Genomic DNA, 72,089 nt, shown 5'->3' with positions numbered 1-72,089 from the left:
CAGTAAAAGTAAAAGCTACTTTCATTTCCTTAATCCAGGCTCTCATTTTTCCTCCTTTACTTGCGATTCTGTATACTTTTGGTTGGACTACTCAGGAAAAGACCAAGAGAGGGTTTGGTGATAGATTTGTAAGTCTAACTATCACTTTCTACATGTGGCTCTTCAAGATTGAGAGAATCACTATACCTTCCACAGTGGAAGCTACAATATTAGCAGAACAAATAAGCCCAAATGACCCTAGCAGGTCTCCTTCCCCATCAGTTGAAAGCAGGTGCCCCCCTTATAAGTCCTGTTCCCAGGGTGACTTTGGCATCTACAGCCAAAAGAACCACTAATGTTTGATTCCCTCCTCTCTTGCTGGAACCTTGCAGTGTGTTCACATGGGTTCATGAGGCCTTTATTCCCTTCTCTGGGGACAGGGAGACCTTGGCCTCACCCTAATCATCATTCTGCTTAAAGCAGCTAAAGTATGAGAGAGCAAGGGAGGGAGAAAGTGGCTCTGTGCCACACACACACACACAAAAGGTATATATATTTACGGGTGGTTTCAAGCTGTGCTGGGACCGGTCATGGCTGAATAAAAAACACTTTAAATACTGTCTGCCTACCTAAAGTCCTACACAAAGCAGCAAGGTCATCATTATTGCTACCATCTGTGTCAACTTTGGGGACCTCTTGACTCAACAGCTACAGACACATTGCTTTCTGCTGAAGCTGTAGTTTTTGCCCCTTTTTTGCTGACTCAAGCTCACCAACACTTTTTGCTGAAGAACCCACCTCAGTGAGGGCATTTCCTGCCACATCGTCAAGATAACATCTCTGAAATCTCACCTGTTGTTAGTGTAACAGCGAGGAGAGTTTTCCAGGGCAGCAGGTTGACCACAAGAAATTCTTCATATTTATTTCAGTCATTTCTCATTCTTTAGTGGGTGACCTTTATTAGCATTATAAATTCTCTGCAGTGTCCTCTGAATACTATGAGTCTGTCAGTTTTGGGTGGAGCCTAATTTATCTGCCTTAAGGAACTCTCCCTAAAAAGGCCTAAGCTTTCTTAGAGGACAGGAGCCTCTGCCTAGGACCCTGAGACATTATTTTAGACAGAGAGGTTGAAGAAGGCCTCAGTGAAGAGGTGGTATTTCAGGAGGATTTGTTTAAGTTGTGAAAACGAACTGTGTGGGTATTTGGCGGAAGAGTGGCCCAGAAAGTGAAACAGCAAGTTCAAGGATCCTGAAGCAAGACTCTGAGGAGTACAAGAGAGGAACAACAGAGAAGCCAGTGCGACTGAAATAGTGTGAAGGAAGAAACGTGTGGTAGGAAATTGTTTGGAATATAATATTTAAAGGAAGACCTACTGAAATATTATAACCAAATAATTTATTATTATACATCATCAGTATTGATTCATGCATCGAAGAGATCAAGCCTTGCTCTGTCACCCAGGCTGGAATGCAGTGGCACGATCTCAGCTCACTACAACCTACAACCTCCGCCTCCCAGGCTCAAGAGATTCTCCTGCCTTAGCCTCCCAAGTAGCTGGGATTACAGGCGTGAGCCATCACTCCTGACAAAAAAAAAAAAAATCTGAATACTATACTTTCTCATCGTCTTTTATATATAACCTCTTACATTTATGTTTTTTGCCCTCTTCATCCCCTCCCCCTCTTTTTGGTCTTACTTGTTATTTGTCTTTTAACTTACATCAATAGCAAATTATGCTTTATGAAGTTTAGTATTTCTGGAGAACTCAGTGCCACACTAACTCAGAGTGCTAAATACACGTTGTTCTAATATTGAAACCAGAAGGAACATGCCCACGTCCTTTTGAGAATGTGGAAAAAGACGTCAGGTTATGCAAGGGTTAACCCTGTACGTGAAATAGAGGACGATTATATTGGCCACTGAGTAAACAAAGAAAAGGAGACAGCTCTGCTCTCTTATTGTAATTGCAAATTTATTTTTTATAGTTTCTATTTTCCTTTAAACTGCCTTAATCTGTCTTCCTGCTGTGACCTATTTCCAGTAATGCATATTCAGAATAAAAATAGTAGTTCAAATCATATCAGAACTCAAGTTACTCCTTGTCGAGCAGAAACACGTACTTTTATACAACAGTGAAATCAATTCCCCTCATACTAATTATTTAATTTCCATAATACACTGACAGTATTCTGCTATTAAGTATTCATATCTAAAACTTGTTTTGTAATATTTTAATAGTTCTTCCTTTAAACAACACTGTGAGGAAATACAGTTACTATTTTATAGATCAAGCAACGGAGCAGTTGGAAAGTTAAATTATTGATCCAAAGCCATACAATGAGGCTCTGCTTATGCTTGTAACCAGGGTGTCATTTGGCTTAACTGATCTTTTAGTTCAAATGAGTTGATCGAATGAAAGATTAATCAGTCAAACTGACATATGACCAAATTGATCAACTACTAACATTGATCATTTCAGGGTGGTGTTCTCGAACTGGCCCACAATCCATTTCAAACTGCATGCTTGTATCAAAACGGCTCATGTGCTCCATGAATATATACACCTACTATATACCCACACAAAAAAATTAACATTAAAATAAAAAAACTATGAATTCTGCTTCTCACCCCAAATATACAAATAAGAATTTCCTGGTCTAGGGTCCAGGACTCTGCATTTCAAGCAAGTATCCCACATGATTCTTCTGCATGCCAACGTTTGGAAATATGATTGTTGGTGGGCAGTATTAGAAAAGTGCAACTGAATTACTTCCTAGGGTGTATCTAGCATTCAAATAAGTAGAAATCCTTGATGTTAATTAACTAAGCCAGGAAGGAGTAGAGTGGAGCTAGCCAAAACTTTGATGATTCTAGATGCTCTTTCAGATATTAAATGCAGCCCGTCAGTCTACCTGAAGAAATTTTAAAATATTCTATTTTGATTTTATATCTAAGAGATATCCCCTCGCGATCAAACTGTGGTGTATGTATATGTATACGGCCAGGTAAGGAAGAATAAAAATTTGTAAACTATTCAATTTATTGCGAATCAAATATTTAATAACACCACAAAATGTATAAGACAGGTAAATTTACTTTTATTTAGTAATTGGGCCATGTAGTACATAATTCTTTCTCTTTCCAGCATATTCTTGATTCCCTGCCTTGAATCAATGCCGCCATCTTCCTTTTAACTCAGGTAAGGAACAAATGCCAATCTAAAATTCTGCTGCATGATGCAAAAAGAACTCCAATTATCATATATCATAAAAATTCCCTTATTCACTGACATAATGAATCCATACTAAGTACCTACTGTGTTTGATGTAGATAACTATACAGTCTCAGATGTTCCTGCCCATCACTTTCATTTTCAGAAGATGAGCTTGACTTCTTTGCAATGAACATTGATGATAGCATGAACTTCTGTTAATGTTTTTATCCACATCTTGCCATAAATTGTAGTACAATTATGTCTGATTTCAAGCTGTGAATTTGTTCTAATGCAGACCAGCAGACTTAGCCTCTCCTCCTGGTACTTCTGAGGAATCCAGGCAGCCCAGACAAGTAGGTTTGCCCCCAGCAAAACACACCCTCTCCATCAAGGGACAAATTGATTAATTAAACGGGTCCTGCTCCCTGTGCCACCCAACTGGGTGAGACCCTCCAACAGGGGTTGTCAGACACCCTATACAGGAGTGATCCATCCTACTGGCATCAGGCTGGTGCCCCACAAGCTCAGAGGTCCCAGAAGAAGGAGCAGGCGCCCATATTTGCTGCTCTCCAGCCTCCTGCAGTGACATCCCCAGGCACAGGAGTGAAGCAGATGAACAAGGCCTGAAGTGAACCCCCAGCAAATGGCAGCAGCCCTATAGAATAGGGAGGGACCTATTTGAAATAAAAACAAACAAGCAGAAAGTAACAACAGCATCAACAACAACAACAACATAAAAGGCCCCCACAAAAACCCCATCCAAGGGACAGCAGCCTCAAAGACCGAAACTAGACAAACTCATGAAGATAAGAAAGAATCCATGAAAAAAATGCTGAAAATCTAAAAGGGCAGAGTGCCTGTTCTCCCCCAAATAATTGCAATGCCTCTCCATCAAGGGCACAGACTAGGAGGAGAATCAGATGAATGAATTGACAGAAGGAGGCTTCAGAAGATGGGTAATTAAAAACTACAATGAGCTAAAGGATCATGTTCTAATCCAACGCAAAGAAGCTAAGAATGTGGATAAAAGATTAGAGGAATTGCTAACTCAAATATCCAGTTTCAAGAGGAACATAAATGACCTCACGGAGCTGAGAAACACACCACAAGAACTTCGTGAAGCATACACTAGTATCAACAGCCAAATCGACCAAGTGAAAGAAACGATAACAGAGTTTGAAGACCACCTTGCTGAAATAAGACATGCAGACAAGAATAGAGAAAAAAGAATAAAAAGGAATGAACAAAGCCTCCAAGAAATATGGGACTTCCTAAAAAGACTGAACCTACGATTGATTGGAGTATCAGAAGGAGAAAGGGAGAATGGAAACAAGCTGGAAAATACACTTTAGGATATTATCCAGGAGAACTTCCCCAACCTAACAAGACAGGTCAATATGAAAATTCAGGAAATACAGAGAACACCATTAAGATACTCCACGAGATCAACCCCAGATTCTCTAAGGTCAAAATGAATGAAAAACTGTTAAGTGCAGCCAGTTTACCTACAAAAGGAAGCCCATCAGATTAACAGCAGACTTCTCAGCGGAAACTCTACGTGCCAGAAGAGATTTTTTGGGGGCCAATATTCAACATTCTTAAAGAAAAGAATATTCAACCCAGAATTTCATATCCAGCCAAACTAAGCTTTGTAAGTAAATGATAAACAGAACCCTTTCCTGACAAGCAGATGCTGAGGGATTTTGCTACCTCCTGGCCTTCCCTGCAACAGCTCCTGAAAGAAGCACTAAATGTGGAAAGGAAAAACTGGTACCAGCCACTGAAAAACACAACAAAATATAAAGACCAAAGATACTATGAAGATACCGCATCAACTAGTGTGCAAAATAACCAAATAGCATGATGATGGCAGGATCAAATTCATACATAATGACACTAACCTTAAATGTAAATGGGCTAAATGCCCCAATTAAATGACACAAACTAGCAAAATGGATAAGGAGTCAAGAATCATCCGTGTGCTGTATTTGGAAGATGCACCTCATGTGCAAAGACACATAGGCTCAAAATACGGGGATGGAGGAAAATTTACCAAGCAAATGGAAAGCAAAAAAAAAGCAGGGGTTGAAGTCCTAGCCTCTGACAAAACAGACTTTAAACCAACAAAGATCAAAAAAGACAAAGAAGTATATTACATGATGGTAAAGAGAACAATTCAACAAGAAGAGGTAGCTATTCTAAATATATATGTACCCAAAACAGGAGCACCCAAATTCATAAAACAAGTTTTTAGAGACCTACAAAGAGACTTAGACTCCCACATAATAAAAGTGGGAGACTTTAACACCCCACTGTCAGTATGAAACAGATCAATGAGATAGAAAATTAACAAGGATATTCAGGGCTTGAACTCAGCTCTGGATCGAGAGGACCTAGTAGACATCTACAGAACTTTCCACCCCAAATCAACAGAACATATATTCTTCTCAGTGCCACATGGCACTTATTCTAAAATTGACCACACAAATGGAAGTAAAACAATCCTCAGTAAATACAAAAGAACTGAAATCATAACAACAGTCTCTCAGACCACAGTGCAATCTAATTAATACTCAGGATTAAGAAACTCACTCAAAGCCACACAATTTTGTGGAAATTAAACAGCCTGCTCCTGAATGACTCCTGGGTAAATAATGAAATTAAGGCAGAAATCAAGAAGTTCTTTAAAACCAATGAGAACAAAGAGACAACATACCAGAATCTCAGGGACACAGCTAAACCAGTGTAAAGATGGAAATTTATAGCTCTAAATGCCCACAAGAGAAAGCAGGAAAGATCTAAAATCGACACCCTAATGTCACAATTAAAAGAACTAGAGAGGCAATAGCAACTAATTCCAAAGTTAGCAGAATACAAGAAATAGCTAAGATCAGAGAAGAAATGAAGGAGATAGAGACACAGAAAACACTCCAAAAAAATCAATGAATCCAAGAGCTGGTTTTTTGAAAAAATAAAAAAAATAGATAAATAACAAAATAGACCACTAGCTAGACTAATGAAGAAGGAAAGAGAGAAGAATCAAATAGACACAATAAAAAATTACAAGGGAGATATCACCACCAACCCTACAGAAATACAAACTACCATCAGAGAATTCTATAAACCGGCGTGAGCCACCGTGCCCGGCCGCTGTGAATATATTTGTTTAGATGAGATCAATGTTTAAATTGGTAAACTTTGAGTAAAACAAATTACCTTCCATACTGCGTGTGGGCCTCTTCCAATCAATTGAAGGCCTTAAGGGAAAGCAAGCTGAAGACCCCGAAGAAAAGGAAATTCTGCTTCCACTGTCTTCAAACTCACACTGCGACATCAACTCTTCCCTAGATCTCTACGATGTCAACTATTCTGCAGATTTTGGACTTGCCAAACTCCAAATTAGCATAAGCTAATTTTGTAAGACAAATTGTTCTCTCTCTCTCTCTCCACACACACACACACACACACACACACACACACACACACACACACACACACACATTTGTTCTGTTTCTCTGAAGGACCCTGACTGAAATACCTGGTGATTTTTGGTATCCTACATGTGCAACTGTGAGCTGACTGCGCCTCTCAACTCCTTGTTTCCTAGCCATTTCTAAACTCATTCTTATGAATTCCGATCGCTATTACCAAGAACAAGGCATTTCTATACAAGGCACATTTGTCCATCTTTGTTCTAAACTTCACCTGGAATCTTAGGACTTCACTTTTTCTTCTTTCCTACCCAGTCACTTCCTCCTTCCTACCTAGCTCCTTTCCTTCATCGTGTAAATGTAAATCACAAGAAGCAAAACTGGAGAAGAATGGAGAACTATTAGGATTATTTCATTTCAGTTCATAGACAAAGAGAACTATAAAATCATGTCTTAAAACAAGGAAGATTGAAATAAATTTTGAAAAATATCCTGAAGAAAGAATCAAGATTTGGCCATCGGTAGATGGCCAATTTGGAGTGAGGACAAACGTCTCAATTTTTTCCCCTAGTCATCTGAATAAAGAGTAGTGAAAAATTTATAATAAAAGGGGAAGAGAGTTTATTCTGAATATAATTTTAATGTTTTGACGTGGCCTTCAAAGGTCTTTTGAATTTGTTCTCACCTACCTTCCTGACTTTATTTCCTATCACTTCTCTAAGCCCTTTGAAATTCTCTTAATGAGTCAAGCCTCTTCATACTTCTTTCAACTTGGAGTGCCCCCACCCTAGAACTACTAGTCTGACTTGTTTATGGAAATATGCCTAGGTCATATTTAGGTTGCAATTCAAGTGCCAAGTCTTCAGTGGAACAAATCCTGACTCTGAAATGATTTTACTATACTAGGTCTGTTGCAATTTTTAACCTGTTTTCCATTGAGACTATACTTTCCTTGAGGAGGAGGCCTACGCCTCATTTATCCTTGTATTCCTAAAAAATGGCACAGTGCTTGGCACATCTAAATAACTCAATAAATATTTATTAAATGACATTTTTCACACTGCTAATATGACTATGTTTTGCCTTCTCGTCCCCACTATGTCTAACCTCTAGAGTTAAACTCCAACTTGACTGGAAGGGACCTGTCAACCTCATTTTTAAGATTCTTTATCTTTAGCTATGAAATAATGTTTCCTCTAAAAATTTTAAAAAAAAAAAAAAAAAAAACCTGTCAACCTAAATGCCCTTGAGACAACCTTTTTCCAAACAATATGACGAGAAGGTTCACTTTCTCAATACATTTATCACTTCAACTTTGGCAACAGCTTCATTGTTGTTAAGGATACTATCCAGGCACAATATGCAGTGAAGCAGATTCTGATAATGACAAGGAATTTTCATAAATTCTTAACATAGTCCATTGGGTTTATGTGGAACTGGTGAATTAGAAAATGTCTCTAATGTTTAGTTGCATCAATTCCCTAAGGGGTTAATTCAGTGGTTCCACGGCATATACCACAAGATGAGATTCCCATGTGACACAGTGAAGAAGTGCAATGAATGGAATAAACCAGATGCCATATACTTTACCCTAGACCTTAAATGTCCTTAAATTGATTACTATCTTTCTCAACCATGTGACTTTTCTATAATGTAATTAATAAATACAGGTTACTGACCAAATCTATAAAATGTATCTTTCATTTCTAGTTGAGTGAATGTTTTTCAAGGAGTGGATATAATGGTGAACAACAACAACCACAAAAACTTTATTTGAATCCTAGTGTCACTATTTACTAGCTGAGTGACCTAGGACAAATTACTTAAATGCTCTATTTCTTTATTAATAAAATGAGAATCAAATAGTTATTTATAAGGTGGCTTACAGAATAAAATATAATTGTGTATTTTAAGTATCTACTACAGAGGCTGGTATTTATTGTATACATAATAAAATGAGTGTCTTTATGATTTGCTCAAAATATAAGTTCATACTACATTTATACTGTCAAAATCATTTTGAAAAAATCAATGTATATAATCTATTTTTCAAATGTAAACATTAACTGTTCTTTCCTAATATGAACATATTATAAAAACTTTCTACAATTTGGAAATATGAGTAATAAGGGAAAGTCCCTTCGTATCATCCTGAAAATGATAGCCACTATTAACTATTTGCTGTAAACGCTGTCACATATTTTCTGAGTATACTTTTCTACAAAAATGAATGAATAAACATATACATATGTTTAATTCTGTAGCTTCTTTTTATTTAATTTGTCACACGAAATTTTCTTTGTCATCTTTACCACCCTTGCAAAATAAAAAGAATACTTATTTGTATTTGCAACCTTGTTTTAGTCCATTTGTGGTGCTATAACAGAACACCTGGGGCTAGGCAATTTATTAAGAAGAGAACAAAAAGTGTAGATAACATACATGCCTAAGGACATATAGCTAGTAAGTAGTACCAGACGCCGGGAAGCTCAAGCTCAAGGTACTAGCAGTTTCAGTTGTCTGATGAGAGTTGCTCTTTGCTTCCAAGATCACACTTTTGGTTGCATCCTGCAGAGGAAACCAATGTCGTGTCCTCACATAGCAGAAGGCAGAAAAGTAAGAGAGCCCAGTGTTGCCTGAAGCCTTTTTATGAGGAACTTAATCTCATTAATGAGGGAGGAGCCCTCATGGTCTAAGCATCTCTTAAAGGCCCACCAACATCTGAATTTTAGAGGGAGCACATTCAAGCCATAGAAAACCTAATTGAAAAAAAAGTTGTCTTTTTTGTAAGCAGTGCAAGAATTCCTTGGAAGAGGGAGAAGGCTGCCTTTAAGAAAATGCTGTGACAACCTGGCTATAAGATGGAGGGTAGTGTCTAGGACTGAGCATCAGACTGGCAACCAGAAGTTCTGAAGAAGGCATCTCCTCCTCCTGAAAAGGAGAAGGATGTGGATGTTTTTGGAGAGGTAGAGTGAAAAAGGCCAGAAGCAAAGAAGAAAGAACTAACAGGGATAAGCTCTGGATGTGTGTTGGTGTGTTGGGTGGGGCGGCGGTTGGAAAGCTGCGGAGATGGTGAGGGGGTTGGGAGAGATAGAGAGGGAAAGAAAGAAAAGAAGAAAGAGAAAAAGAGAGAAAGAGAGAGAGGAAAGAAAAGAAAGAGGAAGAGAAGAAGGAAGGGAAGAAGAAAGGAAGGAAGGAACGAAGGAAGGAAGGAAGGAAGGAAGGAAGGAAGGAAGGAAGGAAGGAAGGAAGGAAGGAAGGAAGGAAGGAAAAGGTTTGTAGGCAAGGTATTGTAAATATATATTTTTGCATTTACTTATGTCATTATTTTATTAAGGGTTATATTTTCACTTAGATATCATACCTAACTGACCCCCTATTGTCGAATATGCTAAGTTATACTCCTTTCCTAGCAATCAAGAACTTCTGAAGAACTTTGACCTCTTTTCTTCTATAAGAACTCTGTTCCAAATGAAAAGTTCAATATTTGTTTCCCAAATACATGGTAAAATCTCATCTTAGAACTTCTTATATTTAACCACACACTTGTGAATTTAATTTTATGCATTTCTATGAAATCCCTTGAATTTAAATTCTGCCTTCTCTTAAAAGCTGTTTGAGGTTTACCATCTCTATAAGGCCATATGGGTTATTTCCTCTCAAGCCATTTGTCGTTTATCAGGCATCCTCAAACTTGTAAAGCAAAGATAACTTCAGCCTTTTATTTTATTAAAATGAATTAATCTAAAAAATTATTTGAAGAGTGGATCAACACAAGCGCTTCAAGAGGTGTAGTTCAATTTAAGCATTAATTGGGGGTCTGGAGTAGTGGTTTAAAGCCACTACTATTGTTTGAGGATGCTTGTTGTCATCTTCTATGCATTCGTTATCTGAAAAACAGGATGATAAGTGCCTGAGATTAGGAGCCTCGCCTTATGGACAGCACTCATCATGGAACTTACACTGTGAAAGTTTACCAGAAATATTTTTTAATGTTCGTTTTGAATGTTTTAAAGAATTTCACAAAGAAATCGTATCCCCAAATTCTAAACCATTATGATTGCCCTCAGAAAAAAATTCTGAATTAAATACTAGTTTATACATTTCCTATTATAAGCCCAGGTACTGAAAATAATGATTAAGAAATAATAATAACTATATATTTAGTGACTATTGGGTCCCAGAGACTGTCCTAAACCTTCATATAATCAGTGTATTTAATCCTTATAACAAGCAGAAGATAGGTAGTATTATTTACTGAAATTTAATGTTCAGTATGCAAAGAACTTAAAAAGTGTAAATAACATACATACCTAAGGACATTTTGCTAGTAAGTAGTAAAGTTGGGAATTAAATTCAGAATCGTTTTACTCCAGCTTTAGGCTACTACTTCAGACCCCCCAATTAATGCTTAAATTGAACTACACTTCTTGAAGAGCTTGTGTTGATTCACTCTTCAAATAATTTTTTAGATTAATTAATTTTAATAAAATAAAAGGCTGAAGTTAGCTTTGCTTTACAAGTTAGTTTAATGAAGCAATAGCCTCTTGAAAATCCTCTAGGATTTTAAATAAACTCTAGGTCAAAACAGACAAATTAGCATAACATTCATATTAATGTCTCTGAAAGTCTGTTACAGAAGAAGTCAATGCTTTGGAATCTATGCAATGCCAGATATATTATTTTCAAAGGGGCTTTGGTTACTCATTATAGTGATGGATGACTGTGATGAAAATATCAACATATGTCCAAGTCTTTCCTTCAGTGTTTCTCCCATAAGAGTAACAGAGTGACACACAACGAAGATTATTTAATGAGACTGGTGATGGGATTATTTGCTAAAAGTGTAAGTAAATTTGATTTTCAAATCACACAGTCTGACATTCCTTGTGACATTATCTACTGATTTTATTTGACCTTGCCATTGTTAGAATTAAGAAATGTCTGAATAGACAATAACCAGTTCAACAATTTTCAATACATCGATTGTACCTCATTATAAGATAAATTCAAAGACCCAAGGGAAACAAGTTTAAGAAGTATAAGACTAATAGATTAGATATAGATGGTCCTTAATATACTATACACAGTGTAGAATTTGTGATCACAGTTATTAAAATTATACTTAAACAACACACAAACACTTCAAATTTGAGAAAATGTGTACACAAAAGTCCAGTTAATTTAAGAATATGATAAAAAATATAGTAGATATAATTTTTTGGCCTATGCCATGGTCCAATTTGCCCAAATATCACACATAAGTGGGTTGAGCTTGCAGGTACTCAAGAGAGTAAGCAGTTAGTAACGTTGTGCATATTTTGCATCAATAACTATATTTTCTGAGTAATACCTAACAAGGTTTTGTTCAAAGGGAGATTAAGCAGGAACTAGAAGACACAGCAGGACCAGCATTAGACGTAGACTTCAAGGTTCATGCTCGTGACTCCTCTGTGATGCTCCCTCTTCTGAATAAAATTTAGCTAATCACTGTTTTCAGGACAAGACCATCCTATATGTTCAAGTAATTCAGCCCCCTATTCATCGGTCAGTATTCCACCTTTCTAGACTCTGTTAGCAAGTTCCTCATTGAAAATATTATTTTCAAGCTCTTGTTTTTGCACAGCAAATATTCTGGAATATTGAATTGCAAGAAAAGGCAAATTATCTCCCAATGGGACTCTTGAACTGCAACCCTAGTCAGGCAGGACATTGGTCATAAAGTCTCTTGAAACTCCAAATTAATATTGGAGTAATCAGTTAGAATATGAGGCATGCCTGGAAGAGCTATCTAATGCTTCAGCTAAAATTACTGCCTTTCCACCGTGTAACTGTGCGATCTTGGAGAACTTAGATTTACTTTCCTGGCCTCAGCCATATGCTTTGCACATGGCTCAGTACCCGATATGGATAAAAATGATACGGTTAAAAAAGCTTCTGTTTCTGAAGGGATCTCAGTGCTAACAAGGCTAACCTAGGACCAAATTGAGACAGCCTGAATCGCTGTTATACTTGCACATCTAATAACTGGAGAAGAGGTTGACAAATATGTTTCTTATTTTTTCTTATAAAAAGAAGAAAATTATTCTCTATGGGATTATGATCCTGTGACATTAATTTTTGGACAAAGGAACTTACAAGGGGTATGCTTGCTTCTTGAAGTGCAAGGAGATAATAACTAATGTAAATATGTGAAATAAATAAATTAGTTGAGAAATTATTACTGAGAGCAGTTCTCCCTGGTATTTTGAATCCATGATAAAATGCAGTTTCTATCTCTAAACAGGAAGCAGTTGTTCAGCCAGGTTTTTCACAATGTGTATATTCACAAAATGCTATAGAAATAGAAACAGTCTTTTCCTTATGGAGAAAAATGTTAAATATAGTTACAGTGATGAGAGTTAGATTAATACATCAATATAGTTCAGGTTTCCTGATTTCCAGAAAGATGTGAAGCCTAAAGCAAACAATACATAAGTGAAGTCAGAAAAAGAACCATTATTATTTAGGGGCATTTTCATCTGGAAATACTGTTCATTCTTCCACAAATCATGCCTATTTTGTGAATAGCAGTTTTTTGCCTATCATGTTGATCAATTTATCACTAAGATTCTTTTTCACCCTTCATTCCTGTTAGTAAGTGTGATGGTTAATTTTATATGTCAAGTGGCCTGGACCACAAGGTGCCCAGATAGTTGGTCAAACATATTCTAGATGTGTTTGTAAGGGTATTTTTCGATGAGATTAACATTTGAATCAATAAACCGAGCAAAGCAGACTGCCCTCCTTGATGTGGGTGGATCTCATACAATCTTTTGAAGGCCTATATAGTACAAAAAGGATGACTGTTTCATGAATAAGAGGGAACTCCTGCCTGACTGTTGAGCTGAGACGTGAATCTTTTTCTGTCTTTGGACTTGAACTGAAACATCAGCATTTGGATCTCATGTGTGCTGGCTTTCAGGATGAAGCTATGTCGTCAGCTCTCCCGGGTTGCATCTTCATCTTGCCATTTGATTTTAGAACTTAGCCTCCATAAGCACATTAGCTGATTCTCTAACATAAGTAAACAATAGTCATCCCGTTGGTTCTGTTTCTGTAGAGAACCCTGACGAGAAGAGTAAATTTTACATACGTTTAAATAAATGTGACTACATAATAGAATTTCCTTTCATCAAATCACTTGAGGGAAAATAATTCATCTGGATTAGTATCTAATAAAATTTTTATTTTAGAACAAATGTCATAGTTTAGTAAACATTAATATGCAGATAACTCTACCTCTGTGTAGAAATACTTATTGAAAAATTGGCTTCTTAACACCTACTTTTATTAGACTTTCTCTCTCGATCCTATCAAACCCAATGCTTTTCAAGAGTTGCAAAAATAGTTTTTCTTATTAATCTGAGAAAAACATAGTGTTTAGTTTTAATATAATTAAGAGTTTTTGAGCTACTATCTGTTTCATTAATTTTTTGCCCTACGCTCATTATTGTAGATTGATATCTACAGTTTAATAAATAGTTAATGAGCCCTCCGTACATGCTACATTCTATGCTAGGAAATGGAAAAATAAAGAGAAATAAGACAGAGTCTCTACATCTGTGGGGCTTAAATACAGCCATATACTGAACAACAATATTTAGTTCAATAATGGATGACATATACCGAAAGTGGTTACATAAGACAAAATGTTGTATTTTACTGTACCTTTTCTGTATTTAGGTGTGTTTAGATATACAAATACTTACCATTGTATTGTAATTGCCTACAGTATTCACTACAGTAGCATGCTATACAGGTTTGTAGCCTACCAGCGATAAGGTATACCATAGAGCCTAGGTGTGCAGTAGGCTGCACCATCTAGGTTTATGTAAGCACTCTCTATGATGGTCACACTAGGAAACTGCCTAACGACAAAATTCCCATCTTTAAATGAGGCATGACTATAATTTATTCCATATTCTCTCCCCTCTTTCCTGTTATTTATTAATACATTTGCTTACTCTATTGTGAGAAGTATAGTAAGTGAATTTACCAACCTCCAAATTCACAAGTAGAGGGAAATGTCCTTGACACTATCTACCAAGAGAATTTATTTATGTAGTCAGAGGAAGAGTCTAGACTTTGCTCCTGAAGTGACCTTGGCACCTGCTAGTTGTAGAATATTCCTATGATGGCCTGAGAAAATGCAGGTTCACATGAATAATAACCTTTCTATTCTGCTCATGCTGCCACTTCTCCCAGTAGCCTCTTTGTCAGTGAATATGGACAAGTGGAAGGGAAAAACCACAGAGGAGAATTTGAGCTGAATTTGTCTTTCAACTATCAAGATTTACATTCTCTTTGTCTTTTTTTTTTTTACCTTTTTTTTTTTTGTTTCTTTATTCTTTGCTCTATATTGTGTGGGTACTGGCCACAAAGTTTATGTTTTATCTCTAAATGTATAACAAAAAAAGTATTTCAAAAGATGAATGTGAGCTTTATAATGGAGTGGTTCAATACTAGGGCTTTCCAGTTAAATAGACATGGATTTAAAAGGTGATTCTACTATTGTATAGGCACATTTCTTAACCTCTCTATGCTCAGGTCTCTAAAGTTAGAATAGGATTAAAGATAACACTAATCTGTTAGTACTGTGTCGCACACTGTGTGCAATGATATTTTAAAGGGTAGCTACAGACCAAGCATCCTCCAGTGGTAGAAGGGGTGGGATATGGTCCTGAAGTAAAGGGTTCAGAAGACGGGAAGAAAGGGTGGAAGACTTAGTAACTTGCCTTTTCTCCCTTTAAGGTTTCATATCTTAGCGTCTAATGGCTTCCTTATACCAAGACAAAGGTTATAATGTCAGGTAACACCATAACTAAATGAGAGTCACTTTCTGGATATGATAAGTGAATTTAGAGAACAAAATTAATGCTTGAAAACACAATATTTTCACTTTTAAATATATTATTGTAGAAAAATCTCAGAGGTAAGTTAGTATATTTTAAAAAACAATTGTTTCCAAAACCACTGTTTTTATTAAGAGTGATAATAATAAAATATGTCTCCATCTACTTTAACAATATAGTAACTGCTCACCTAATGTCACTGATAGGTTTTGGAAACTGCAACGTTAAGTAAAACTAGGTATAAAAAAACTGATTTTCCCATAGGTTAATTGGTATAAATGAGAGTTAAGTTCCTATATTTCTGGTCACAAAACATCACCATATTTCTAAATAAAGGTCAAAACACTTCCAATATTAAAAATAGAAATAAATGAGAACTGCACATACATTTAAGAAAGATTAATGAAAATAAGCAATCTAATCATATTAGTCCATTTTCATGCTGCTAATAAAGACATACCCGAGACTGGGTAGTTTATAAGGAAAAAGAGGTTTAATGGACCCACAGTTCCCCGTGGCTGGGGAGGCCTCACAGTCATGGTGGAAGACTAAAGGCACGTCTTACATGGCAGCAGACGAGACAGAATGAGAACCAAGCAAAAGGGGCTTCCCCTTACAGAACCATCAGATCTCGGGAGATTCATTCACTGCCATGAGAAGAGTATAGGGGAAACTGCCCTCATGATTCAATTAATTCCCACCAAGTCCCTCCCACAGCATGTAGGATTTATGGGAGCTACAATTCAAGATGAGATTGGAGTGAGAACACAGTCAAACCATATCAATAATTACCCAATTACTCCATTTCAGTTCGCAGATGCTGCACCCTATCCCCACACCCAGGGAGCAAGGCCGGAACCCACCCTGGACAGAACACCATGCAGCTGCAGGGCCCACTCACACACATCCATGCTGACTGAGACGTGGACCACTCAGACGTATGTCCACACAATTCATTTGGCGTGGACATTTTGGGAATATAGGACACTTTGGGAATGTAGGAAAAAAGAGTGTACCCAGAGAAAGAAAACCCATGCAGACATGGTCCAAATGGGCAAACGTCACATATATATTGGCCCCAGGCAGGGAATCAATGATTTCTTCTCATCAAGGTTATAATGAAACAACACTGAATGAAAGGATGTTATCTAAGGGTGTGCTATGTAAACGAAGCCTAGAATCAACTACCTAAAGGAGCACAAAGAGACAGTTGTGAACACAGCCTCATATTATCTCCACCCATATCATGAAGCACCATAAGACAGGATTCAATGGAAACCTGGGAAGAAGCCATGCAAGAAAATGAATGGGAAGATTTTTACTCATATATAAAATCTGACACATTTGGGGCATTTGGGGTTTGCAGAATGGGAGAGAAATCACTTCAAAGGAAAGCTTTTGTTCTCTAAGCAGATGATACTGAGTTTTCTAGATATTGTATTGCAAATTAAAGAAAGAGTTTTAGATTGTATGGCCTCTGCAACCACAGTCGGGTGGGCTGCGGAGGCGAATCTAGAAGAGCGTTCTATAGAGGTGCTATGGGAGAGAATTTTTAAAAAGCATGGGGCATATGACAAATGAGGCAGTTCAATGAAGACCAAATAAGAAAGACACTTACCAAAGACTATTTTTAAAATTTGCATAATTGGTCTTTTTAGCTACAATTATCATATAAGTGTAACTAAAATAATCAAACATAAGAATCCTTATTCCTTCTCCCCTTGTACTATACATTCACTCACACTAATACCATGGATGTTTAATCATAAGAGTCGGAAACAAATGGATATAAATGTCATTCTATACAAACTGAATCTGCGCTGAGAACATTTCTACCACTGGATTTTTCAGGTGTATTCTTCACCATAAAAGAAATGAATTAGCAAACAAGAGCAATACTTGCATGATTTATGATCTCAATGACCTTTTAAATCCTGACAATTTGCTCTTTTCTGGGTATTTCCAATGGCACTATCATTATTACTACCCCATTAGAGTCATGTTTTATATTTTGTTCCTAGATTTTGTATCTGACATATTTCTCTTTAATTTCTAACCCAGAGAAGGCCCATAAAGAATGTCATGAGAAAGGCAGCTCTCCTCTGAGACTTGGTATTAGACAAAAAAAAAGACCTGTTTTCAGAACAACTGCTCAGGTGGAATGACTCTCCAAGGGCAGTCTCGTTTCTCTGAGGTGAAGTAGATCTTCCCCCTTTTTGTCTTTCAGGGACTAATGAGACACACAGGTCTTCAATGCCAGTCACCTCATGGACTCACCACCTACTTTCTCAAGGAGAAGTCAACGCTGGGAGCAACTACAAAAATGAAGCTACTCTGATTTAGATGGCACAGAAACGCAGGCGAGGGTTTCTCTCTCCCGTCTCATTTGATCGTTTTTCATGCTTTACCTGGGCTTCTAGGGGCCGATCTATCTTTTTTTTATTCTTATTTTTATATTTTTTTCTGCGTTCTCCGCTTTAAATTTTCCCAGTTCTGGCTGGAACTTGTCTTTGAACGCAGAAAGATTTACTTCTTTCTTGATTCTTTTATTCCCCTCATTTTTGTTTATTCTCTTCCTGGCTCTTAGAGCTTTTCTCTTGATATTGTGACTGGTGCATCTATTTTCTACATCTCTCACCCCCTGCCCATGAACCTCTTTATGAGGAAATGTGTAGGATACAAGAAAGAGCAACAATTTGGCTTAAAGGGCTGTAGCTGTGTGACCCTAGGCACATCAGTCAACTCCTTAGCAACAACAGTTTCTTTTCTCTAAAATGAGGATGTTAGATTCTAGTATCTCAGTAGTTCATCTCAGCAGTAATTTTCTATGGTTCCTTCTCTCACAGTGCTGTCTACCTTGCAAGCCCAGTACATGTATATTAGTTCCCTATTGCTGCTGTAACAAATTGCCACCAGCTTAATGGTTTAAAGCAAGGCACATTTATTATTTTATATTTCTGTAGACCAGACATCTGACATGATGTGTCTTTGTGCTAAAATTAGAGTGTTCACAAGGCTATGGTTCTTTCTGGAGCCTTCAGGGAAGAACTGGTTACCTTGTATTTTCCAGCTTTTGAGAGCACCTGCATCCCTTGGGTCATGCCCTTTTCCTCCATTTTCAAAGTCCAAAACAGGATGTCAAGTCCTTCTCTCCTTGCATCTCTCTGAACAACTGTAGCCAAAAAGATTCTCCATTCTAAGGACTCCTGTGATTTGATTGGGTGCCTCTACATCATTCAGGATAATCCTCTGACCTCAAGTTCTATAACCTGAATCCCATCATAAGGTAACATATTCGTAGGTTCTGGGGATTAGCATGTGGGCATCTTGGCAAGCAATTATTTTCTGCCTTCCACAATGATACAGAAGAGCTGGGCTCCTGGCTAAACCCCACCCTTAAGCCCGAGACAGTGACCATAAGTGAAAATATCTGACCCCATTTTTCTGCCCAAATGTTGCCTTTTGGGCCCAGTCTGCCCCTGTTCTGTGCCCACAACAGACTTCAGCTGGCAGAGCAACACAAGCTGCTGAATATCAAGAGGTGAAGAAGCAACTGGGCATCCGAGACTATTGATAGATGCGGCTTAACTTCAGACAGCACAGCTTCGGAGACGAGCCCAGATGGAGACAACCAGACTTCAAAGAAAGATCACCTTCTTCTTGCACCATCCCCTCTCCAGCTCCCCTTCTGCTGAGAGCTACGTCCACTGCTTAATAAAATCCTCTGCATTCATCACCTTTCAAACCATTCGTGCAACCTGATTCTTCCTAGATGCTGAACAAGAACCTGGGTACCAAGAGGGCAAAGTGTAATAGGCTGTCACCCTGACTCTCCACTAAGCTGGTTAACACTTAGCTGTCCACGGACAGCAACTGCTAAAAGAGCATTCATTTTTATCACACCCCTAGATGCTGCCATGGGGCTGGAACCCAAAAGCATTTGCCCCAGTTCCAGCCCCCTCTTGCCTGTGTGCTCCCTCCTGTGAGGAGTGGAGCCCTGTGGGTTCGAGTGAGTGAAGCTCATTCCTGTCAGCATCAAAGTGGCAGGCTGGACCCAGAGCCCGCGCACTCCAGTTCCCACCTGCAAAAGGGTCAAAGGAACTCTTCTGTCTCAACAACATGTTACTAACACAAGCATCTTATGTCTGGTAGCATCAAATTAAGCAAAGGTAATCGAGTACTTCTGTCCTTTTTCACACTCTTCTTGTTTCAGATGGCATCAGGGAACGACCCTGCTCAGACTCAAACTATCACCATCCAGCACACACTCTTCTGAAGCCATCCCCACACTGTCCCTCAGATTAGATCTTTCAGAAACCTTCATTCCTGCCTGTAACTCTTCTGGCTATCTACTGTCCCTGCCTGAACTCAGTTTGCTGTTAAGTGTATTTCAAAGATTTCCCCCTTTCTATATTAGCTTCTCAACATCCCACCTTATTTTTCCATTATTGCTTTCCTCTCCTTTTATCTTTGGTCATTCTAAGCGACTACTGCTCTCTGGCTTTACACTCTACATTCCTAATGAGGACAAGCCATGACACCAGACTTTTGGCTCCCTGCTGTGGTTTCAAAACCCTTGAATATAAAAGATATATCTTCTCTTGGACCTCTCAAGAATCTCTAGAGATTCTTGCTCCAACTCTGCATTTGCCTCTTTAATTCCTTCCAGTTATCATGATCATTCAACAGGACCAAGTCATAGGTAATTGACCAATGCAGCCACACAAGGCTCTGTGCTCAGAAGAGGGCCCCATTATTGGGGCTGAACACTGCGTTATTATTGCCATCTTGAAATTCTTAGTAATTCTATCTTTGAATTTATGTTTGGTTAGTAAAGTATGACAGCATAGTTGAAGCATGTACCAGAGACTTGGAGCCTCAGCTCACTGCTATTTTGCTACCATCCTTCTTTCTTGGCAGATCCTAAATGTAGGAAAAGGGAGAGTCAAGGATGGTGCTGAATTGAGAGGTAGAATCCAGGGTGCCTTTAAAACTCTGAAGTTGCTCAACCTAATGACGTTTCCTTGGGCAATCTTGTGCCCAGGGAAATATGACATTAATTAATAAAAGATACCGGCCGAGTGCAGTGGCTCATGCCTGTAATCCCAGCACTTTGGGAGGCCAAGGTAGGCAGATCACGTGAGGTCAGGAGTTCGAGACCAGCCTGACCAACAAATTACCCAGGCGTGGTGGCACCTGTCTATATTCCCAGCTACTCAGGAGGCTGAGGCCGGAGAATTGCTTGAACCCAGGAGGCAGAGGTTGTGGTGAGCCACGATCATGCCATTGCACTCCAGCCTGGCAACAGAGGAAGACTCCATCTCAAAAAAAAATAAAAAAATAAAAAAAAATTTTAAAACAAGACACCATGAAAGGCAGACAGAGAGAGAGAAAAAAAAGCTTGTCTTGCTCTTTGAACATGGGGCCCTAACTATTTATTTTGTGCTGGCCCCACAAATTATGTAGTTGTAGTTGGTCCTGTCAGTGTCATTTGAGTTTTATCAACTTCAGCACTTTTGACATTTTGTCCAGATAATTCTTTGTTTCAGGTGTTATCCTCTGAATTGTAAGGTGTATAAAAGCATCCCTGGCCTCTGGATACCAGTAGCACTTCTCCAAACCGTGACAATTGAAAATGTCTCCAGACATTGCCAATATCCCTGGCAAGAGGAGTAAAATCATCCTAGTTGAAAATTAATGGTTTGCTTTTTGAAAATTTAATCCTTATTCTTGACCTTCCTGTTTGATGAAGGTACTTATTTCTACCCTGAACTCTAAGTCCAACTACTTTAATTGTCTAATATTGAGTAAAATCACAGGGGCTAGAATCCATCTTGGATTTGAAACTAAGCTTTGACCTTTATTAGTAGTATTAAGTGTGAGCAAGAAAATCTTACAATCTAGTTTTCCCAGAATAGAGGAGAAAAATTATCTTCTCCTTCTACTCTCCTAAGTTCACGGCCTCTATTACAAAAGACAGATTAACAAGGGAAAAGTATACAAATTCATTTAATGTAAGTTTCACATCACACAGGAAATGAAGACTTTCATAAGGAAATGAAGATCTGAAGAAGCATTTAAACATGACTTGGCATTTTTTTTTTTGTAGTAGATTTAATGAACAGTGGGAAGTTGTGGAGAAATATAATAGGGCAAAAAGAGTATGATTTAATGGTAATAAACTGGGAAAACCTTAGCACAGCCTATTTGTTCAAATTCTTCTCTGTGTCCCCGTGTCCTCAGAAATACGAATGTTCCTTTCTTCCTGCTATAGAGAAGGTACCGCTAACCTGAGGACCTTCTGACCTGCTTGAGGGAAAGGTCAGAAGCTTCTTCCTAGGTTTTATGACCCGCTTCAGTGGATAAGGTAAAGGAAAAGGTCAGAGTGAACTTCCTGCTTCTGTAATCTCAAATTATTCCTTCACCTTAAAATGTTTAATATGCCAAAGTGCAGTATTTTGGGGTGGTGTAACCTGAACCCCATCATTACCTTTAAGTGAAAATAATAATTACAACAACATCTACAATAAAATATTATTGTGAAAATTAAATGGTGTAATATATGTAAAGCTCTTAGCACAGTTCCTTGGTCTAGTACACAATGGATAATCAAATGATAATATTACTATTATTATTATTATTATTATATTGGTATTATTAGCGCCAACTCCATCACTCCTAGAAAACCATACAGTGCTGGTTCCTTTGCAGTGTTAACTTTTTCCTTTTACTGATTTTTGTTAACTTCTTCAATGTAACATAACCACTAGTAGTTTTTGTGCTTAATGTTGGTCTTCTTTGTCTATTGATTTAAGTTAATATCAGAGTCCTTCCTAGGGGTCATGGGGTTTTGATAACAGAAGCTAACATAGTTGTATCTTCTCTTTCCTGCAGGGTAGCCCAAATGCCATGTCTTTACATTTTATTCCACTGGGATCTCCTGTAGAATGGCTGTTTACCATGGAAGGGCTGATTCCAATTCTCAGGTCAATCACTTACAAGGCAGAAACCAGCTAGTCTAGACTGGTAAAGGGCTTTCCAGTTCATTCATCAGCCTCCTCTGATTCTCTCAGGGCTCATTCAGATGTTCCCAGTCCCAAGAAAGGCCTCTCTCACAAGATAACAATTCAACACATATGGAAGCACAAAAAAAATTCTGATTTCCTCACCTAAATAATAATTAATTACTAATGAAGATAATGGTGGCAAACACTATCGGACTTAAGAAAGAACCTATGAGGATGTATCACAAGAAAAATCCTTTTAAAAATTAAACTATTTGCAGACATGCAGAAAGTCAAAACTAACAATCAATTAAAGAAGCATTTCTCAGATATGGCTGTAACAACATAGCATTCCTATAAAAATGAACATTTAGGTTAAATATAAATATATCTTTACACACACATGCACTGGCACCCACATGTACACACAATCTATTTTTGGATCTACTGAATAAAGCATCATTAAAGTGAAGCAATAAAAGTTTCAACTTCTGTTTTCCTAAGTCAAGTATTAGCCTAGAAGTTACTCACCCTAACCAAAGCACTAAGTTATTTAAGGAAACACCTTGAACTAATTGCTCATTTTCACGTTCCCTGCACATTCATTCAACAAATTGAGTCTTGTTTTTTGTTTTTAATTCTCAGTTCAATTAAACAAACAGATGTGGCTAATCACCAAATCTACTGAACGATTTACTATTATATTCATAGAAAGAGCAGAGATTGTGTTAAACATGTTGACAGTTTCATTCAGCTGAAATGTGTTTGTGTACCCATAGTTCTCTGCACATGACCCATCACCACACTAACTGCTTTGTACTCCGTGTGATCCCTGTCTGTCTGCTGCACTGGATTGACAGACTTATGCCAAAATTCCTGGCAAAGGTTAGGCCACAAAACATATTCACTAACTTGTGAATGTTCTATGTTTTGACAGTTTCCACCAGGTTGAATAACTTTTTAAGAAAAATTTCTAAATCAACATAGTAAAATAAATGGAAAAAATCAAAAGACAGTATATATCAAAAGACAGTATTTATATATATATGCACCTGTTTTTTAAAAAATTATTTATAAACTCATTTGAAATGAGGAGATATGGTTTCTATTATTTAAAAAACACATACTAAAATTCAGAAAAAAATTTTTTTAGTGAAACAGATGAAGAAATGTAGACATAAACCTAATAAAACTGAAAAGAAACTGGAATATGCTATTTACCTGATGTTAAAGAATGAAACTAAATGTTAAAAATTTAAATTTAAAATCAGAAACCTCTTATTATTAAACAAATATATACCTATCTTGGTTGCATTTGGGGTAAGAACTTTTTGAAACCAGATGATGTACTCTTCGTAACCTAAAATGTTTCATGCATATTCATTTAAATTCCAAAGAGGATCTCATTATCTCATCCAAAAAAGAATTAATGATCCTTAATGGTTTCCGATGACACTTGTCTTTGTCCATTTCTCAAACGTGAAGATGACTTTAAGCATACAAATGTTTCTGCTCATGCTTTGACCTCTAAAGTTTCCTGCGTGATTACAGGATTAAAAAGAAATTCTTTCTATACTTTGTTACGAATTTTGTATTCCTCTTTTACATATGTCAACAAAACTATATTTGGCTTTGCTTTATATGTTTGTACCAAGTTTTTAGAATTTAAAAAATTAGCAAAATAAGAAAGGGGCCTTTGTTGAGTCTTAGAGGAAAATAAAGTACTGATGGTAAAGGCCCCTGTGAGCCCTCACAGGGATTTGGGATCTATTCCTACACACAACAGTAAATCACAGAAATGTCTTTAGAGATAAGCAAATCAAACAGACCTGGGTTCAAATACAGCTTTACTGTCCACTCAATGCCCTCAGCTACTCAACAGATGAAAAATAGTAACTATCTCATTCGATTATGATAACGATGATGTGAATGTAAATGACTTAGTATGCTAATGGGCACCTAATAAAAACGTGCACATATTAATATATTCAACTCAACAGTTCATTGAGAATCTCACACTAGACATAAAAATGAACCAGTTTATTTTTTGTCCAATAACCACCTTCAAATTGTATTGCCAGTTCCTCCTTTTCTGCCTTTTAACAGTGTCTTAGACAAATTTTGTAACTCTCCAGTTACTTTAGGTCCATTTTGAAATTCTAGTATCATACATTATTTTAAATTATTCTGACCACAGCTACTCTAATGGTTGAAGAGGACTTGAAGTGGACAGAGGGACTGATCTGCCTTTATTCTTCCTCCTGCTCTGTTACTTTACAGTAGAGAGTCTATCCGGGTCTGATTTGGAGATAAAGGCAATCTCTTTCTGCAGCTTCTGTCATCTGTTGTTAGATGGTACTATGGTCTGAATGTCCTAAAATTCATATATTAAAACTGAATTCATATGTGAAACCTGAAATTCATATATTGAAACCAAATTCATATGTTGAACAAAAAATGCATATGTCAAAACCTAATGGAGGTGAAACCTTTGGAAGGTGATGAGGTCATGAGGGCCAAGTCATCATAAATAAGATTAGTGCCCTTATAAAAGAGACTCCAAAGGGATTCCTCACCCTTTCTACCATGTGAGAACAAAGAAAAAGATGGCCACCTATGAAGAGGGTCCTCAACAGACAGAAAATCAGATGGAGCCTTGATCTTGTACTTCTGGGCCTCCAGAAGTGTGAGCAACAAATTTCCGTTGTTGATAAGCCATCCTGTCTATGGTATTTTGTTGTAACAGCTTGAAGAGACTAAGACAGATGGTGCTTAGGAAGAGCAAAGCGTGGAGGTAATTGTCTGCTTACATTCCTGGACACCTGTCTGGATTGGAGTTGTCTCACATGGTACTATTATTTATATCTAGTGGATTCTGCCAATATGGTGGTCTCATGTGGACTGCCCGTGGTTTTATAGTAATGAATTCATCTTCACTCCACTACCATTCAAAACTGAGAACTCCCTCAGAGAACAACAGCCACATTTCCGTATGGTCTGACAACGTGTCCAAACCCCAATCCCTAAGGATATTGTGTTGCTTTGCTAAGCTGCCACTCGACTAGTCCAAAAGCTCTTGCCTCCTCCTTTATCTACCGTGCTCCTTCCTGTAGAAAGTTATTGTCTGCTAAATCTTTTTAAGAAATCTGGTATGGGAAAGGCACCTTTTTCTTCCTAGGCACCCTACAGTTACAAACAACCAGGGAAAAATTTTCCTGAAACATTGTCAACTTTGAAATCTCCATTTGAAAAGTGTGAACCATACTCTAATTTCATAAACATTCCTAAACTCCAAGGAAAGATGTTAAGCTTGCTCGAGAACTTCATCCTGCTTTTCACTGATAGAACCCAAGCCAGCTTGAAGACTGTAAACCACAAAGAAACCAGCCTTAGGCCAAGAGTCCAGTCTCTCCTTGTAGGACTCTCTAATCTCTCCAGTGATTCTCTTCAAGCATTACTTCCTCTGACTAGTAAAAGTATAGGAGTGGTAAGGTTAGATATATTTACCATAAACAGTACACCCCCCTCAAAACACTAGATCCCTAACTCTGATTCTTCTCTCCTTATAACTATCCCCAGATGGCCTCCTGGATGAAGCAGGAGGGTTATATGATAAAAATAGCAGATATGGTTCTACCACTTTCTGATGAAAATATGATGGATTTCTCCTAGTAATTTTGGAGATAATTGGGCTACTTCCTCATGTAGGAATGACATAATCTAGTGTGCAGAGCAAAGATGAAGCAGCAGCTGTGATTTTGGAAATGGAAAAGAACAGAAAGGAGCAGGTTGAATGTTCTGAGCTAAAGCAAAGGCTCACATCATAAGTAGGATAACAAAAAATTATCAAAGATGGAGGATATCACCTTATCAAAGCAAGGATACCACCTTAATCATCTATACCTAGCTTTGGCTGGCAATGCCTTTTTTTTCCAAGGTTGCATTATTACGTATACAAGGCAGCTAACAAAGTCATTTTAGAAGTTAAGAAATATCACCAAGATCCATATGGAACATTTATTCCTTTTTGCATCCTGAAGATATGGATTCCATATCACAGATGACTTTCACCATCACTTCATTGGCTTTGTTTGGAGAGTCCGACTGGTTATTCATGTAGTTGTTGGCATGGCTCCTGCTGAGTGCTAGAGTGGTGATGGTGAGTTATACAAGGTTTTTCTGTGAGAACTGCTTTGTCGTTAGGAATGCACTCAAGAATATATCTAATAAATTTTAAAACATATATATATGTACACATATGTAACAGTACTCCAATTTCTTCTTTTTCACTGTCTGTATTAGGAGCTTTTATTATTTAACTTATTAGTTAATATCTCAATTTGATAATTTGAAACCATTACTGGCAAACCATTTATTTTCAGTTGCAAATAGTCAGGGAAAGTTACATTTTTATCTTATCCTTAGGCATTGTAAATTCCTGAGTGTTATGCAAAGCATTACTAGAATGATTTGCACAACAGGGGGTTCAGTTTTTAATAAAAGTGACTCTTATTTTTAATTATAGCAATTAAGATCTTCTTATTGGCAGCCAGGCTACCGCTCTGCAGTCATGAGACTTTGCTTCCACCATTCCACTGGGCTTACAATAGATCCTACTCTTTCGGTTATGAGTCTCAAGATTATTGAACATAGATAAGTAATATACAGAGGGCATAATTCTTGAAAATAAGTCTGAGGAACTGCTTTTATCCTGGTAGGCTCAGACTCTCCTCATATCTTAGGAAAAGGAAAAAGAAAGAAGCAATGCATAAAGAATGAATATGTATCTTTGCAGAAACCTTGGATGGAAATATTTTGTCACTGTAACATATTGTAAATGAATATTACACTTCGGCTTGGTACATACTTGAACAATATGTTTTAAACAAATGACATGTTCGTTTTCTCACTCTCTATATGTGATCCTCATAAAGAAGAAACCCCATACAGGAATTAAAACTGCCAAAATGCTAAGCCTTGTGACAGTTCTATTTCTGTGGTAGACCTAATTAAACCTGAAATTTTCCAATATTTTCACTGACATCATTTATGTTGTAATTAACACTTTTTACTGGTAAAGACAGTTGTTTTCAGATGAAGTCTTTCATCTTGTTGTGGTTATAACTACAAAACTGAAATAATAAAAGCATAATTATGAAAATTTCCTAGCCACAAGTTTGCACATGAGACTTCTCTACATCTGAACAACAACAAAAGGTAATTAAATGCAGACGGGCATAAGATTGCAGAAACAGAGCACTGCCTAGTGTTTCTATCTTTCTGGTGTATTTTAACAATATTTGTAATTTGGCAAGCTATGTAGATGATGGCATTATTATAAACCTAGAAAAATGTATCTTTTGAGCAGATGGAGCAGTTAACTACAACAGTGTGAATGAGGAAGAGTCAGAGAATTATATATAAATATTATGATGACACCTGGAAGTCTGTACAATTTATATGTATAAACTAGCATAACAGTTGGTAACATATGAATCTGTAGTCTGACACACATACACACACACACATACATATATGTATATCTTCTTGGATATAAAGTGTTAGGCTGGATATTAATATAAGTATCCAGTAGATAATTAATCAAATTCACTTCTTAATACTTTAAAATCCTCAACATGTATGTTTTCAAATTTCCACATTTTACCCCAATTCATTTCAATAAAAAAAATATATAGAGAAATAGAGCTCCATTTATAGTAGTTTTCTTTTAAGTGGAACAAGGTTGAAATAAATGGAGAAAATTGACATTCTACCTTATTGGTCATCATAAAAAATGAAGAGAAAAGAGATGCTGCTGTTACAGAATGATTTGATCAATTGTATTGATAGGCTGAGATGAAAGTGCTGAGAACTGTACCTCAGGTTGGCACAGCTCACTGAAAGCAAATTTGCTGTGAATGATGATAATTTGTACTGAAAGAAATTAGTGCCAATTTGATTAGGAATTGCCCTTCTGTTCAGATTTCAGTCGCTAATATATCCTGTCGTGGTTACAGCTTTATCTAGGACAGAAGAGTTTAAAAAAAAAAAAAAAAAAACCTGGTTCAGAGAAGAAAAAGAATGATTCAGGGACATTCTCCTCCTTTGATTTGTAATTTTTTTAGGGTCAAGAAAGGAGCACAAAAGAGATGATATAATCATACTTTACATTTCATGAAAATCTATGCATTTTCCCCACCTGAGGGCATTATAATAATTTATCTTAAGCTTGAATGAAGCATGAAATGAAAGTGTTTCTAGCTCCTGTTTCCCCTTCATTTTATGAGTGAGAATAATAGATCTTCTATTTTAAAAACTCACCTTCATACAAAGCATATTATCATTTGTAAAGTACTTGCACAACTTTAATTTTTCTTAATTTTCACAACAACTAAATCAAGGTCATAGGAAGACTAAGATTCCCAGGATCCAGGTGCTTGTGGAGAATACACCTGACTGTGCTAAACTACTAGGTGTGTCCCTCCTAGGGGAACTGAATTGTCTCTCCAGCTCTAATTTCGCTGTCATTCTATCCAGTAAGCCTGTGCAATTCTTTTAAAGTTTTGAAGAGGTTCTACAAACCCATCTTAGTCAATATTTTCTTAACTTTGATATGTCAGGCATAATAAGAAAGGTACTGGCTGGCCTTGCTTATTACTAGGTGGCAAAGTTCACATCTCTTCTCTTGAACTTTCAAATATAATTAGTGCATACTTCAGTAAAACCTTTATTGAAGCATTGATGTAAATCAACTGAGAAATCAAACAATCATCAAACTTTAAATATATATTATGTATTATATTTTTATATGTTAATATATATTTATATATTATATATACTACATGTAATATATATTATATATAGTATATATAATATATAGTATGTAACATATAAGTATATAATACATATTTACATATCTATAAATATATATTAAGCAAGGAGTTTGGGGAATAGGTGATGGGGAGAAAAAGTGAAACAATGTTCTTACCTGAACATTTACAAGGCAGAATTTCCTCATTCATGCCTTTTTTCAAATGTCTTCTTTTGGAGAGGCTTTCAGTCCCTACTCTAAATAAATTACAACCCCTCACTTACATCTCTCTGCCATACACACATACTATGCCTTTTCTCTGTTTTATTTTTCTTTAGAGCAATTATCAATACCTATGTTTTACTAGTACAGCTACACTCCATATAATTCCATTTGTCAACGATGGACTACATACAGTGTTCTCATATGAACACTGAACTGAAAAATTCCTATCACCTAGTGACATGGTAGTCATCCTGATATTGTAGCACAACACATGCCTTTCACCATGATTGTAAGTTTCCTGAGGCCTCCCCAGCCATGTTTCCTGTAGAGCCTGTGGAACCATCAGACCAATTAAACCTCTTTTCTTTATAAATGACCTGGACTAATGTGGTTCCTTATAGCAACGCAAAAATGGACTAATATAGAAAATTGGTACCTAATAGTATGGCATTACTATAAAGATACCTGAAAATGTGAAAGTGTCTTTGGAACTGGGCAGAGGTTGGAACAGTTTGGAGGGCTGAGAAGAAGACAGAAATTTGAGGAAATGCTTGGAACTTCCTAAAGACTTGCCAAATGGTTGTGAGCAAAATGCTGACAGTGAAATGAAAAGTGAAGTCCAGACTGAGAAAGTCTCAGATGGAGATAAGGAATTTATTGGGAACTACAGCAAAGGTCACTTTTGCTATGTGATAGCAAAGAAGTTAAGTTGAAGGCATTGTGCCTCTGCCCTAGAGATCTGTGGAACTGTAAACTTGAGAATGATGATTCAAGGTATCTAGTGGAAGAAATTTCTAACCAGCAAAATGCTCAAGATGTGGCCTGGCTGCTTCTCTCAGATCATCTCTATGATCTGAGATCACCTCTATGCCTAAGCAAAGAGGTTATCCGAAACTGGAACTTACACTTAAAAGGGAAGCAAAATGCAAAAGTTTGGAAAATTTGCATCCTGACCATGTGGTACAAAAGAAAAACCTATTTTCTGGGGAGGAATTCAAGCTGGCTGCAGAAATTTGCATAGGCAAAAAGGAGCCAAATATTAATAGCCTCAATATATAATAGGCATTAATGGGGAAAATGCCTCAAAGGCATTTTGGAGACCTTTGCAGCACCCCTTCCATCACAGGCCTGGAGACCTAGGAGGGAAGAATGGTTTCCTGGGCCAGGCCCAGGACCCTGCTGCCCTGTGCTATCTCAAGACACTGCTCCCTCTGTCTCAGTCACTCCAGCTTCAGTCATGGCTCAAAGGGCCCAAGATATGTTTCAGGCCACTGCTCCAGAGGGTGCAAGTCATAAGCCTTGTCAGCGTCCATGTGGTGTTAAGCCTGCAGGTGTGCAGAGGGCAAGTGTTGAGGCTTAGAAGCCTCCACCTAGATTTCAAAGGATGCATGCAAACTCCTGGATGTCCTGGCAGAAGCCTGCTCTATGTGTGGAGACCTGATGGAAAACCTCTATGACAGCAGTGTAGAAGGGAAATATGGGATTAGAACCTTCACAGAGAGTCCCCACTGGGGCACTGCCAAGTAGAGCTGTGAGAAAATAGCCACTGTCCTCCAGACCCCAGAATGCCAGATCCTCTGACAGCTTGCATTGTATGCCTAGGAAAGCTTCAAGGACTGAATGTCAGCCCATGAAAACAGCTGAGAGGGCTGTGACCTGCAAAGCCACAGGAGAAGAGCTGTCCAAGGCCTTGGGAGCCCATCCATGGCATCATTGCATCAGTATAACCTAAATGTGAGAGACGGAGTCAAAGGATATTATTTTGGAGCTTTAAGATTTTTTTTTTTTTTTTTTTTTTGAAACGGAGTCTCGCTCTGTCGCCCAGGCTGGAGTGCAGTGGCCAGATCTCAGCTCACTGCAAGCTCCGCCTCCCAGGTTCACACCATTCTCCTGCCTCTGCCTCCCAAGTAGCTGGAACTACAGGCACCCGCCACCTCACCCGGCTAGTTTTTTGTATTTTTTAGTAGAGACGGGGTTTCACCGTGTTAGCCAGGATAGTCTCGAGCTCCTGACCTCGTGATCCATCCATCTCGGCCTCCCAAAGTGCTGGGATTACAGGCTTGAGCCACCATGCCCAGCCCGAGCTTTAAGATTTAATGATTGCCTTGCTGGGTTATGGACTTGCATGGGCCCCTTTGTTTTGACAGATTTCTCCCTTTAGGAATAAGTGTATTTACCCAACTCCCATATACCCATTATATCTTAAAAGTAACTAAATTGTTTTTGATGTGATAGGCTCATAAACAAAAGGAACTAGCCTTGTCTTAGATGAGAATTTGGACTTTGGATTTTTGAGTTAATGCTGGGATGGATTATGTCTTTGGGAGACTGCTGAGAAGGCACGATTGTATTTTGAAATATGAGAAGAACATGAGATTTGGGAGGAGCTAGTGGCAAAACTGTATGATTTGGGTCTGTGTCCTCACCCAAATCTCATGTTAAATTGTAATCTCTAATATTGGAAGAGGGGCATGGTGGGAGGTGATTGGATCATGGGGGTGGAGTTCCTTCTTGCTGTTCTTATAATAGTAAGTGAGTTCTCATAAGATCTGGTTGTTTATAAAAGTGTATAGCACTTCCTTCTTCTCTCTCTCTTCCTCCTGCTTTGGCCATGTAAGACGTGACTCCCTCCTCTTCACCTTCCACTATGATTGTAAGTATCCTGAAGCCTCCTCAGCCATGCTTCCTGTACAGCTTATGGAATCATCAGCCAAATAAACTTCTTTTCTTTGTAAATTACCCAGTCTCAGGTAGTTCTTTATAGCAATGTAAGAATAGACTAGGCATTATTAGATAAGACTTGCGTAGTAAACAAACAGACTTTATTGAAAAACATTTCTGACTACAGTCTTCTCTTGAAGTTTTGAACCATTCGTACATGGACTTTGCCTAAAATACTATTAATTAATTTGAAATCTGAAAATAGATGGGAATTTACTCAGGTTTTTTTTACAGTTCTCCTAAACTACCTGGTCAAGAAAATTTATAAATATTGTTGTTTGGGGTTGTTTTCCCTTTATAGACTAATCTTTTGTAAAATGAGAACTGCTACTAGCCAATTTGCTAATTAGGGTCATGTTTACTCTAGTGGAACAACAAAACATCCACTTGATCATTTATTACTTCCCATAATAAGAGTTCAAGCACTTGAATTTCAAAACAAGGCAAATTATCAGCTAGTTCTTCTCAGTCAGCATTCTATGCCCAGTCAGGGTGGAACTGAAGAGTTTGTGTTAAGTTACTAGGCTTTTCTTCAGCTGAAATAATGAGATTACAATAATATTATAATCAGCATCCAATGACTCGATGATGAGTTCTTCTGTTTGCCTGGAATTCATAGTTTAGTAATAGCAGGTATATGATATATGTGTAACTATATAGAGGTTTAAAATTAAAAATACCTTGTATTTATTTTTAAAATGACCATTAAGTTCTCCTCTAACAATATACAGTTTTTAAACATACTCAGTTTTCTTATCTATAACCTGTGATTCTAGGTGAATGTAAGATTTTAAGTGAATCTCATTTAGGAAAGTTGCTGGTGTATTGTTGCTCTGTTGGAGCCCCCTGACGCTGTTGTCTGTAGGGTATACTTTTCTAGGCTTCAACCCTGATCTGCTCTGCAACACTAAACAAGATGAAAAATGTGCTGCAAAATCTTTGGGAGTCAAGACTACCTGGAGTTTTGTTTATTCAATTTATAGCACCAACTCAAAAGAGAGCCTGAAGGATTAGAGTAATAAATAATATTTATTTTTAATAAAAATATAGAATATGCCAATTCCTTTCAACATTTTCTTACCCTATCTATTAACTCAATAGTAAGAGTTACTAACGTTGATGTTTTGCTATTTGGAGTGTACAGACTATACACACCCTGATATATTAGAAAAGTAAAAATAATGATTTAACATTTAATATGGGATTATTTACTGATTTTATAACAATATATTCCATGTCTCTAGGTAAAGGGAAACTGGTGTATTTATTTTCATTCTGAATAAATTGTATGAACTCAATTCATATGACATGTTACCAGTAACAATACAATGTTTCAAGCTCCATTCAAGACAGGAAAGCAGTTTGCCAAGTTGTAAGCACACTGCTTTCGCCCAAACCAATTATTCAATGTAATATTTAATAAAAAGGCTGAATAGCATGTGGTTCAGTGCTTGACAATTGATAGGATCCAAATACATCTTTTGAATTGAATTGGCTGAAAACCTCACATATAGAGAGACTTTTTGGAATGATGTTAATTTATTGTCTCTGAAGGAAAGAACACTTAATCTCAGGCAAACTTCCTCTAGTAAATTCTTATTTTGATTTATACAAAGGGCATTTATTACAGTAGTATAAACATGCACAACACTCTCCAAGAAAAAAAAGGAAGAGAAAAATATGAAAGAGTAAACAGTGAATCATTTAAAAAACGTTTTGTGTGTTTTGCCTTGCTTTGTTATTTTTTGTATTAAACACAGCACTTGGTTAAACTAGTGCTTAGTGTAAATTATCCCTGGGCTGATCCAAGGCTTCATGAATAGGTGATTGCTTAGCTGCAGAGCTTCAGAAATCCAAATTGCCTTCTTGAAACAAAGCCACACCCTATTATTCTGATCCCAGTAAAATATGTCATAAAGGTGGTGGCTGTGGATTCCGAAATCTCATCTTCAGTATTAAAAACCGAGACCAGAAACTCATAAGCTTCCAATTATTATCTTAGTATAAATAGAGAATACGCCCCCTGAAAACTCTTCTGTAAGAAATTAAACTTTTCTATTTTTTCATACTTGTGATTTTGTTTGCCCATAGTAATTAGTAGAAAATTCTTAATATTTATTGATAGTTAACATTTTTTAGCATTTACTACATGCTGGGCTCTGTTCTAAGAGACATATATTAGCTTTAATCCTATAAAAACCCTATGAGAGCATTTAATACTACAAGCTAATTTCCAAAAGGAAGAATTAGAAAAAAATCACTGGCTCCTATTCAGAGTTGGGTACCTTTCCTTGGAACACCTCTGACTTTCTGACTCCATACATTCTTTCTTGGGTATTGTTAACATATTCCTGATGCCCACACATTTGTTCTTTCCTGACCACAAGAACAGGCATAGCTGCCTCGTCTGGAGATGCAGCATCTCAGAGGGGTATCAACACTATGTCTTACAAAGCAACTAAACTCTTTGCGATGGGACCTGAGGGTTGTGTATCCAGGTAGAAAAAGAGAGAGAGAACTTTCCACTTTACAATACATGTGGCAACACGTGAACTATATCCTCACCTAATCTCAATGCTAAATGTCCAGCTCCCTTTCAACTTGTATCACATCTAAATCCTTTCCTCCTTTACCCAGTAAATCCCAGATCAACTTCTTCCTGTCTCTGGCCTCAGTCAAAGCTTTTCCCACTATGATCTGACAACTATTTTCCCTGTTAAGAAAGAAGTCAGGGCCAGATGTGGTGGCTCATGACTGTTACCCCAGTACTTTGGGAGGCCAAGGAAGAATAAACACTTGAGGCCAGAAGTTATGACCAGCCTAGGCAACATAGTGACACCCTGTCTCCACGAAAGATAGAAAAAAATCAGCTGGGCATGGTTGCACCAGCCTATAAATGGAGCTACTCAGGAGGCTGAGGCAGAAGAATTGCTTGAGCCTAGTAGGTCAAGCCTGCAGTGAGCTAAGATCATGCCACTGCACTCCAGCCTGGGCAACAGGGTGAGGAAGGAAAGAAGGAAAGAAAAAGAAAGAGGCTGAGGGGAGAGAGAAGGAGAAAGAGTGAGAGAGGAAAGGAAGGAAGGAAGGAAGGAAGGAAGGAAGGAAGGAAGGAAGGAAGGAAGGAAGGAAGGAAGGAAGGAAGGAAGGAAGGAGGGAAGGAGGGAAGGAGGGAAGGAGGGAAGGAGGGAAGGAGGGAAGGAGGGAAGGAGGGAAGGAGGGAGGGAGGGAGGGAGGGAGGGAGGGAGGGAGGGAGGGAGGGAAGGAAGGAAGGGAAAGAAAGAAAAGAAAGAAAAGGAAAGAAGGAAGGAAGGAAGGAGAGAGAAAAGAAAAGAGGGAAGGAAGGGACGAGAATGAAAAGGAAGGAAAGGAAAATTATGGGAAGGAAGGGAGGGGGGAAGGAAGAGGGGGAAGGATGGAGGAAAGAAGGAAGGAAGGAAAAAGAAAGGAAGGAAGGAAAAAGGAAGGAAGGAAGGAAGGAAAAAGAAAAGAAAAGAGAAAAGAAAAAAAGAAAAGAAAGGAAAAGAAGTCAGAACGTTGCCTGAGAGAGACAACCCAAAGAAAGAAATTAAGTTGCTAGTGAGCCTCTCTAAGGGACAGACCAGTTTTGGGAAAAGAAGCCACAGTTGAAGAGGAGTCACCTGTCAAGCCGGAGGCCCCTCCTGCTGCTCCAGCGCTGGCCCCTGCTGGGTCATCCAGCATGACTGCCCCTGCTTCTACTACACCCTATGCAGGAGCCCGCTAAGAGGACACAGGCTGTTACCAAGAAGATAGCGGCCAAGAAGGAGAAGAGAGGAGGAAGAGGGACAAACTCGAAAGACAAAAAAGAAAAACTGGCTCAAAAGGTGGCTGAACAGAGGACTCACAGTGAGGAAAACTGCTGAGGGTCAGAAGCTGGACAAGTCAGAGAGAAGGAAGAACAACTGTAAGGGTGAGCAGAAGAGTGAACAAAGGTGGCGGGATAGAAAGAAGCTAATGTTCCTAAAGAAGAGGAAGTCCCACAGGATGGAAGCAGCATTTCCAAGGACAAGAGCAGGAACGCTGTAGACAAAGAAGTGACTTGAGCAGATTGTGAAAGAACCAGGAGCATGGAAGCTACAGGTAGGAAAACTTTGACCCAAGAAATGGGGATATCAGGCCGGGCGCGGTGGCTCACGCCTGTAATCCCAGCACTTTGGGAGGCCGAAGCGGGTGGATCACGAGGTCAGGAGATCGAGACCATCCTGGCTAACACGGTGAAATCCCGTCTCTACTAAAAAATACAAAAAAAAACCGAGCCGGGCGCGGTGGTGGCGCCTGTGGTCCCAGCTCCTCGGGAGGCTGAGGCAGGAGAATGGCGGGAACCCGGGGGGCGGAGCTTGCAGGGAGCCAAGATGGCGCCGCCCACTCCAGCCTGGGCCACAGAGCCAGACTCCGTCTCAAAAAAAAAAAAAAAGAAAGAAAAGAAAAGAAAAAGAAAAAAGAAAAAGAAATGGGATATCTGTGTCTATACTTCCATACGAGGCACACTGCCCAGGAAACGGAGTCCTAGCAACTAGCTCGTCTGTCCGTAGCTCAGATTAATCGAGAGTGACGATGGAGAGCCCTGCCCATGTGGAAAAACCACCAAGTGAAGGGACAAAGTCTATTCTGAATGAAAAGTTTAGAGAAATTATAAACTCATCCATTGCTTGAGCCCAGGAGTCAAGGCCGCAGTGAACCGAGATCACACCACTGCACTCCAGCCTGGGTGACAAAGTGAGACTCTACTTAAAAAAAAAAGAAGCGTCTTCTAAAATCTGAGTGGGGAATGGGCATAGATTTAATAGAGGACACGCCAGTGTCCTCAGTTTTCTCTTCAGGTTGAAAGGCCAGGCCATCTGCTAAGGAAGGGGTGGACGAGAGTCAAGAAAGCCCGAAAATGTTGGGAATAATTGCTGACAGAAACAAGATAGAAGATGGCAAAAGACAAGTAAAACAATGACGGGTAGTCTAAAGTTTTGATGAATATTGTTGGATAACATAATTGACACAGATACGGACCCTGGGTTATTAGATATCAGGTAGTAGGTAGTATATTTGGTAATATTTAATAGAATATTTAGAAAGACACTGACTTTGATTTAACACAAATAGACTAGCAGTTTACTTCTTGGAATTGATATGTCAATAGGACCCCTTGTCTAAAATGCTTTTCTGACTACCTGAAATTCCTCTACGAAAAATTCACTCATTTGACTATGAAAACTTTTCAAGGCTGGCATGGTGGCTCATGCCTTTAATCCCAACACTCTGGGAGGCTGAGGCCAGAGGATCACAGGTTCATGACCAGCCTGGTCAGCATGGCGAAACCGCGTCTCTACTAAAAATACAAAAATTAGCCAGGGGTCGTGGTGTACACTTGTAATCCCAGCTACATGGAAGACTGAGGCACGAGAATCACTTGAACCTGGGAGGTGGAGGTTCCAGTGAGCCAAGATTGTACCACTGCATTCCAGCCTGGATGAGAGAGTAAGACTCTGTCTAAAAAAAAGCTTTCCAATTCTAATAATTTTCTTCTAAAATCCTCTAACACTCTGAGCATTATTAGCTGAAGACAAAGCCACAGAGTAATGGAAACCTATTTTTTAAGTAGAGGGTTACTTTATAGGGACAGAGACCACAGAAGCTTTGAAACAGGACTTGGAGGTGTAGACCCTGAAAATGAGCCAATTAAACCTACATTGATTTTTAAATTTTTACTGCTGTAAAAATCTGACTATTCATCTCAAGAATTTCTTGATAAATAGTCACCACCCTGGAAATGTTTCTTTGCACAAAAGATCAAAATTATTTTTCCCCAGAGTTCCTTTTACGATCCAACTCCATTGAAGTCACAGTTATATTTATCCTTGGGTTTCTTCTATCACATAAAAGCTGCTAAATGCCATCTATTTGCGTGTGTGTGTGCGTGTGCGTGTGTGTGTGTGTGTGTGTGTGTTTTCCTTACTGAAGTTACAATGCAAGAAGCATTGATTTTGTTGACTGAAAAGGTGCCGTGCTCTCAACAGAAATGATAACTTGCCATTTATTATGAAATTTGACCTTGGTGGCACAGCAATGAAACCATTGAAGGGGATCAATGTGATATCTTGGGGGAAAATACCATTTAAAGTTAAGGTTGATGAAGGTCATTCTGTCTTATAATTTATTTCTGTACCATTTACAGTCAGCAGTGAAAACATGAGAAAGAAAAAAGATTAATATTAACTTTTTTCTATGAAAAACTTTGACCTTGGAGGAGACCTGTTAGTTTAGTAGAACACAACAAGGAGTCTTCATAGTGGGTGGAGAACAGAAGTGTTTTGCATAATTAAATGGGGGTAGATCCCAGAAAGGAAGCATAAGAGATTTAAGGATGAGGCCAAGTACTTGGGCAGGAAGCAAAGCAAAGCTGATGTATCACACTGCATTCATGCAGAGCACAGAGGTGAGAACATCCTGGAGGATAAGATAAAAGTCAAAAGGAGTGAAATAAAAGTTGAAAACTGGTCTTGGTTAATGGTCAAAAAAATTTTAATGGTCTAGTTAACATTTTGAGATAACAAAACATGACAGACTGTCTTATTACTTTCCTAAATATTTTCTTACCATGCACTCACACCACAATATGATTCTTTTAAGCTGATAAAATGCATACGTATTAATCCTTAGTGTTAAATGTAAAAATGCGAATTAAGTCTGAAATCACAGGCTTGGTAGTTGTGAGGTTAAAAAAGAATTAACTTTTAAAATGAAACAATAACTTGTGTTTTCTTTATCTAAGTTCTCTGAGAGCTGGAACTTCATTTTACTTCAGAGTTAAATTAGGTAATAACTGAAGTCTCCTCTTTTACCAAGTTGTAAATTTAATATGAAAACACTGCTTAGAATCTCTCAGTGAATGGTTCTACTCTCCATGCCTAAATTAAGTATTTGAGGTGCACCAATGTTTTAAGATCACAATTGTATTTAATGTATATAACTTCATTGTGGCGAGTGGTACCCTGGGGTTTCCCCATTTGTCTGTAACACATGCATTCATATCAAAATATGTACAAAAAGGACAAAGTAAAATCATCACACAACTATTCAGGAGAACTTAATTCATTTTTTGAAGTGAAAATGAAGTCTTATGCTGATAAAGGGGGAAAAGCATTAAGTCAATATTTGAAGAGGGAGGGTGAATACCAACTGCCAATTTGCTAATCAGCTCTCATCAATGTCCAAGATGACTGTCTTTCATTGGGAATGCATTTCAGTCTCTGTTTATTAAATTTCAGATGGTTTACGACAACTGCCAACAAGAGGACTAATTGATGCCAATTACAGGGTCTTTCTCAGAGGAATTGGAATGAGTCCACACGATCATTTCACACACATGACTCATCTTCCCTCGATGTAATAATGATGATTAGCCACCTTGATACCACTATAGATAAAAATACAATCTCTGAATTATCTTATAAGATATGTGATCTGAAGTTAAATCAAGATAATTTAGTACTGGCATTGATAGAGCAAATTTCCCAGAATTTGGTTTTAATTTTAGTTTCCTCAGTATTACCATCTCTGTAGCAACGCAATATCCGGTTTCATAAGAAATAGGAATATATTTTTTAAATATTGTGGAAATGCTACTCTTGAAAACTCTTTTTTTAGAAAATGCAAAAATAACACAAGCTGTGCTACTATAACACACATGTCTGACTTAACAACACAAAAAGCGTTTTAATCTAATTCTCAATGACAGTTGCTATTTATGCTGTTTTTTTTCTAATGTAAACAACTTATATCTTCAGAAGTTAATGTCCTGCCTCTAAAGCCCATTGAAATACTCTCTTCTATTTAAAAGCTATTATACAACTCCACAGCATCATATTGTATTTATTCTTATAGGTAAAAAAGTGGGATGAGCGTGGTGGCTCACACCTGTAATCCTAGTACACTGGGAGGCTGAGATGGGAGGATTGCTTGCGGACAGGAGTTTGAGGCCAGCCTGAGCAACATAGTAAGAGGCCATCCTTTAAAATAAAAATGGAATTCTTACATTGCAAAAAGAAAATCTCTTCTTTACATATTCTTAATTTTAAAAATGTCAGGATTATGCCTTAAAATGAACTACGAGAACAGAGGATAAACTCTATCATTTATTCATGCTAGGATATACCAGACCTTGCACTAAGTATTTTATATATATTTTCTAATTTAATCCTCAGAGTGTCTTTGTGTTATAGATATAATGATTCCTTCTCAAGAATGAAGAAATGGAAACTAATTCTCTGGTAGCACCATTATGCCAAAAAGAATACAGCATAGGAATGAAAGGAGACCTGGAAGGGATGACTATGAAGTTCAAATGGTGAATGACTTTGTGCTGAGTATAAGTGTTTTTCATATGAGTCAAAATAATTATGTGTGTGTGTGTGTAAGTTCATATAGTAAGTAAGTAGGGCTTTTTGTTTTTTACTTAAAAATATATGAAGAAATTGAACCTATTTATTTTTTTTCTACATACCAGTATAACATTTGGTTCAAAGACTGGCAATTTCTTAGCTAAGTAAAATTATTGTTTTTTTAAATTCATTATCCCACAATCACCTAAATGTCACCTTGAGAACACAATATCAATATACATATCCAAAGTCTAGTTTTAAAAAAAAATAAAGCCAAAAATCTAAATTTTCAAACATTTAGAAGGGAAGAAGATAATCCTGGAAATCAAAGGTGGTCAGTGTTACCGGGAAAGTAAAGAAACTATCTAAAATCACTGACAACATGACAGAATTGTCCTACAGATTACAACTATCATTATTCCTACCTTGAATCCACTGAAACTTTTTTTCTTTTTTTGTGGGTTTCAGATGAATTTGGAGCACTCAAATGCCTTGTTTCTCCCTGGACTAACATATACTTTATTCTATAGAATAAACTCTTCCTGATAATAACATTGTATGAACTCTCTTACTATTATCAGCATCACAGAATCTATAACTTCTGTACTAGTAAACTTTAATTCATCATTTTTAAAGGTGCACTAAAGATTTAATGGTTAACATTTACTTAAAAAGTCACTCATTTATAACATATTAATAAACTCTCTGATAGGGTATTAGTCCATTTTCATACTGCTATGAAGAAATACCCAAGACTGGGTGATTCATAAAGAAAAAGAGGTTTAATGGATTCACAGTTCTACATGGCTGGGAGGACCTCACAATCATGACAGAAAGCAAAGGAGGAGAAAAAGCACATTTTACATGGTGGCAGGTAAGAGAGCATGTGCCTGGGAACTGCCCTTTATAAAACCATCAGATCATGAAACTTATTCACTATCCTGAGACAAGCATGGGAAACACCTGCCTCTATGGATTAAATTACCTTCCACTAGGTCCCTCCCATGATATGTGGGGATTATGGGAGCCAAAATTCAAGATGAGATTTGGGTGGGGACACAGCCAACCCACATCAGATAGATATTACTCTTTTTCATGTCCCTAAAATAGGTTTTAATTTTTTAAATACAAGAATATTAAAAATAACCATGAAGCCCTAAAGTTTCACTAGTGAGGAACTCAAATAAATTACAGTTTATACTTACTTACCTGACTCATCCTTTTAAAGTAGTTCCAAAGTATCTTAGTAATGAAACAAGTATGTCCATATCATCTATCCAGTTCCTGAAAGGAAAATAGTGGACAAGCAAATGAGCGAAAATAGCAAAAGTTTAAGAAAAATAATTGTATGCAGTCCCAATTACCTAGTCCCAAGACATTGCAAAGTCACACTGAATGAAAATGGATGAACTATACTTTTGAAAACCTACATCAACTATTGCCATATTTGAAAATTTACCCATTGCATCACTTTTACAGATTTAAATTTGTCATAACAGCAACAAAATCAAAAACAACAAAATAGAACTGTGTATCTTTGACTTTAACTCTGATATTACTAAATATATTCACAGAAACAGTCTGTTTATTCTGCTCTTTGCTTGTTTTTGGCAGGTGTGTGATTCCATTTTCCACCAAATTTTCTGTTAATTTCAAGCCTAAAAGCAAGCAATTTCTTTGGCCTGAGAACCCCCACACAAGTAAAATTAAAACGGTGCAGGAATACAAAGGATTTACTTAACAAGAGTCTAATGAAATCTGATAAACCTTTCTAGGAATTTCAGGATAATTTTCTCATTAATTAAGATCAAATATAGAAACAAGTGCCAAGGGATTTCAAAAGTTATGTTAATAAAAGCATGGAATTTTCTGATGTCTCCATAGAAAAGAAAAATAAGGTTATAGTGTAGAGATTTTCTTTCTTTCAATGCCATCACCTGCAACCTTGGGTGCATGAATGAATGACAGATATAAACAAGTGGATGAAGTTTATACTTTGCACAAGAAAAGTGTTTGATTATTTTAAAATGCTTTTTAAAATATCAAACATCATATCAGAGATGAATAAAATTATTTTCCCTTAAGCCTATTTTCTAAAAGATGTGTATCAGACATTGTACACTGTATCTAAAAGCTTTTTTAATATAAAAATGTTATAAAATGTCTGTAGAGAATGGAGCCCTAACATGTTGGTGATCTCATTTTTAACTGTATAATTTATACATTGGGAATTTGACAGGAAGAAAAATATTTCAATGTTGTAGTAGAACATCATTTTGAATGTCAAAAAATTCTCAGAGGACTTGGTAACAAGAGCTATTCAGTACAAAATATTCCATGTACTGTAATATACTGAGAACTATTCACTAATGAGAAGCAGAAAATAGTAAGAAATAAATTTAGGTGCTTAAACATTTGCTGGTATTGCCAGAGGAATACAGGGAAGCGCTGATCCATGTGTTATGGAAATTAAAAAGGAGAAGGCTGGGCACGGTGGCTCACGCCTGTAATCCCAGAACTTTGGGAGGCTGAGGCAACTGGATCATGAGGTCAGGAGTTTGAGACCATCCTGACCAACATGGTGAAACTCTGTCTCTCCTAAAAATACAAAAACTAGCCAGGCATGGTGGCACATGCCTGTAATCCCAGCTACTCAGGAGGCTGAGGCAGGAGAATCCCTTGAACCCGGGAGGCAGAAGTAGCAGCGAGCCGAGATTACGCCATTGCACTCCAACCTGGGTGACAGAGTGAGACTCTGTCTCAAAAAAAAAAAGAAGATACTTGTCTAGGAGATTTCTATCAGAATTGACTTAAAATATACTCATATACTCTGGTATTACTACTTCACATCCAGATGTTTCAACAGAATCTTTCATTTCTAAACAACCTCAACAGGAGATGAACATTTATGCCAATAAATATCTAAGGTCTGAAATAATAACTCTTAGCTGGCTAAATCAATACAATAAAGAGAATTATTAGTTCAAATGAGGGAAGGAAATACAGGAATTGTATGATATACTGTAAGAATCTGCAAGCCATTAGTAATCTAAATATCATAAATAAGGATCAACCAAGTGAATTGATTATTGAACTCATTTATTACAAAATGGGAAGCTTAGTCTTAGACAATACTTTAATCATGAATCTACAGCCTATGCAAATCTTAATTCTAATTTATAAATGAATACATGGTATAAATATATTTTTCTCCAAAATACTGTAATAAGAATTCACATCCTCTTCTCATTAAAAAATTATTAAAATATATCTTATGTATTGACATATTTGGTAATGCTTTATGTAGAAGTAGCTGAGACCCACCTTGCTTTTCTTATAATTTAGGGAAGAAAGTTCAAAATTAGCAGAGGATATTTTTGATTGAATGAAAAGAAAGAACATTTCAGTATATAATGATGAAATGATAGACACAGCAAGGCCTGCTTGTTTAGATTCCTGTTGTGTCCTTTGTCTTTGAAGATAAGGAAGCTCTGTTCCCCCAGGTAGAGGGAAAGCACTTAACACATTAGGGTGTGATGACCTGGTTCAGGAGAAGGTCAGAAATTTCTTCCCAGGTTCTATGACCTGGTCCAGCGGAAAAGGGCTGGGGAAGGTCAGAGATTTTCCTACACAGACTGATTCTCAGATTTCTCCATTTTAAAGATTCAATATGCCAAGGTGCCACATTTTGAGATAGCATGTCCTGAACAGCATCAATGTCTATTAAATTCATCATAATGATAGCTACGATTAGGTATCTACTACAGAAGACACAGTAGGCTAAGCACTTTAAATATAATTTAATCCACACAATACAGAACATTTCATATTAAACCCATTGTAGAGATGTGCAGAGCAAGTTGTGGAAGTGATAAATCAACGTTTTATCTCAGTTACATAGAAAACATTAAAGCAGGGATTGTAACCAACACTCTCTGACTCCAAATCCCATGTTCTTTTCACATTATACTGCTTCTCACAATTACTTATTGTGAATAAGACATTGTGAATCAGACACTGTGTTAGGTGCCAGGTACTATGCTAGGTGCTAAAAGCTTGATATGGTCTGGCTCTGTGTCCCCACTCAAATCTCATCTTGAATTGTAATCTGAATTGTAATACTCATGTGTGGGGAAAGAGATGTCGTGGGAGGTAATCAGATCAAGAAGGCAGTTCCACCATGCTGTTCTCATAATAGTGGGTGAGTTCTCATGAGATCTGATTGTTTTATAAGGGGATTTTCCCCACTTAACTCTGCACTTCTCTCTCCTGCCAACTTGTGAAGAAGGATGTGTTGCTTTTCCTTCCACCATGATTGTAAGTTTCCTGAGGTCTCCTCAGCCATGTGGAACTATGAGTCAATTAGACCTCTTTTCTTTATAAATTAGGCAGTCTCAAGTATTTCTTCATAGCAGCGTGAGAACAGACTAATGTAAAGCTGAAGAGGCAGAATGTGTGCAAAATAGTATACATTTTTCATGAGACAAATTTAAATTTAAATCCAGTTCTGCTCTTTTGAGCACTCACTATATGACCATGGGCTGATTATGTACTTCTTGGAGTCTTGGTTTCTCGTCTACAAAATGGAAATGGCAGCAGGATCTTTTTCATTTGTTGCTATAAAGATTATTTTTATGAGTATTAAGTACCTACCACAGTGCCAGGCACATGGTATACAGACACAAAGTAATATCTGTGATTATTGGTACTTCACAGAATTTTTCTGAAGATTAAATGAGTTAACATCAATTTCTTAGCACATCAAATATATTAGTTTTAACCTTTACCATGTACTAGAGAAAGACATAGTGCATACCTCTTGGGCCAAATAATTCTGGTTTTCTATGATGTTGAAACCCACAGATAATTAACAGGAAATTAGAGACTTAGCCTAATGAAAACATAGTTATTGTTAGGCCTCTGAGCCAAAGCTAAGCCATCATATCCCCTGTGACCTGCATGTACGCATCCAGATGGCCGATTCCGGCCTTAACTGATGATATTCCACCACAAAAGAAGTGAAAATGGCCTGTTCCTGCCTTAACTGATGACATTACCTTGTGAAATTCCTTTTCCTGGCTCATCCTGACTCAAAAGCTCCCCTACTGAGCACCTTGTGACCCCCACCCCTGCCCGCCAGAGAACAACCCCCTTTGACTGTAATTTTCCTTTACCTACCCAAACCCTATAAAACGGCCCCACCCCTATCTCCCTTCAGACTCAGCCCACCTGCACCCAGGTGAAATAAACAGCCATCTTGCTCACACAAAGCCTGTTTGGTGGTCTCTTCACACAGATGTGCATGACAGTTATTATTGACTGAACTGCTTATGAATGCAGTCTGGGTTTTGCAGGTTATATGGCAATAAACAAACAGAAAATCATCATCAACAAGAGGTCCTCCTGCTCAAGAAAAAATAGTTCTTGCTTTTTTGTCTAATATGCCAAAACCAGAACGACTAAGTTTACTATCTTTGGATTTTGTAAATGATATTTATTGAAGGGATATATGCTGCTTCTTTCACGATCTTTCTCCCTTTCTCTCTCTCTCTCTCTGTGTGTGTGTGTGTGTGTGAGAGAGAGAGAGAGAGAGAGAGAGAGAGAGAGAGAGAGAGAGACTAAATTAGTCTAACTCAAGAGGAAAACACATATAACAAAAAGAGCAGATAAGGAAAAAGGATTGTGAAGATACCAAAATATGCTATCCCAAAATATGCCTCTTTGGCATCTGGAATATTTTGAACTAAAGGCTATTAAAAAGTGGCAAACCTAGGAAAAGCTCTAAAAACAGGGCACAAGTTTTCTTTCTATAAAGAAAAGTCTTATTTGGAAAAGGTATCTCTCTCTCTTGTACCAGAAACAGGAAGACTCTTAACAATTCTTATCAAAGGAGAAAGCACCAATGAAAATCTGCATAAAAATCTTATTAAATGTCCCTTACTTAACATACATTTTTAGTCACCTTTCCGTAACTTGCCTCTTCCATATGAAGACCAAAAACCCTTTTTCTATCCTAAGGTGGTATATAAGCCCAAGTTCTGACTACCCCCTAGGGTTTCTCCTCATTGAGTACTCTCATGTGTATGTACAAGGCCCATCTTAGTAAACGTTGTTTGTTTTTCTCTTGTTAATTTGTCTTTGGTCAGTCTAATTTTCAGAGGCCCAACCAGAGAACCTAAGATGGATAAAGAAAAAATATTGTTTTTCCTCCCTTAGAGTTGGATAGAAAAAAGCAACAGTTTGACCCTGGGAAAATTCTCACCTCTTAACTTGTTGCAATCAATAAAAGTTGTTTGGTTCTGGATGGTTGTGATCCCAGAGTAATGGGAAATCTCTGGCAAAGTGTCGGAAACACAGAGTCTAAATCTGCCTTTGCTGTATCTCTTCATTTCTGTGAGCCCCTTCTGTGAGAATAATAATAACGTCTAGCAAGTGCTGAGCAATTACCGTGTCACTCTCTTTAGACGTGTGTAATTATTTAATCCTGTAAACAATGAGATGGATACAGATGAGGGGCCATTGGTACTGGGATTTTTTTTTCAAACATTTTCGTTTCAAAGTTACTTTGCACTAGAATCTGAATTACAACCGAGAGATTCTAGCAGTAGAGTTTCATCCTCAACTGTAGGGGAGGAAATATTACTTCCTTCCGTGCTGCTGGGTTCTTTGGTCTAAAAATTAAATTGACATAAGACGCATTAATAGGAGAAAAACAATTTTAATTATGTATGTATGCATAGAAGTCCCACAAAAATATGGGACTCAAAGAAGCTGGATGATTCAGGCTTATGTATTATCCTGAGCTATACAAAGTAATAGGGGTTTGAGGGTTATGAGCGAGTAAGGAGGAAGCCCCAGTTAAGACAAGATGGTGAGTAAAAGCACCATAAAATAAACGTAACGGGTTTTTTGGGTTTTTTGTTTATTTGGTTTTTTTTTTTTTTTTTTTTTGAGTCTGTTGCCCAGGCTGGAGTGCAGCAGCGCGATCTCAGCTCACTGCAAGCTCTGCCTCCTGGGTTCACACTATTCTCCTGCCTCAGCCTCCCAAGTAGCTGGGACTATAGGTGCCCACCACCACGCCCGGTTAATTTTTTTTTTTTTTCTATTTTTAGTAGAGACAGGGTTTCACCATTGTTAGCCAGGATGGTCTCAATCCCCTGACCTCGTGATCCACCAGCCTCAGCCTCCCAAAATGCTGGGATTACAGGCGTGAGCCATCACGCCTGGCCTGTTATGCAAGTTTTAAGTCCATGATTGAGGGTCCAGTCATTAAAAGTCTCTAGTGATTTAGTCATCTTCTATTCCTGAAGCAGAGGCAGACACCCTTACAAAAGGCTATTTCCTTTATAGATATACATTTCTCTTATAAATGGGCAACTTCTCACAGATACTTTACAGTTTCTCAGAATAACCAACTCAAAATAATATGCAAAAGAGGTATATTTTTGGTTGGTGTGTCCTGAGTCTCAATACAACCAATACACTAGTGTAAACATGAAAGCATCAGTCTAGGTGGGCTCAAGGACTCCCTTCCAACACCAACATGCTTTGTGCTTAGGTAGGTCTGAAAAAGATGACTTAACAAAATTGACTGCCTACAAGTGTGGGAATTATTTTAGCTCACAAACATGATGCTTCACAAAAAACAAATTCTGTTTTTCAGATGTAACAAGTAGGGATAGAATACTTAATTCTTAATAACAATTTTCATAGGATAATTTTTGTTTTAAAAGCAGAAATCAAACTCTTCTCCTAAGAGATATTCTTACCCTTCTAATAGAATATTATTGGTAAATGATTTCTCTTCCTACAGATCTTTTTTCTTTAATGTCAATATGATGGTTTTTGTTATAGATTTCAAACATTGTGTTGTATTTTTTGTTTGTTCATTGTTAGCCCCTGGCAATATTTACAAGATTAAGAAAAAATACAGTCCCCAGCAGTGTGGCTTATCATCTGAAAGACAACACTCACACACGCATATTCCACACACAGACACACACACCCTCCTCATAAATGACTCAATCCAGAGTTTCAGATGCTAAAGTCTGACCGTTGCCATCATTGAGAGTTTCAGCCAGGGAGGGGAGAGGGTGTCATTCTCTCTTCATTCATTTTCACTTTTATTATGTAACTGTATAATGTGAGTGAAACCTGTATTTTAAAAGGAAAGAAAGGGGTAGCCTATTCACTCTCTCTAGGTGTATGCAAACCACTTGAAACCAATTAGGTGTCAACAGAATTGTTAATTATCCTGGGGTCACCACCTTTTGTGAAGCCTTTCAGAGTAAAAGAGAGGTGTGGCTTAGCACACAGCAGGTTTAAACAACCCTCTAATTGACAAATTTTATACTCAGCAGTTGGGTTGGCTGGAGAAGTTAAATCACATTTACTCTCCTTCACAGGAGAAAATGGATAGACCATTATGTTTATTATTCATTCATTTATGAAACAAATATTTATTGATTTGCTGGTTTTAACTTTAGGGTTTGGCTACCAGTGGTTAATAAGAGAAGCAGTCACTGCCCTATGAGTATTTCTTTATGAGAGGATACTCTCACTTCCCAATTTACAAATAATTAATTAAGAGAAACTGATTGTAGGATACATCAGAAAACTCTAAGTCTAGAGACTTCTAGAGCCTAGGCTTCTTTGTTTCCTAATTCTGAACCTGAAAAGTCAAGGTGCCATACCTTTACTTAGGCTAAAGAATTAACAGTCTTCATAAGCACATCAATAAAATACCAGCTTTCTCCATCTACATTTTTCATTCCAAGATTCCCATTCCCCTTTGAAGAAGCCATCACCACCTTCCTTTTACCACTATCTCAAAATATAATACGGATTACACTGAAACCTACACTTCCACATAGAATCACTTAAGAATTATACTTAAATCAACTTTAAGTTTCATTAGTAGTTTTAATATGCTGTGTGAAAAATCTCCTGCATCAGGAGCAAAAATCTCTGAGTTCTGATTTCTGCTCTTACACTTAACAGCCAACTAATACCAGGCAAGTTTTGACTTTTCTAACCTTCATTGCCCCCATCTATAAAATGGGGCTAAAACAATCTCTTACCCATTTAACTGTGTTAGTATAAAGCTTTAAAATGCTGTATATAAGATGAATTTGAAAATGTATCAAGAGTATGCAAATATAGAGCATATAAAATTGCTATGATTGCATTCTACAAACTGGAAATAATGTCTATAATCCACCCTGCATAATGGTTCAGTTAAAACAGTAGTTTCCATGGTCAAATCCATGAACCCCCGATGGTTCCTCGTACCCTTTTAGGGGGTCCATGAGGTCAAAATTATTTTGACAGTAATACTATTGTGAATCCCCCAATTCTGAAACAGGTCTCAGTTAATTTAGAAAGTTTTATTTGCCAAGGTTGAAGACGTGCACCCGTGACACAGCCTCCTGACGACATGTGCCCGAGGTGGTCGGGGCATAGCTTGGTTTTATACGTTTTAGGGACACATGAGACATCAATCAAAATGTGTAACATGCGCATTGCTTCAGTCTGGAAAGGTGAGACAACCCAAGGCTAAGGCAGGACAACTCAAAGTGGGGAGGGGCTTCCAGGTCCTGGGTAGATAAGAGACAAATGCTTACATTCTTCTGAGTTTCTGATTAGCCTCTCCAAATGAGAAATCAGATATCTCAGTGAGCAGAGGGGTGACACTGAATAGGATGGGAGGCAGGTTTGCCCTAAGCAGTTCCCAGCTTGACTTTTCCCTTTAGCTCAGTGATTTTGGGGGCCCCAAGATTTATTTTTTTTTCACACTATTAAGACATTATTTGCCTTTTTCACTCTTATTCTCTAAGAACCTAATACATGAAGGTTTCCTTATCAAAAAGGATTTCTATGATGGCAGGGGGGTATTAATGAAATTCATGTCTACATAATTAGCCCAAAGCTACCATATTATTTAGGATGTGAAGAGTACTGGTATTCTGACACCTTTCTTCCCAAGGGAAATGCCATATTAGTGTCATATGACAGACAGATTGATTTACAATCATCCTTCTCTTTAGCAGATACTCTTACAAATGGATATTTCCTTCATAGATTTAGATTTCCTTATTAAAAAAAAAAAACCCCACTGTTTTCAGAGCTTTTCCTGTGTCTGAAATTTCCCAAAATAATCAACTTAAAATAATTCTTAATCCCAGAAGCTACATGACACGTGATATCACAACAGATTAAATGAAGAAGCAGATGTGAGAATCCAGAAAGGATTATTTTTTAAGCCAGATATTAAAGAGCTTTTCCAAATTATGTTAAAATGCAACTCTTCTCAGGCATTATTTTCTATTTTGGAAAATGATTCAAAATGTCCTCAAAATGTTATTTATATTAACATTAACATTTCTCATGTACTTCAAATTAAATAAGAAACACGTTTAAATTTCTTCAATTTTAATTTTTAAGAGAGTGAATATTGATTAATATAATCTATCTATCTATCTATCTATCTACATAAGCTCTATATCTATCTATCTATCTATCTATCTATCTATCTATCTATCTATCTATCTATCTATCTACATAAGCTCTATAGGATCGCAGAGGAGGAAATACACAGTTCTGACTTTCCAGTCACCAGAGCTCTAGGGGAGGAAATTCTGTCTCTTCCCTTTCTGAGTTCTTATCTGAATTGCCTGTAACAAAAGACAGATTAACAAAAGAAAAACAAACAGAAAGTTATTAACATGCATACCTCCTGTATCTACATAGGAGATACCCAAAGAAATGAGCAAATCTCCAAAAGGTGGTTTAGACTTCAGGCTTAAATACTACCTTCAGCTGGAACAAAAAGAGGACACCAGTAATGGGGAGATGACCCAGAAAAGCAGAGTTAAAAAAAAAGTGACGTTTGTTACACAGATTTAAGTCAGCGCCTCAGCCATTAACAAAATTTTCTTGTGATTTACAATGATCTTTCTCCTTAGGAGATACTCTTACAAGTGGATATTTCCTTCATACATTTAGATTTCCTTATAAAAAAAAAAAAAAAAATTCTGCTCTGCTTTCAGAGCTTCTCCTGTGTCTGAAGTTTCTCAAAATAATCAACTTAAAATAATTCTTAAGCCAAAAGAGGCATATTTTAGTGTGGCGTACTCTGGTCTCCTACAGCCATATTTTGAGGCAGCATATTCTGTTCTCCTATAGTCTGCTCGATTTTTTTTTAAGAGTGTAAAGAGATCAAGAGACAAAGAAATTTGAAAACTGCCTAGCTAAAATAATATATAAAAAGCAGGGTTTTTTTTGTTTTTTTTTTTTTGAGGCAGAGTCTTGCTGTGTCGCCCAGGCTGGAGTGCAGTGGCACGATCTCTGCTCACTGCAACCTCTGTCTCCCGGGTTTCAAGTGATTCTCCTCCCTCAGCCTCCTGAGTAGTTGGGATTATAGACACGCACTACCACGCCTGGCTAATTTTCACATTTTTTTTAGTAGAGACAGTGTTTCTGACATGTTTCTGACAATGTTGGTCAGGCTGGACTTGAACTCCTAACCTTGTGATCCACCCACCTCGGCCTCCCAAAGTGCTGGGATTACAGGCACGAGCCACTGTGCTCGGCCAAAAAAGACTTTTTAAATGTGAAGTATCATATTCATAAAAACTGTTAAAAACCAAACTAGAATTAAGTAATTTGTGCATTGATTTGTGTAATTAGCTGTTCCCTACCTTGTGTTCTAACCTATTTCACTACACGTTTGTAATAAAACCTGTTCTTACATAGGATTAAGAACACAGGTCCGGCTGGACGCAGTGGCTCACACCGGTAATCCCAGCACTTCGGGAGGCTAACACGGGCGGACACCTGAGGTCAGGAGTTCGAGACCAGCCTGGCCAACATCGCGAAACCCCATCTCTGCTAAAAATACAAAAATTAGCTGGGTGTGGTGGTGGGTGCCTGTAATCTCAGCTACTCAGGAAGCTGAGGCAGTAGAATCACTTTAACCTGGGAAGTGGAGGTTGCAGTGAGCCGAGATTATGACAATGCACTCCAGCCTGAACAACAAGAGCAAGACTCTGTCTCAAAAAAAAAAAGGAACAGGGGTCTGATGGCCTATTTACATGAATTTAAGAAATAATGAAACAACATTAAATGAGTGAGGAGTGTAAATGAAATTCATGTCTACATAATTAACCCAAAGCTACCATATTATTTAGGATGTGAAGAGTAGTGGTATTCTGACACTTTTTTCCCCAAGGGAAATGCCATATTACGTGTCATATGACAGGAAATGCCATATTCCTGTCAGACACTTGAAGTTAAGGGTTGAGGTGTGGGGGTACTCATTCTCTTCCCCTCTTGCTCTGGGAGCTCGGGGCATTGGTTTAGGAAACTAAGTATTCTTACCTGTACTTTTGAATCCTAAGACAATAAAGCAAAGGCAAGAGAGAAACAGAAAATTCCCAGCGGTTGTGGCAGGTTTGGAAATTTAGCTGTGGGCTGGTACGCATTTGCCCTACAGCAGTGGTACCAGCTGTGGTGGCAAATGGGAGTCCATTGTTGTTGGTGGCTCCAGTGTCCGAGGCATCATCTTGGCTCTGTTTTCATCAGCCTAGTCTCTGTTGGTTCAAGTCCAAACTCTGAGTCTGATTCTGGAGCCTTCCCATGATGCTGCAATTACCTTATCCTTCCAGTTAAATTATCTGCTTCTTTTACCAGAATTGGGAATTCTGTTGTTTGCTGCCCAGAACCCAACAAATACTGGCTGCTGAATCCGACAGATCTGCGCATTCAGTTCCAGTTTCCCTATGTTCAAGCTGTGTGAACTTAGCCAAATTGTTTCACCTCCTAAAAAATAAAAATAATAATAACTGTCTCTTTAGTTTTGGTTTATTGATCTGTATATTCAAGTTATTGTTATGAAGGTCAAATGAGATAATGCATGTAAAAACAGTACAGCATATGCTTGGAATACATTTGAAATACAATCAGAGAAAAGTACATTTCACAAATAAAATTACTCTGATTAATATGAGTGAATATAGACAAGACATTACTCTTACATTGTTTTTTTTTTTTTTTTGAGACGGAGTCTCGCTCTGTTACCCAGGCTGGAGTGCAGTGGCCGGATCTCAGCTCACTGCAAGCTCCGCCTCCTGGGTTTACACCATTCTCCTGGCTCAGCCTCCCGAGGAGCTGGGACCACAGGCGCCGCCACCTCGCCCGGCTAGTTTTTTGTATTTTTTAGTAGAGACGGGGTTTCACTGTGTTAGCCAGGATGGTCTCGATCTCCTGACCTCGTGATCCGCCCGTCTCAGCCTCCCAAAGTGCTGGGATTACAGGCTTGAGCCACCGCGCCCGGCCCACTCTTACATTGTTTCAAGTTTGTTTTTGTTTTTGTTTTTGTTTTCCTGAGGGAACATGTAGAGTTTAACAAAAAATAACCAGAACTTTTCTATCATACTCCTCTAATCCATTCCTGTTGCTGTATCAAATCATCATTCCTTCTTTCTACTTAGAGCTCATTCAATTCTGTTTTTTAAAGTGGTGATATTGGTATTTTGGATGGGACAAGTGTTTATTGTACAGGACTGCCCCAAGCACGGCAGGAATTGATCATCACTGATTATTGCCTATTGAAATGGTTTGAATATATGTCTCCCCTAAATATCAAGCTGAATTGTAATCCTCAGTGTTGGAAGTGGGGCCTGGTGGGAGGTAGGCATCATGGGTAGGGATCCCTCTTGGTGTGGTGCTATTCTCACAATAGTGATTTCTTGTGACATCTGGTTAATGCAAACTGTGGCACCTCCCCCCACCCAACCACCACTCTCTCTTGCTCCTGCTCCCTCCGTCTGAGATACCTGCTCCCTCTTTGTCTTACATCATTACTGAAAGCTTCTTGAGGCCTCCCCAGAAGCTGATGCCAGCACTATGCTTCGGGTACAACCTTCAGAACTGTGAGCTAATTAAACCTCTTATAAATTACTCAGTCTCAGGTATTTATTTATAGCAACGCAAGAATGTCCTAACACACCCATGTATGAGCCAAGGAAAAGTCTGTCTGCATCCTCTAGAAGTTCGCTGAAAATGAACTAACAAAAACTGGATTATAGGAGAAAAAGGCATAGGAAATTTATTGTAATGTGCATATGGATATGAGAGCTAGACACAAAGTGAGAGACTCACAGACATGCCAAATGATTGAGGCTTAAATATTCTCTTTGTAGGGGAGAAATGTATGGACCCAGGAAGCAGACATCATTTTGAAAATGATTATCTTTGGAAGCTGGATGGGAAGGTTATGGGAAGGTGAGGGGCAGAACTGCACAGGAACAAAAATTGTCTTATTATGGAGATAAAGTCCTCCAGGTAATCTCTGGGAGCTTCCTCACAAGAATAATACAGAGCCTGTTTGGATGTGGTGATGTCTTCTAGTCTCATCTCTTCTATGGCGGTTAATCTTTCCTGGTTAATTGATGATGTTCCTTGGAAGGGTGCATTAGTCTGCACTTGTGTTGCTATAAAAAAAAAAAAAAACCTGAGGCCCAGCGCAGAGGCTTATGCCTGTAATCCCAGCACTTTGGGAGACTGAGGTGGGTGGATACCTGAGGTCAGGAGTTTGAGACCAGCCCGGCAAATATGGTGAAACCCCGTCTCTACCAAAAATATAAAAATTAGCCAGGCATGGTGGTGGGTGCCTGTAATCCCAGCTACTCCGGAGGCTGAGGCAGGAGAATTGCTTGAACCTGGGAGGCAGAGGTTGCAGTGGGCCGAGGTCACAACACTGCATTCCAGCCTGGGTGATGAGAGTGAAACTCTGTCTCAAACAAAAAATTAAAAAAAAAAAAAAAAAAAAAAAAAAAGGAGAAATAAAACATATAACTGAGACTTGATAATGGATAAAGAAAAAAGGTAAGTGGCTTATGGTTCTGAGACTGTACAAGCCTGAATCTGCTTGGCTTCTGGGGAGGCTTCAGGGAGCTTTTACTCATGGCTGAAGGCAAAGTGGGAGCAGACACATTACATAACCAGAGCAGGAATGAGAGAGAGAGAGTGGCAGAGATGCCACACACTTAAACATCCAGAATTGGAGAGCACTCACTCACAACCCCCGACCACAAGGCTACCACCAAGGCATCTGAGATCCACCCTCCGACTCAAACACCTCCCAGGAGGCCCCACCTCCCACACTGGGGATGACATCTCAGCATGAGATTTTGCAGGAATATATATCCAAACTATATCAGAGGGGCTCTTAGGACAATTGCATTTCCTTTAGGTATCTGTTCTAGGTAAGAAGCCTCATATACAGAAAGAACATAGACTTTGGATTCATCTAGGGATAGACTGCAGACCACAGACAAGTTACTCCTTCTCTCTGGGCTTCAGTTTTCTCATCTGTTAAACTAGAATGAGAATTATATCAACTGGATGAGATTGATGTGGGATTGAGATAATATGTGTAAAGCACTTCAAATAATACTAGGCACAGAGTATGATCTCAGCATGTTAGCTGCTACCAAGCCATCACACTAACGCTTTTAATTATCTATGAACTGGGACTGAAATTAGCACATCACCACCAGGTTTTAAAAAGTAAATGAGATGAAATATGTAAAATGTGTACTTTTTCATAGTAAATTATCAGGAGATGTTAGCTGTTGTATTATCATCCTTAAAACTTTGGTTTACTTCCTACAATATAAAGTCAAGAAGGTGATGCTGTGGTTTCCTCTATCTCACTGGCAAGTCTTTCTTCCCTGTAGTATAACAAATGGAGCTTTATCAACTACCCTGGCTTTTAGCAAAAAGTAAATTTTCAAACTGAATGTGCTTTAGAATAATTTTCAGACAGTTATAAATGTAACTCTCCTGCAAATATAAAACGAATATATGTCAAAAATTTCATTAAACTCATTAATGAAGGAACCAGTAGGATGTTAAAACAAGTTTAATGTAGAGTTTAAAGAACAAAGGTAAAGCCAAGAATGTTGAAATGTATTTTCTAAGAGACGCAAAACTGGTTAATATCCTATAGGACCACATAATGTAATAATTGCTGTTATCTTTTCTACAGAGCAAAAATTGTGTATCATCCAGACAAAATTTACTTGCATTGATACAGACAAGAATCTCTTTTATTACTGTAGTTGTCTATCATTTAACTTGTATTCCTGTAAGTTCTAGCCCATAGAAAGCCAGTTAAAGGTACACGGCCCTATGGAATCAGATCATCTCTGAAAGTTTGCGTGACAAGACTCAGCACTTTACCGAAAGGACAGCTGATAATATTTTTTGCCCATTTCCAATCTTGAACACTTATTTTCAAACAAGTGCTGCTTCCGAATGCCGCCCTTTCAAGGAGAAGTTATTTATTCTATGACAATTTTACAATACATATTAGATAGTCCCCTCCTCTCTGTCTATACCACTATGTGTATGTTTATAGACTTTTTAAAACATTGTTTGCCAACTTATTTTTCCAATTGTTTTTATTTATTGGTACATAAAAAGACTACACATAATTAATGCATACAGTTTGGTGAGTTTGACCCACTTGTGTATTATCATCACCAAAATTCAGGTAATAATTAAATGTTCTTATCATTATAATCAATGAAACTCATTAACACATTGTTATCACCCGAAATACATGGTTTAAATTAGGCTCATTCTTTATGTTGTACATTCTATAAGTTCTGGCAAATGTATAATAACATAAATCCACTTTCATGGTATCATGTAGAGTGGTTTTACTTTCCTAAATGTCCTCTGTGCTCTATTCATCCTTCTCTCCCTCCAACCCCTGGCAACCACTGATCTTTTTACTGTTTCCATAGGTGTGCCGTCTCCAAAATGTCTTATATTTGGACTCATACAGTATGTAGTCTTTTCGTATTAGCTTATTTCACTTAGTAACATGCATTTAAGTTTTCTCCATGTCTTGTTATGGCTTCAGAGCTCATTTCTTTTTAGGACTGAATAATATTCTATTGTCTCAATGTACCACAGTTTGTTTATTGATTCGTCTGCTGATGGTCATCTTGGTCATTTCCAAGTTTTGACAATTATAAATAAAATTGCTGTAAACATTCGTGTACACGTTTTTGTGTAGACACAGGTTTTCAATTCCTTTGGATAAATACTAAGAAGTATGATTACTTTGTCATATGGTAAAAGTATGTTTAGTTTTATTAGAATCTGCAAAACTGTCTCCCAAAGTGGTTGTACCATTGTACATCCCTACTAGCAATGAATGAGAGTTCCTGTTGCTCCACACCATCTCCAGCAGTTAATGTCGTCAGTGGTTTGGAATCTGATCATTCTGATCAGTGTGTAATGATATCTCATTGTTCTTTTAATTTGTAATTTCCTAGGGACACATGACGTGGCACACATTTTTATATACTTATTTTCTATCTACCTATTTTCTGTTTATTTTGTCAGTTCCTTTAATCAGGTTGTTCATTTTCTTTTATTAAGATTTCAGAGTTCTTCGTATATTTTGCATAACAGTGCTTTTTCAGATGAATATTTCATAAAGATTTTCTCCGAGTCATTAGCTTTTCTTCTTTTATTCTTGACCATATCTTTTGCAGAACAGAAGTCATTAATTTTAACATCATCAAGCTTCTCAGTTATTTCTTTCATGGAACATGCCTTTGGTGCTTTGTCTAAAAATTATCATCATACACAAGGACATCTAGATTTTCTCCTATAAGTTTTATAGCTTTATATTTCATATGTAGGTATATGATCCATATTGAGTTAATTTGTGTGAAGGTTGTAAATTCTGTGTGTAGATTCATTTCTTTCCACGTGAATGTTCAGTTGTTCCAGCAGAATTTATTGAAAGGACAATCTTTGCTCCACTGAATTGCCTTTGCTCCTTTTTCAAAAATCAATTGACTATATTTATGTGGGTCTATTTCTGGGCTCTCTGTTCTGTTCTGCTTATCCTGCTTAGAGTTCTCTTAGCTTCCCGGATGTGCAGTTTGGTATCTGATCTTAATTTGGAGTAAATTCTCAGTTATTATTGCTTCAAATATTTCTTCTGTTCCTTTTTCTTTCTTCTTATTCTGGTATTCCCATAAGGCATAAGTTACACCTTTTATAGTTGCCCCGCAGGTCTTGGATAGTCTGTTCTGGCTTTTTTTTTTTTTTTTTTTTTTTTGGCTTTTTTCCCCTTGCCTTTCCATTTTGGAAGCTTCTATTGACATATCCTCAAGCCCATAGATTATTTTCCTCAGCCTTGTCTAGTCTACTAATGAGTCCATCAAAAGCATTCTTCACGTCTGTTAGTGTTTTGATCTCCAGCATTTCTATTTTTTTTTCCTTAGAATTTTCATTACCCATCTGTCTTTGCAGGTTGTGTACTTTATCCATTAGTGCTCTTAGCATAATACTTACAGTTGTTTTATATTCTCCATCTGATAATGCCAACATCCCTGCTATATCCACACCTCGTTCTGATGCTTGCTCTGTCCTTCAAACTGTTTTTTTTTTTTTTTAATCTTTTTTCTCTTTAATCTTTTTTTAATAGCCAAACATGGCACACTGGGTAAGAGGATCTGTTGTAAATCGGTCTTTGGCCATGTGGTGGTAAGGTGTGGGAAGTGGAAGAATTTTTTCATCCTATGATTAGGTCTCAGTCTTTTAGTGAGCCTGTGCCACTGAACTGTGAACTGCACAAATGTTTCTCTCACTTTAGCAAGGATAGGATGACTAAAGGACACTGAGGCTGAGTATGTTCCTTCAACCAGATACGTTAGAGTATGGTAAAAACCCAGCAGGTGAGGCTCTGGTAAAATACATTCTCCCAAAGACGGGTCTTGTTAAGAAAAACAGAATGCTCTGGCATATGTCGAAATTATTCCTTTTCCCCATCCCTTGCCAGAAGCACAAAGGAATTTTTCTCCAGTATTCACTATCAGAACCTGGTTGAGCTCCTAGAGGTAAAACTCACCAAAATGTGCCCCTCCCACCATGCCCTGGAGTTTTCAACTCTCAGACTTGTCCATGTGGAACCTCCAGGATTTGTCAATCACAGTTTTAAGGTTTCCCTAGTGAACACTAGTTCTGGAGAAGTTTGCCCCTAGGTTTCTGCCTGTCTGTCACTCTAATTTTGGGGGTAGTGGTTTGTCCTGTAATCCCATTCTCTAACACATCTGTGAAGGGTTGCTGATTTTTCAGTTTCTCAGCTGTTTACTTACTGTTAGGACAGAGTGAGGCCAGGCGCCGTGGCTCACGCCTGTAATCCCAGCACTTTGGGAGGCCGAGACGGGCAGATCCCGAGGTCAGGAGATGGAGACCATCCTGGCTAACCCGGTGAAACCCCGTCTCTACTGAAAATACAAAAAACTAACCGGGCGTGGTGGCGGCGCCTGTGGTCCCAGCTCCTCGGGAGGCTGAGGCAGGAGAATGGCGGGAACCCGGGGGGCGGAGCTTGCAGTGAGCCAAGATGGCGCCGCTCACTCCGGCCTGGGCCACAGAGCCTGACTCTGTCTCAAAAAAAAAACAAAAAAAAAAAGGACAGAGTGAAAACTTCCAAACTCCTCAGATGCCAGATAGAAAATCCTCCTACTGTTTTTACTGTGATTTTACCTGCAGATTTGACCTCATACATTCCCACTTGTGTGTAGCCCACACATATTCTCCAAATTGACCTAGAATCACCATTGCCACTTCCAGAATTTGACCAAAAAAATTATCTAAATATGCTATCTTTCTGGTTATAGTAATTGTCATGGGAATACTATGACTAAGAGAAAAATGTTGCAAATATGGCATTTATTTTGTTCACAGAGAGTTATCGATGTGAGGGAAGAAAGCAGTGTATTTAAAAACTGTTTCTTCCTGTTCATAGGTACTAAAGACTGTCCATCTCTGTAAGCATTTTACCTCTCTATGGGCCCCATGGTAAAGTGAATTCTACTCTTAACTCTTTGGAAAGCAGCGTGTTAAGCGGAGAAAGACTGAGCCGTGAATTAAAACTTCTAATGTGACACAGGAGGCACATAGAATTTTATCCAGATATTATAGAATATTAATGTATTTAAATTTTATTAAGCATGTCAATGGGAGTAATTTCATGGTGATAGGATATCTAATTTCATTGCCTTCAGTGGCCCAGCTTTGTCTCATGTTTTTGTCCTATTTTTGCTGGCTTATAGCTAAACTGTTCTACACATAGACATCGTCTTCTCTATTTTAAAATATTCGGACACCTGCAATAACACATAGTCAAAAAGCTCTTTGATACTGAGTTCTTCATCCTTCAGCCTGTTTTCATTATAGGTCTATTGGAAGATTTCCACCCTCAGCCTTACTCTCTTAGCAGTTAATTAAAATATTCTTGCTACTGAAATGTGCTGTATAGTTCCTATAAATTAGGGGATGTCAAATATTGTAGTTTTCTTAGAGTAGCTAGGATTCTTCCTTTTTAAAAAATTCCCACTATCTCATACTTGCAGCAATTTAGAAAAATTGCCAATGCATCAATTAATGCAAATTGTCTAAGGGCTTCTATAATTTGAGCTTAAAATGCTAGCTCCAACCATAGAGCTTTGTATTTCCATGAACTGCGACTTAAATTCTAGGTTCAATGTTCATTTACCTAATGTTCCCCGGTAATAAAGACATGTCCATTAAGGACATCTGTTACAATTTGGTAACCTCTAATTTTAATGGAAAATAATAGAGTTCATGTCTGTAAGATTAGAGGTTATGGACTAGGTCTTTACACTGGCTTGGCATCCTGGATATAATGTTCTGCCAGCCAACCTCATACATTCACAAAAGGCCCAAAGTCTTAGTTCTGCAGGCCAATAAAAAGAAATAAACAACAAAAAAAAAACTTTTCTATCTTGTCACTTTGATCATTGCCTTGTTGAAAATGTCATCACCTGCTAGAAAATAATACTTTCTCTTTTTAAAAAGCACATGAGGAGACAAGAAACCAGTGAATAATTACACAATAAAATGTACTCTGCCAACTAACTACAAGAGGGAGGAAAAAGGCAGAAGAGGGAAGAAAAGTAGAGAAAAGGGGAGGGATGAAAATCTCTGAAACTCTGTGTAGTCCCCCAAAACCCCAGGCAGTTCATGGCCTCTCACTGATATTTAGGTTTTCGATATTTTTCCCTTGGTAGGGGATGGGGATTGGGGGTGAGAGAGAGACAAAACCTTTGCCTCTTGAACTGACAACCTACACATAGTAAAAATAATGCATCTGAGAAAACAATTACATCTGCCAACTTCAGCAACTGTAACAATGACATCGTGGCTGTTTTTAAATTCAAGCCAAACTTTAGCATTCCTTTTGAATCCAAGTCCTTAATGGCATTTATGACTCTCACGGGTATTTATTTTAGCTGAATATCTTGCATTTGCTATGCCAAGAGCAATCCCGAGTAAAAAGGATTCCTGTCACTTTATTCAGGCTTCAACAAAAAGCACCCAAGCCAGTAAATCACTAAATGGGACTACCAACTTCCTATGACATGCATGAATAATGCCTTAGCAGTCAGCTCACCGGAAAAATTAGAATGGGAGTGAATAAAATCCTGTAAAAGTATGCCTTCACAAGCTGAGCTCAGAACTCTATCAAAATCGATTTCTTCCATTTGACATCTGAGTACGTTGAAATGTTCTAACAGGAAGCAACAGAATCAAATTTCTTTTCAACTTGCTTTCTGCATAAAGGAAGAATTACGATAACCAAGCTCACCAAGCTTTAGGTATTGCTCAAAGGCCAATGTTAACTTGAGGCCACCTCAAGGCAGGAAAAACAAAGACGAAGGCAAAAATTTGGTGTTGGACACCTAGATTGACAAAAATTGAGCAAGTCAAGTTTCACACAACTATATTTTTTCTTTAGTGGGGGGAAGTTGGAAATGTCCCTGATCCAGTTTTACATTGGAGTATCAAAGAAAAGGTTAATTGTGTAAGACAGTAACAAGATTATGAAATAGGTGTAGAAAGTTAAATATATTTTACTATGGTCAGTCCTCTATATAACAGTCCGTACAACCTCCTTCGTCGAAACCACGAGAGCCCCTTGTAACTGAAACTATGTGCTTAACATCTCTATTGAAGAAAATAGAAAGTCATTTAGATGCATTCAAATGTGTTCCTTTTGCTTTTTAGTCAGACTGTGCTTGCAGTTACCTTTGCTTTCCGAATAAACCCAGAGTTAAGTCATTATGTGTTGTCACTGAATGTATAAATGGCCACCTTTCACATTTCTAAATGAGTATCTCATTTTACATGTTGTTTTCTTCAAAAAAAATTTTTATCTTGAATTGATTACCCATTACCAAAATGACAAAGACATTTTTCAATCCTAGGAAAGAAACAAGTTTTTAATGGCATAGCTAATGAAACACATTTCTGTTGGATTTTCTAGTATATTAATTTATTTCAAAGTATTTCTAAATGTACCAAAATTCACATGTTTTGCTGAGTTTATTTCAAAATGATTTAATAGTAATAAAAAGTACAGTTTTATATTATGCTAATTAACATTCTTATCTTGAAAGATCTGACGTATCATTTTTTACTACTAATAATACAGAATTTTTTAATTAAAAATAAATAAGAAAGCTAAGGCATCATTTTTTGCAGGCTTATGTGGCTCTTTTGGTGATTTATAGATTAATCAATCATTAATAGAATTAAAGGCCATTTATACTAAATAAATTGCTTATGGCTGCAGCAAATTGTGTTTTGAGATTTACTGGTAAAGACTATAAATTGCCAGTCATGTTATTAGACATATAAATCAGACAGTTACTGAAAATTGATTATCTGACTCCAATTTTTCTGAACATATTGTTACTCTTGCTTATTACTTTTCTTATCTAGGTCAGAGAAGTTCAACACTACACTGAGTGAAGAAATGTGCATTTCTAGTATCTAAGGCTAATACTCAATTTTTATTGTTGTTTTCTTGTTTTGTTTTGATTTCAATATTCTTTGACATGAAGAAAATAAGATTTTTGCTTTTATGTAAATATTGTAGTGCTGTTTTTGTTTTTTCTATTCACTGTCTGCTATGGTTTGAATATTTGTGCCTCCTCCAAACTCATATATTGAAATCCTAACCTCCCAATGTGATGGTATTAGGAGATGGGTCCTTGGGAGATTATTAGCTTATGAGAACAAGGCACTCTCTAATAGGTTTAGTGCCTTAAAAAAGAAAAGTGCTCCCTTCTACCATGAGAGATTATGGTGAAGAAACCATCTAGACAGAACGCCCTCACCAGAACCTGACTGTGCTGGCAGCCTGATCTTGGCTTTCCAGCACCGAGAACTGTATGAAATAAACTTATATTGTTCATAAGCCATTCAGTCTATGGTATTTTGTGATACTACCCCAAATAGACTAAGACACTACCTGAGTCTAATTATCCCAGGTATAAAAACTAATATATGCTTTAAAAATCATTGCAAAATATCTCTTGAATTTTACGATGGAACAATGTTATAACAAATCCATAATGAACACAGCTTCTACCTCCTCCTTTGGCATTTTGCTAAGATCCCAAATATACAGTCTGCTTCTATGAACAGAAAAATCACAAAAAGTTGAGGCATGCACTATGAATATTTGTGGTGTTTTGATGGTCTTTATGATAATATGCCATTATTTAAGAGATAAGGTAGCAAGGTATTATTTGCATCTAGATGAAAAATTGGTTTAGGAGAACATTCTGGATACAGATTTTGAGTTCTAAATTAGTATGCTAGTTTCCCTGTCACTTGTCTTTTCCTATCTGTTACAGGATACTCCCTACACAAAGTTACCAGAATATTATTTTTTTGTTCTGTTTTGTTTTGTTTTGTTTTTGAGACAGAATCTCGCTCTATTGCCCAGGCTGGAGTGCAATGGCAGGATGATAACTCACTGTATCCTCCACCTCTGGGCTCAGGGTATCCTCCTGCCTCACCTCCTGAGTCGCTGGGACTATAGGCATGTGCCACAGTGCCCAGCTGAATTTTATTATTTTTTAAATTTTTTTGTAGAGAGGAGGTCTTGCCTAGGCTGGTCTAGAACTCCTGGCTGTAAGTGACCCTCCTGCTTCAGACTCCAAAAGCACTGGGATGACAGGTGTCAACCACCACACCTGGGAAGAATATCCTCATATATGACTCTCATGGTTCCTCCATTATTTATAGTATAATTTTCAAGAATTCCATTTTCTCAAACTACTCTTCACAAGCTCTATCGTCCAGTCAGTCAATTCCAAAAAGTGACTGTTACCTAAACACCCACTTGCCTGATCCACCATGACGGCCCTTATCCCTGTGATGGTGCTCGGCACCCTGACCAGTACCATCTCTGTCCTTCAGGGCCAGCTCAGAGACAACCGTCTCCAGAAAGTACTCATTTTCATCAAAATGCTAGCACTGTTTCATCCCCTCGGGAAGCACTGCAAATTGTCAGTTCATGTCATGTACTTATATTTCTTTTTATGCATTTATCTACCGTATCTACTTTTAAATTTTCGTTACCACAAAATGTATATGCCTTCTTTTTAAAAAAATTTTTTTGTAGATTTTAACAAATTGTCAGTCATAGCTTTTTATCTCAGTATTTCAGTTTTGGTGTACTTCATAGAACAGATAAGTGTCTTCACCAAATCACTTGCTAGCAATCTGATATATTGGAATTTGATAGCAATTCAATAATGAACAATTATCAAATGATTTAATTAACCTAGAAATAAATATCTGCAAATCAGAAACTAATTTTAAATATCTTGCAAAATTTTCCATTCCCATCAGGTCCACAAATGTAACATTTTAGAAAAAAACAAGGTCTGATCACAGATAAGGGGATTCAGAGTATGCCATCCCAAAATACACAACTTCGACCTAAGGTTCACTTTGAGCTGAAAGCAATTAAAAAAGAAACAGACCCGAGAAACTCTCTGCCCTCCCCATTTCCCTCTCTACTAGGAAAGACAGGAGGATTCCTAATCAGAGGAGACAACTCCAGACCTTAATTAACCCAGAGATGGCACCAGAAGCATCTGAATAACAAAACTTACTCACTAGCCCTTATCTTCTATTAGAGCCCACCACAATTTGCTGCCCTAGAAATTCAAGTCCTGGAGTCTTACTCTGTCCCCCAGGCTGCAGTACAATGGTGCAATCTCGGCTCACTGCAACCTCTGCCTCCCGGTTCAAAAGATTCTCCCGCCTCAGCCTCCCAAATAGCTGGGACTACAGACACGTGCCACCACGCCCAGCAAATTTTGTATTTTTAGTAGAGATGGAGTTTCACTGTGTTGTCCAGGCTAGTCTCGAACTCCTGAACTCAACTCCTGACCGACCTTGGCCTCCCAAAGTACTGGGATTACAGGTGTGAGCAACCATGCCTGACCATCTTGTCACTTTTCTACATTATTTTTCTTTGCTAAGATGCTATATAAGCTCAAGTTCTAACCATCCCATTGAGTTACTCAGCACTGAGCATTCATCGTGTGTGCGTGATGCACATGTTAACAAACTTCTGTCAGTTTTTCTCTTTTTGATCTGTCTTTTGTGTCTAATTTACAGGGCTCCAGTCAACGAACCTAAAATAGGTAGAGGAAAAATAAACTGCTTACTTCCTTACAAAGGAAAAGGATATTCTGCTTTTCTAATGGACCGCCACTGAGCCACACTGGTAGGGCAGTAAAAATATAGAAGATGAGAACCTCTGGAATGAGAAACAGCTATGTTCAAATTTCAGCTCTTACCTATTTGCTATATTATGATTAAACACACACACACACACACACACACACACACAAGCTGCTATTTGATGCATGTAATAATTTTTAGCTTAAACTTTGCAACAAATTTATGTAAAATCATAACTTGGTCCCATAATTCTTCAAATATATAAAAAACTCATGCTCCTTTGGGAATAAACATTTTTTGAGCAAAGACGTACAGCAAAATGCCAGCACTGTTTCTTACATATTCACTCTGCGTTTAATCATCATAAATGTCATGACTTGTGCTTATACATGCAAGCTGAAGTTTAGAACAGAAATACATATCCAATTAATTTTGTTACAACTATAAATATCAGGAACTCTTTCAAAATCCAGAAAAAGGGGTTTGTTAGTTGTTTTTGCTGTTTGATTCAGTGTTAGTTATATTTAATTAATATGACTTCCCTCCTATGCGTATACAGAAATGTGCAAAGAAAACATCAGACTTTACGTATCCCTACAAATTTTTTTTTTTTTTTTGACAGAGTTTTGCTCTTGTTGCTCAGGCTGGAGTGAGTGGCACCATCTCGGCTGGCTGCAACCTCCGCCTCCCAGGTTCAAGCAATTCTCCTGCCTCAGCCTCCCAAGTAGCTGGGATTGCAGGCATGCGTCACCACGCCTAGCTAATTTTGCATTTTTAGTAGAGATGGGGTTTCCCCATGTTGGTCAGGCTGGTCTCGAACTCCTGACCTCAGGTGATCCACCCACCTTGGCCTCCCAAAGTGCTGGGATTAAAGGCTTGAGCCACCGTGCCCGGCATCCCTACATTTTTTTAAAGTAAACCATGATAGTCATACCTTTCTTACACTTGATTACAGAATCACATTTTAACTATGTACAAGATCTTAGGATGTTGGAGGTGGTAGGGCTGTTTTTTTGTTCACCATGCTATGAGTACCATAAATAATTTCTTTGAGGAAAAGGTTTTTCAAAGATCTATTATGGCTAAGGTGTCAAAACTGCTGGTAAATGGTCTGAGGGTTTCACTAAACCACAAACCTTCCTGCAGGTTTGTTTTTTTTTTATTTTCCTTTTTTTAAAAAAATACATATTAATTTCCCCATGGGTATACTAAATCTTAGGAACTGTTGTTTTTTCCCATGAAATGGAATAGCCCTTTTGTTGAAGGAAATAAAAATATGTTGTTGTTATTCTTAGCCATTAAACCAATATTTGCTTTAGTCATAATAGAATTCCTTTTATAGAAGCCAGGGAAAGGAAAATCCCTTCAAAATTATAACAGCAACAAAAAAATCCCTCCAAAACTATATGCTTTTAAAGATAACTATACATTTGAGGAGAGGTGTGACCAGAATGATTTCAATAATTATTTTCAACTATAATAAATGAAGATATTGTTCTCTTTTTTTTTTTTCTTTTTGCTTTCTCCTTATGTTTTGAGCAGTTGCCTAAGTGATAGCAACGCCAGACAAAGTCATTAGCACTGGAAGATTCAGGGTGTGCAAGAACTAGAAAACCTTTCCTGTGAGGTGAACAAGCCAAAGCTGATTGTGAACTCTTTAGACTGCACCTGACTAGAGCTACTGAAGACCCGGGATTCAGGTGACCTGCAGGCGCCATGTGGAAGTGTTACTGGGGTCCTTGCTCCCAGAGCTCCCAAGACGGTGACGGGAGGCTTCCAAGATGGCGGCAAGCCTCGTGTTCTCTGACCTGGGGTTCTTGGCCTCACAGATGTCAAGAAATGGAGTCTTGGGCCATGCCGTGAGTGTTATAGCTCTGTTAGAAGCCGTGGGTCACAGAAGAGAACCATGGAACCCGATGACTAGTGTTCAGCTCGATTAGGACGAACCGGGCACTTACCCGTGCAGGAACAATGGCAAGCCTCCAGCCGGATCCCCAGCGGCAATGGGCGCCTCACTGGGTCGGAAGCACAGCGGACACCCTGCCGGATCCGGAGGGATGGAAGTCAGGGGGCTGGTCTGCGACTGCGCAAACAGCAGTGGTGGAAGGCGGAGCGAAAGCTCAGCTCAAGCCATCACAAACACTGACCAGAAGAGCGCAGTTGCAAGATGTAATCGAGTGAAATCAGAGCTCCCATACAGAGGGAGGGGACCCAAAAGGGGTTGCCCTTGCTGGCTGGAATGCCTGGTTTTATATCCCAATCACTGCCCCTCCCGCTGTGCTCTCAGGCAATAGATGATTGGCTATTTCTTTACCTCCTGTTTTTGCCTAATTAGCATTTTAGTGAGCTCTCTTTACTCCCTGATTGGTCGATGTGAGCTAAGTTGCAAACCCCTTGTTTAAAGGTGGATGTGGTCACCTTCCCAGCTAGGCTTAGGGATTCTTGTCAGCCTAGGAAATCCAGCTAGTCCTGTCTCTCAAAAGCACTGAAGTCACAGACACAGAGAATAGTCTTCTTTGGAACACTCGTCAAATTTGCCTAAGTGAATCTGGAAGGGAAGAATTGTTGCACCTTCCATAACACATTGAATCACATTAATTTTAGCCTCTACAAAAGATATAACCTTTTTCTTAATGGGTGTTGCTTGGTTTATTGCTGCCTTTATCTTTCTTTCTTTTTCTACTTCTGAGCAAATATCCTATCCCACTTCCTGCGAATGTTAAGGGAGAGGTTAGAGAGGGAAAAATATACACTGTCAACTCTGTAAAACAAGTAAGGCCCCAGATATTCCGTTTTGGATTATTATATTGAACTGAAGTCAGCTCATTAATCTACTATTTTCTCCCTAAGATTCCAAGTCGACACACTTATGCAATTTAGTAGTTACCAAAAAGATTAATAGGTTTCTCTGGTGCTAACCTAATTGCTATGACACTAAAGACAAGAACATTACAGAAGATAAAGCATTGAGACCTGAATTACCTCCCTTCTAGGCAACAATCAGCAGTTCAAGGCAATTCTCAGCTTCTTTGAGCAACAAACAAATTACTGTCACCAACTATGGTTTTTGCCTTTCTGGATTCAAACGGAAGATGTTATTAACAAACCCTCATGACCAGGTCACTATTTTCTATCTTATCCAAAACTTATGTTATAAAATTTATCCTCCAGGAAAAAAAAAATCATTAAAAAAATTCTAATTAGTATTTTTACATTTCATTTTCACATAGCATCATATTTCCATATGTGTCATAGACTTAGTTTTCTTTAATGTAATATCACTAAACTAAAATCAAATGAATGTGTAGATGTATTTAACAAGCAAGAAGTGAAGAGCGGAAATGGCAATAATCTGAAGAATCTATGCATTAGTTCCATTTGTGTCATCTGTATATTTCCAAGGAAAGTACTTTTCTATCAAAGTACCCACAATATTGTTTTAGTTTTTTCATTTGCTTTTCTCTATTTAGATGACCGATTCATAAAATATCCTGTGGTCTATGTCGACAAAGAGTTGAACTCTTTGAAATATTTGAAAAGATTTATTCTGAGTCAAATATGAGTGGCCACAGCCTGTGACACAGCCCTCAGGAGGTCCAGAGAACATGTGCCCAGGGCTGTCAGGGTGCAGCTTGGTTTTATACATTTTTAAGGAGGCATGAGACATCAATAAAATTCAGTTGAGAAATACATTGGTTTGGTCCGGAAAGGCAGGACAGTTTAAAAAGTGGGGAGGGGGCTTCCAGGCTCTAGGTAAATGTAAGCATTTTCTGGTTGACAATTGGTTGAGTTTTTCTAAAGACCTGGGATCAACAGAAAGGAAATGTTCAGGTTAAGATAAAATGCTGTGGAGACCAAGGTTATTTTGAAGTCTCACAGTGGCTGCCCTTAAAGAGGAGAGATGACAACTGTTTCCTATTCAGGCCTTTAAAAGGTGCTGGACTCTCAGTTAATCCCTTCAGGATTGGGAGGGCCTGGAAGAAAAAGATCTAGCTATGTAAATAGAGATTCTTTACAGATGCAAATTTTCTCCCACAAAGGATGGCTTTGCAGGGCCATTTCAAAATAAGGCAAAGAAACATGTTTTACGGTAAAATATTTTTATTTTCTTCTTAGTTATGTAATGTTATGCCAGAGTCTAATTGGAAGGTAAGTCACAATGAGGCCAGAAAATAGGGTCTGGAGGCAGGGAACATAAGGCCAATTCACACTTCAGCTATAACAGGAAATATCCTCTCCATAGGGCATACCTCATAAATGACTTCATAACTTTATTTCATCCTCTCTATTTACATAAGGTAAATGGTTACCCAAAGTAACCAATGGAATCCTCTAGGGGGTAAACTCCCCAAAATTCTGTGACAGGGCCTTTGAGCCCCTACGCTCAGGCCTGCAACCACACTGTGGAGAGTTCTTTCATTTTCAATAAGACCCTTGATTCCTTCCTTGCTTTGTGCGTTTTGTCCAGTTCTTTGTTCAAGATGCCATAAACCTGGATACCTTCCACCTTTAACAACAATATATAGAGTTAAATAAAACCCATCTGATGAGAATTTGTGGTTTGTAGGGCCTAACTCCCCAGATCCCTTAGATAGGAATTTGGACAATATGAGAAAAAATCAGAGCTTAGTCCTCAACTACAAGGCACCAAAAACACATACTGAAAACTGAATAATCCATAAAATCTTAAATTTTCTGTTTCTTTTTTTTTCTTAGTGTTTACACATTTCTCACATTAAATTGAAATATGACTTTCGATTAGTGAAATGAGTATGAGTTAGTTATTTTCATAGCAAACCTAAGTCTCCTTTTATGCTATCTTCTACCAAAACCAAGTTCATTAATAGATGCCTGTGTTTTTTATTTAAATCCCTGAACACCAGTGATGGAAACATAAATTTCTAAATTGAAAAAAATGTGTATGTGCTGATACTGTTGGTTACATGTTCAATCCTATCATCTTAATATAATCTGCAATACCTGTAATTTCCCCTAAAATAGAGTTTGTCAGTTAAAAGAGAAATATTTTCTTTCCTTTTGTACTTTGTGATTCCAATACTTTATTAATCTGTTTAAAAAAGACATTCTAGGTTTCTTTAGGTTCTCTACTTGCTGGCGTTGCCACCACTGAGTTTTTATTATGTAAATTATTGCAATCTGGTTAGCTCCTTCCGTCCTTTTTCTTAACAAAAGGGGTCTGCAAGCGCTAATCAAAATGTTGTAATTTACATATTAATGAAGTTTTTATAATGACATTTCCTTCATGCACAGGGTGAGCAAAAGGGAGACTTTTTATCCTTTTTTGAGAAAGCAACCACAAAATTTTGATCTTAGGAAGTATCTTTGAAACTTTCCAAAACTGATTGGAATAGCGTTGATGTATTTTAATCAGATACAGAAAGACTTCACAAAGTATGAGCTGCACATGTGCTGCCGTAATGCTTATAAGCACTAATTTTTCTGTACACATTCATGTACTTGTAATTGCACAAAATGCGAAGGATACATTTGGCGGTGAGGATGCTGTGCACAATCAAGTCCTAATCGTTTTCAGGAAAGGATAAACATTCCACTAAAAACGAGGAAAGACAAGAAATGTTCAAAAGCTATGTCAAAAGTGTCCAGCTGTTTTTACAGAATATAGGTGATTTCCTTGTGCTAGCAAAATCCAGAAGAAATGTTATAATAACGAGAAATGTCTGTAATTGTGAAGAAGCCCAAGTATGAAGATTCACAAAAAATAGAATAAGTGGATGAAAGTAGTTAAAACAATCTTCTTGGTAATGAGGTACTCTGATTATAAAAGTACTTTGAC

General features: G+C 37.8%; 1 long non-coding RNA gene across 1 annotated transcript; it reads right to left on the bottom strand.

The window, feature by feature from the left end:
- Positions 1-38,663: 38,663 nt before the first annotated feature.
- LOC139361815 (uncharacterized) lies at positions 38,664-68,368 on the bottom strand. The gene is made up of 3 exons (XR_011619476.1): positions 68,233-68,368; positions 41,879-41,953; positions 38,664-39,705 (listed from the first exon to the last, which is right to left on the bottom strand). It is a non-coding gene; the product is annotated as an uncharacterized lncRNA (long non-coding RNA).
- Positions 68,369-72,089: the final 3,721 nt, after the last annotated feature.

This window comes from Macaca nemestrina, chromosome 2 (assembly GCF_043159975.1).
Source record: "Macaca nemestrina isolate mMacNem1 chromosome 2, mMacNem.hap1, whole genome shotgun sequence".
Taxonomy (NCBI): domain Eukaryota; kingdom Metazoa; phylum Chordata; class Mammalia; order Primates; family Cercopithecidae; genus Macaca; species Macaca nemestrina.
The sequence above is the reverse complement of the archived record's forward strand: the minus strand, read 5'-3'. Positions and strand labels throughout refer to the sequence as shown.